A 72,089-nucleotide genomic window follows, 5' to 3' on the forward strand; every position below is an offset into this window, starting at 1 on the left:
ACCTCCAGTTGAAAGTAAAAGTACAAAATCCAAGGAAGGGAAAAGTATGGCTGATCCAAATGAGATGGTGAAATTTTTTTTCCAAGAGATCCAAAATACTCAGAAACAAATAGAGGATAGTTTGGCAGAAACTAGAGAGGCTTTGCGGATATTGACAGAAAAACTACAAGGAGTTGCATCTATTAATGAGAAAGGGAGCACTTCAGAGGAGCCAAGAAATCTGAAATCCACACCATCTAAAACAACTAAAACTATTTTCTTGCCTACAGATGAGCCACTAGTACCAAATCTAGCCATTAATCCTTTGGAAGAGGTTATAGGTAACTTGATTGCATTAAGAGCTACTTATAATGGCTTAGATGATTACTTTCGTAGTTCGGTTCCTTTTAGAGAATATGTGGATATGATGAACACTTTGATGCCCAAGAAAGAGAATAGGAGGGAGCATGACATAAGTAGAAGAGAGGTCAAAAATAAAATAAGTAAGTTTACAACACCTACTTTTGATGGAACAAACAAAATTTCAGCTAGAGCATGGCTACAAAAATTACAGACTTTCTTCACACTTAACCCCATGAAGGAGAGTGATGCTATTCAATTTGCAAGTCTACACTTGGAAGATGTAGCCTATGATTGGTGGTATCATGGAATGACTACTCAAGGTCATGATCAGGTAACTACATTTGATGATTTCAGTCAAAGAGTGATAAACATATTTGACCTCAAGGATGATGAAGATTACTTTAAAGAATTGTCAAAGTTGAAGCAAACCAAATCAGTTAATGAGTATATAGAAGAGTTTCAAAAAGTGGCTGTTATGGTACCTGATATGAGTGGAAAGAGGATTTTTTATCTTTTTCTTGATGGTTTTGAAGATTTTGTTAAGGGTTTGGTTAAGGCTTTCTCACCCTCAACCTTACAGGAAGCTATCAAAAGAAGCTTGCAACTTGAAACTTGCGTGCCTATGAAATCAATCACTAATCAAAAACCCCCAAATCTTTGGCAACATAAGGGAAATTTTCAAAAAAAGACTTTCCCAACACTACCACCAAAAGATGTGATAAATGTGGCAAAAAAGAAGGTAGATGAAGAGACTAGGAGTGAATTACGAAGGAAAAAGCTTTGTTTTACTTGTAGAGAACCATGGGCTCCAGGAAGAATCTGATTCAGATGAGCATGAGGAATTTCATGATACTAAGGAGGAGGTAGAAGAAGAGAAAGAAAAAGAAATCAGCAAGGATGGCACTTTAGCAACATTATTGGGAGTCCCAAGATACCATCCCTTTTGAATTCGAGGGGTACTAGCAAGGCAAAGGTTGACAGTTCTTCTTGATAGTGGGGCAACTCACAATTTCATTGATGAGGGATTTGTCATGAAAAGAGGGCTTAAAGAAAAAGCTTTTGAGGGATTCAATGTTATAGTAGCTGATGGATTCACTATGCCTTGCACACGGGTGGTGAAACAACTCAAGATGACCTTAGGAGATTATGAGTTATGTGATGACTTCTATGTGGTTGGTATTGGGGAGATAGATCTTGTATTGGGTGTTCAATGGTTGCACTCTATCGGAGGCTATTACATGAACCATCAAACTATGGAGTTTAAATTTCATTCCAATGGGAAAGAAGTCATATTGAGAGGTTTATCGAATGGAGCACCTAATGCGGTCTCTACAAAGAGGATGGAGAGGACTTTTCGAAGAGGACAAGTAACATGGGTAGCAGGAGTCATAATCCAACCAAAAAGCTCTCCAAAGAATCAAGGTAATTTCCATTTTGAAATTCAAAATATTCTTGATAAGCATAGTATAGTTTACAATGATTTGCCTCCAGGATTACCACTAGATAGAGGTTTTGAGCATGTTATAGACTTAGAACAGGGTGCCAAACCAGTTATAACAACCCATACCGCCATCCAAGAGGTTATAAGGAAGAAATTGAAAAAACTATTAAAGAACTCCTAGACATGGAATTCATAAGACCTAGCTCTAGTCCATTTGCATCATCTGTGGTACTTGTCAAGAAAAAGGATGGTAAAATGAGAATGTGTATAGACTATAGGGCTCTAAACAAGAAGACCATAAAAAATAGGTATCCTATACCACGCATAGATGAACTCATTGATGAGTTACATGGTGCTGTATACTTCTCAAAAATTGACTTAAGATCAGGGTACCATCAAATCCGAATGAGGAGTGAAGATGTGGAAAAGATTGCTTTCAGATGTCACTATGGGCACTTTGAATTTCTTGTTATGCCATTCGGACTCACTAATGCACCTGCAACATTCCAATCTTGTATGAATAAGGTATTCTGCCAGCATCTTCGAAAATTTGTTTTGGTAGTTTTTGATGATATCTTGATATACAGTAAAACATGGGAAGAGCATCTAAAGCACATCGACACTATTTTGGGAATCTTGGAGCAGAATTCCTTCTATGCTAAGCTATCTAAATGTGAGTTTAGTCTGAAAGAGATCCTATATTTGGGACATATTATAAGTTCTAAAGGAGTACAGGTTGATCAACAAAAAATCTAGGCAATTTTGGATTGGCCTCCACCCACTAATCTTACCCAGTTGAGAGGTTTCTTTGGGTTGTGTAGCTACTATAGGAGATTTTCCAAGGGATTTTCTCAGTTTTCTGCCCCCTTGACTGATTTGACAAAGAAAGGAGCTTTTTTTTGGATAGAAGAGGCACAAAAAACATTTGATAAGCTTAAGGACATAATGAGTTCATGCCCTGTGCTTACAATTCCAGATTTCTCTTTACCTTTTACTGTTGAATGTGATGCTTTTGGAGAAGGTATAGAGGCTGTCCTAACTCAAAGAGGACGTCCAATAGCATTTGAGAGTAGAAAATTAAATCAATCAGATAAAGGTTACTCCATCTATGATAAGGAAATGTTGGCAATCATGCATGCACTTCATAAGTTTAGACAATATTTGGTATGTGGGAGATTCATTGTAAAGACAAACCATAATAGCCTTAGGTTCTTCTTCAACCAAAGGGATTTGAATGATCATCAACAAAAATGGGTAAGAAAAATGCAAGCTTATGATTTTGATATTGAATACATGAAAGGAAAGAATAATGTGGTTGCTGATGCTCTCTCAAGAAAGCCCACTTTGTATTCCTTATCATCTATCTCTGTTGATTGGAAAGTCTCCATAATTTTAGAGTATGCTAAAGATTCCTTTGCCACAAAGATTTTGGATAAGTTAGTGGATGATAACAGGTACAAGGTTGTTGATGGATTGATTTATTACAAGAACATGATCTTCCTAGTGCCAGGGTCAAAAACTAAGGAGAGGATATTGAGGGCCTTTCATGACACACCTTTGGCTGGTCATCAGGGATACTTCAAGACATACAGGAAAATTCGAGAGTGGTTTTCATGGAAGGGTATGAAGGAGGATGTCCTTAAACACATTAAGGAGTGTATGGTATGCCAACAAAGCAAGAGTGAGCAAAATTTTCCTGCAGGGTTGTTATAGCCACTTCCTATTCCCGAACAAAAATGGGAAAGTATTTCCATAGAATTCATCACTGGATTGCCCAAGGTTCAAGGTAAGGATTGCATATATGTGGTGGTAGATAGAATAACTAAGTATGTACATCTCTTTCCTATCACATCTGATTTCAAGGCATCACAAGTGGCCGAATTGTTCTTGAAGAAAAATTTTAGATTACATGGTTTGCCTAGAAACATTGCTAGTGACCGGGATAGTAGATTCCTCAGCTCTTTTTGGAAGGAGCTCTTTCATTTGGTAGGAACTAAACTCACTCCCAGTACTAGCTATCACCCTCAAACAGAGATAGTTAATAAATGGATAGAGGGATATTTGAGGAACTATGTTTCAAATCAACAACATGCTTGGGTGAAATGGTTACACCTAGGGGAGTATTGTTACAATACATCTCATCACATGTCTATTGGTATGCCTCAATTTTGTGCTCTTTATGGTTATGATGCCCTTTCCTTTGTTGATCTAATACTTTCTGATAGCAGAGTACCCGCAGCAAGTGATTTCGTCAAGCAAAGCCAAGACATAATAAGGTCCCTCAAGGATAACCTACAACATGCACAGAACCAACAAAAGATATATGCTGACCGGAAAAGGATTGAAAGATCTTTTGAGGTGGGAGATTTGGTATTTTTTAGGTTGCATCCATATAAGCAAAGCACCTTGAAGAGGAATGGGGCAGAGAAACTCAAGCCAAGGTTCTATGGGCCTTATAAAATCATCAAAAAGGTAGGAGAGGTAGCTTATGAATTGGAGCTCCCACCAAATAGCAAAATACATAATATTTTCTATATATCTTGCCTAAAGAAGGTTCTAACCCAGCAAACCATAGTATCTACTGAATTATCACCTCTTGATGATGAAGGGAAATTAGTTTTGATACAAGAAGAGATTTTGGATACAAGAGAGAAAAGATTGAGAAACAGGAGCATCATAGAGCATTTGGTCAAATGGAAAGGATTACCACTAGATGATGCAACTTGGGAAGGAGCACATATTCTTGAGAATTCCAACTTTCACTGCCTAAGGACAAGAAATATTTGGGAGGGGAGGACTTATCATGTCCCCTTTTCAAATAATTATAAAAATAATAAACTTTGTTAAGGCAGGCAGGCTCCAAAAAGGTGAAGTTTCAGCAAAAAGGGGCTAATATTTGGAAACCAATGGAATAATAAATAAAAATTATTATTACATTATATTTTATTAACCCATCTTGGACGTGAGTTAGGGTTATGCCCTCTTTTAAGGGGTTTGGAGGCATTTTGGGCTCATTCCATAACTTGATTTTTGCTCATTTCTTTGTTGTTCTTCAGAGGCTGCCAAACTTGTGGAGAAGGAGACCAAAGAATGGGAGTTTTTAGTTTTCTAAGAAGGCTAAGAGTAGGAGTTTGAAGCTATTCCATGTGCATGCTCATATAGAGTTTGCCTTTGTGCTGAATAGTGCAAATTTGTGAGTTTTTGGGTGTGTTTTTTTGTATGAGTTTGGTGTTTTCAATTGAGTATTTCATATCAGTTTGGGTTGCTGCTGTATATAAGAATTTTAAATGTTAAAATAGAGCTGAATATATGTATTGGGACATGATTAAACTTTTGAGATATATTATTAGTGTTTTTGTGGTGTTTTCTGGTATATTTTGTACTATTTCGGGAGCCCGATGAGCATAGTTTTTGTCCTACATTTTTGAGCTGTTGTGTAAAGGCTATACGGATCTAGAAATGTCAATTTTTAGGCTGTTATGCTGCTGAAATTTCTGTAAAAATTTCCATTTTCATATTTATTAATAATTTGTGAAGTTGTGAAGCTTTTGGCACTATTTTCAGCATACCCGATTTGGGGTTTCTTGAGAAATTTGGTGGATCTTTGGGATATTAGTTGTTTGATTTTAAACATCTGATTTGAGGCTTGAAATATCATGTAAAATCAGAAAAGGGACATTTCATTAGCTTAACATCTTTTGGGCATTGATTAGCTTTATGGACTAGCTTCAAACAAAGGACGCAAGCAAAAGGCACAGTTTCATAGATCAATTTTTGAGTGTGCACCCCAAGTTTTGAGTCGAAAGACATAGTTTATAGCATTTTCATTCCTTATCAAACCCCTATGAAAATGTGTGCATAGTTGAGGCATCTTTTGGAGGCAGTGATAGGATTAATGGATAGTAGCTCTCCAAAAGAATTTTCTAGCCCCACTAACACATCTTCCTTCTAGTATTATAAAGGCAATTTAGGAAATTTAACCCAAATAAGGGCTTGCACAAAACAAGATTCATTTAGATTCAACTTGGAAGACAACTTCTAGAGGATTGAACTAGAGCGACTAATAGCCCATTGACCTTCAATGAGAATGGAAGAAAGATCTTCCATGTAGGTGAACTCAAAAAAAAAAAAACCCTTGGCCATGGCCATGACAAAGACCTGACCTTTAAGAGCCCATTTCTTCTTAATAAAGTTCCTCACAACATCAATATTCAGCATAGGCCCCAAAATTTTTTTGATCAATATATAAGCCATCGATCGAATGCTATGATCCATGATTTCATCCGAGATGACAATGGCACAACAACCTTTCTCCAATTCTGGAAGAATATTAATAGGTGGGAAAGAAGACTGACCTAAGGCTTGATTCCAAAAAGGGAAGACCATTTAGCTGGCTAACCACATTTTGGACCCAAAGGAATCTTTTCCACTTCCTTGGGGGGAGCATCTAGGTCCCCATCAAAATTTTTTGATGGATCCCCTTAACTCAAACCCTGAATGTCCTCCTTCTAAGACCCATGCTCTAGTCTAAGGATCCAATCTTGACAAACAAGAGGTATCCCACCCTGTTCAGAATTCAAATTTTGAGAGCCTCCTTGACCACCACTCATGCTCGCCATATGCTTCAATGTGTTCATAGTGGCTACATGTTCTCATGGTATGAAGTTTATAGGAAAATTAATCAATTTATATATTGTAGATAGGAGAATTCACATTGGATATTATCTAAATGACTAATTAAAGAACTAAATTATAAGTTGCATTTAGTTAAATTTTATGAAAAAAAAAAATGGAATAGCCAGCTAGTTGTTGATGATCTGCAATAGTGACTTATTATGTCAAATCTCTCAACACATGCAAAATGTTTGACAGAATGTCTCCATGCAATGTTGTGATATAATTTTGATGGCTTCAAATTAGTTGATAAATATTAGGGCCATAAGGATTAGTTAGTAGTTCCAACCATAGTGCTATCAACAAAACCAAGCACTTGATCATTGAAAGAATGAGATGGTAGAGGTAATATAGTAATTGCAAATCTATAGCACATTTTCTACAAGGTAGATAAAGAATTCCACATACATCTCAATTGATTGGAAAAATTATACATCCAATTAGTATACAATGTTAACAAAGTCTTTAATGTTTGTATAGATGGCTAGATGAAATTCATTAGCTAGTGATTGAACAAAGCCACAATGAGTTTCTACATCAGCTTTGACCTGCAATTGTGCAAGATATTAGAACAAACCATTCCATTTTCTTTCATGGGGAAAGTAATGTCTACAACTATGTAGCTATACCATAGAAATTAAGATCAATAATATTTGAACTATCACTAAAAATGTGGAACATTTTTGGAATAATTCCATCTTTGAATGACTAATTATTGATGTTTGTTACAACTAAACAACAAGCTATTATTGAAAACTTCTATCCCATAAGTTGGTGACTAAGTAAACTTGCAGTTCTTTCATCTTTCCCTCCTTCACACTTGAAGTCAGTTGAGATTTTCTTGGTTCTAGAAAATGTAAATATCTCTATATATTCAGAGGTAATTGCATTTCAAATTAATCAATAAAAGTTATTTTCTCTTCCAATATGTTTTCTACTATTTTTCCTTATTCTTAGATTTATTTATATTTTTTCCACATGGTATCAGAGTATAATTGACTCTTGGGCTGTGGCAAAATTTTTTGTGTGAATCTTTTCATTATAGGTTATAATTTGATTGACGAGTATCTAAGAAGCCTCTAGGTCTTTGGAAAGAAAAGATGGGCAATGGAATAGATTGTTTTATTTTTTGAACTTGCTACCCAAAGGAGAATAAAAAGTGCCTCGTAAAAAATTACTCAAGAGAAGGGAAGTTGGAGTTGATGAAATCCAACTCCGAAGATGCCCAAGATCACATGCATGTGAAAACCTATCAAAGAGAAGCCAAGGAGAGAAGAGTGTGGAGCAAGGGAAAAACCCTAAATGGACATGAGAGAGAACAAGTCTACAAATACAAGAGAAAATGTATTTACAATGAGAATTGATGTTATGAGAATACTATGAGAGAGCCCAAATATAGAGAGCTCTAGGAAACTTCTAGAACAAGCTAGAAGATACTAGGAGATAAGTGTGACAACTAAGCATACATCCACATAAGGTGGAAAGTCCTCAAACAATGTGAGAGGATAAGTATGAATTACAAGAGAAAAAACTCCCATATTGTCAACAACTTAGAACAAACTCCTAGGCTACAACTAATTAATGAATGTATTTACCTAAGTAAGCTTAAGTAATAGATTAAATAAGTAGTAATTAATTATTTACTCTAACACCCCCCCTTAAGTGCAACTTAGGGAAATTCCTTAAGCTCACAAAACTAAGATGAATGCATAATGCATAATGGGTCCCGACAATAAGGCCATGTTAGGTACCCACGTACAATGCAACAAAATGCAACTTCTAAAAATGGGGAAAGAGAGAAAACCATGCGGAAACAACCCTCCCCCAAAAAGAGGTAACTTAGTGAAGAACTGAAAAAACCTCCAACTAGGGGAATGTCCCATAAAATAGGAACAAAGGAGTGATCATGACGAAGCATCACTAAAGCATGTAGCTTTTCAAATCTTCCAAATGAAAAAAAACTACAGATCTGAAGAAACTCCATAGAAGAAGAAGGCATGAACTGAGCATGTATATATGGTAGATGATCCATCTCACCAAAATGCATAGGTAGCTAGCCACTGCAATCATCTTCTACATAGGATCAACCACTAAATACATAGTTCACACTATCGAACCATTGAACCACAAATGTATTAGAACAACAGTATAACCCCCTTTAATGTAGATTGGGTAAGATGACAAGCAATTGAGAAGGTGGGCCAAAGTCTCCTACTATTAGTTGTGATAATAAGAATGTTGGATGGAATATAATGAAGAAAATGGGTTACAAAGATAAAGTATTGGGAAAACATGAACAAGGAATCATAGAGCCTATAGAGCTAATATATGAAGGACTAGGATATATGACAGATGAAAGAAATGATTATATGGATTCAATCAAAAAAATTCAATGTAAATAATATATGCAATGTTCAAATTGTAACAAGAAAAGGCACACAAAAGACATGTGTTGGGATCTACATCCATATAGTCTTTATGGATTAAAGAGTCATTGTGAAAAGACATGTTGGAACATAGAGTGTAAAAATAATTATGTGGAGAAATCCTTCAAAATGGACATTGAATGGAGTTATGGATCAAGTTGGAAAAACATCATAGGTATGATTAAAGATTTATTTAGATAAAAAATTTTGAGTGTGAGGAATAATCAAAACATATAAAAATGTGAACTCTCAGGAAGGGTTACAAATGGTTCATGCAAAATTAGAATCATCATCTAGCAAGTCACCCATGAAAAGTGACACTTAATTAAAGAGAAAAGCTTAAAGAAAGTATTTTTCCATCGTCAAAATGATTTTTTTTCCTAAGTCCTTGAAGGGTTTGTGATAATTCAAAACCATTTGTTTAGGTGAAAAAGCTAAAAATCTATTGAAGGGTTTATGGTAAGAAAAACCACTTGTTTAGGTGAAATTGTGGTAAGCCAAAACCACTTGTTTAGGTGATTTCAACTAAACAAGTGGTCTTGGCTTACCACAAACCCTTCAATAGACTTTTAACTTTTTCACCTAAACAAATGGTTTTGGATTACCACAAACCCTTCAAGAACTCATTCTACTAAAAAGAAGGTGGATGAAAAATTATATAGGTAGCTTGTTGGTATTCTCTTTTATCTTACCATAACTAGACAAAATATTTCATATGTTATTGGTGTTGTATCCAGGTACATGGAAAATCCACATTATGATCACTGGAATGTTGCTAAGAGGATTTTGAACTACATCAAAGGCACTTCCAAGCTTGAGATTTAGTACAAACATGAAGGAGAACCTACTTTAAAGCAGGTTATATGGATTCTAATTATGTAGGAGATATTGATGATATAAATACAACTACAGGATACATCTTTCATCTTGGATCTAGACCAATTTCTTAGAGTAGCAAGAAGTAATCAATAGTGTCACTTTAATCAATAGATTGGTGCATCAAAGGAATCTCAAGAAGCTCTATGGATCAGTAAACTACTTCAAGAGACACATCATCAACAAGCTCATCCAACCACCATATTCTGTGACAACCAAAGCACCATCAAGTTCACAAAAAATCTTGTATATGATGCTAGGTCCAAACACATTGAATTTCATCATCACTTCTTTCATGACTTAATGGAGAGTGAAGTAGTGGACCTACAGTTTAGTAGCACTAAAGATGAAATTGTAGATACATTTACCAAAGCATTATCTATTGTCAAATTTCTCAAGTTTAGAACCTTGTTGTATCTCAAAGAGGTTGATGTTTGAATTAAATCTTGTAATAATTTCTCCCACTTAAAGATGCATTCTTGCTAGAAATTAAGGGAAGGTGTTGGAATGATTCCATTGTTGAATAAGTCATTATCATTTTTTGTTACAACTAAACAACAGGTTGTTATTGACATCTTCCAATCCATTAATTGATGACTAAGTAAACTTGCAGTTTTGTCATCTTTATCTTCTCCATATATGAAGTCAGTGGAGATTTTCTTGGTTCTAGAAAATGTAAAGGTCTCTATATAGAGAGAGGTAATTATAGTGCAATAATCTATCAAAAAAAATGATATCTTTCTCTTTCAATATGTTTTGTGTTGGAATAATTCCACCATTGAATGAGTAATTATCACTAAAGGGTTTGTGGTAAGAGAAAACCACTTGTTTGGGTGAAAATCCCTAAAGTAGAGTAGTTGCACTAGTTGGGGGAAATCCCAAAAGGTTAAGGGTGAACTAATTAAAAACCCAAAAGTATAATAAAGACATGAATGAATTTTCCATAGTGATAGTGATAAGGGTAACCAAAAAAAAACTATGGTGTAAATGGGTACCTCAAAAGGCTTATTGCCTGGACCTATCCTATTTAAATTTCTTATTGTAATTTCTCCCACTTAAAGATACATTAGTGGTATAAATTAAGGAAAGGTGTTGGAATAATTCCACATTTGAATGAGTAATTATCGATGTTTGTTACAACTCAATGGAAGGCTATTATTGACAACTTCTAGCCCATCAATTGGTGACTGAGAAAACTTGTATTTCTGTCATCTTTTACCTCCTCCACACATGAAATCAATTGAGATTTTCTTAGTTCTAAAAAATGCAAATGTCTCTATATATAGAGAGGTAATTGTATTCCAAATTAATAAATAAAAGTTATTTTCTCTTCCAATATGTTTTCCACTTTTGTTCCTTATAGATTTATTTATATTTTCCCTACAAACTTACAACTAACAGATTTGTAGATCGGTTCTCAAGCTCTCCAATTAAGTTATTATGAGCATCTACAACATTGTTGGATGTGGGGGATCTCACATCAATGACATCCTTTTGGGCTTCTCTTTTCACAAAAGATAGGTAAACTCAACTACTTGTGGCACTCTATGAACTTTATCTCCTATTTGTGGTGGTGGAGGGGGAGGCATACCCAAAAAAGCTATAGATGGGGGTATGGGTGGAGGAGTTGGCATGCGAATGTCACTTGAAGCTTTAAATGGAATACCATTGTGTGTTAGAGAACCCATGGAAGGCTTTTGGGGTGCCTTTCCAACCTTTGGGGCCTCTTTTGTACTTTTGTAAGTTTCATTTTGTTGAATTTTGTCTCTTCACTTGGATTGTCACATGGGCACAATCTCAAAATTCAAGAGCTTCTAGGACCTTCTTTCCTATTAGATTCTCTAGTCTCACATCTTCACTAAGTGTTTCTATTTTAAATTTTTCTAAATTTTTTCTCATTCAATATTTGTTATGTTTTTCCTTTAATAACATTCTCTCATTGCAATGCTAACCAATGCCTATATTTGTAGATAGGCTTTGACTCAATTCTAAGGGAAATTGTCACACTAATTGATGAATCCTACAATTTCAAAGATGATTCTAACATGTTACTCATATCTCTTTAAGATGAAATAGATGATGGCATTTCTACATCATGTGCCTCAAGAAATTACATTGCTATATCATGGGCATCAAGTAATGTATTAGAATCAACTACGTCCTTGTGTCAGAATCAACGTCCCTTCTAATGAAGTCAATGGAACATCTAAGTCATGGGTTCTTTTTCCCATTGATAGAACCATTTCCTCTTCTATCCTATGTTGATCCACCTAGAAATGCTGGAGAGCCTTCCTTACTTCTTCCACATCTTCTAACTTTGTAGATCAAGATAAACTCTTTTTATTTGGTTTGTTTGCTAGATGCACTATCCAAAGAAAAGTAATCAAAATCAATATTCTTAGAAAGTGTGGATGTCTTGGATGATGCACTCTCAAAGTCATTATCTGTGAAATTTTTTTGATGCAATATATTCTAACATAAGTTGTTTTGCCTTCTCCTATGATCTTGGGCTCAAGTATTTGGTGAGATTGTGTGTAGTCACTTTCCTTAGAGGAGCTTTGTAGTTCCTCAACTCATCACATACGCATGCATTAACCCATCTCAAATAAACTAATTCCACAACTTCACTAAATTAATTATCTTGTAGTCCTATTCACTTTGATAGATCTTTATTCTTATGACTCAATAAATTGACTACCTCTCTTTTCTTCTCAAAAACCTATGTTTGTAGTTTTAGAAAAAAAATCAATACCTTTTGTTCAAACCAATGAACCACATTAGACACATAGAGAAAAATTCAAACACAAAGTTGTAACTGGAAAAACCTTATGACTTAGATACAACTTGGATAGACCTAGAGAAATATAGATAGAAAAATGTACTTTGGTAATTTTAGAAAGGGAATTGAGTTTTTCTTCTGCATAGTCTAGTTTCACTATCAACCCCCACTTCTTGTTGCAACTCCTTTTTGGCTCTTCTTAATTTAACTACTTCCACTTCTAGTTCTTTCAACTACTATAATTTTTTCTCCAATTCAAAATTCTTTTCAAAAGAATCTTTCTCCTTATCTTCAAGAACTATGATTCTTTGTTGAAGCATATGAAGTTTCTCATTTGACTCTTTATCATCCATTTCTACATGTCTTTGTAGATCCTTAATGATTGGTCTAGCACATCTAAGCTCTTTGTTAACCAAAGAAGCTTTTTCTAATCCCTCAAGCCCTCAATCTTTCAATTTCTGCTCTCATATTTTTCGTTGCCTCCTGATGCATATGCCTATCATGCTTATGCATTACAATTTTAGAAGACTCCTCTTGGGGTGGAAATTGAAACTCTTCCAATACAAGATCACAAAATTCTAGCAGGAGAAGCTATTCATCATTAGGCAAGTTTTTCCTACTCGATGATGGACTATGGCAGTCAACTCTTTTAACCTCCTCCTGCAACTACAAATCCCACCAAGGCATAGCATGATTTTTTTTTTTGTTTAAGGGGTCTAAACTTAAAGTTAAAATTCTATTCCTTCATATTCACCAGGGTACCATACATGTTACCCTACTCCAATAATCATATTACAATTTGTGCCTCTTCTAGGTCGCTTAATAAGGACTAGCTAATTTGACTCATCTTGTACTAACAAGAAGACTTTTCTCTTTACCTAATGTATGGTATTTGTAACTAATTACATCTAAACCTCAATAAAAATTTAGGAAGTACTCTAGACCTTGGCAGTTCTTATTGACTAATTATACAAAGTGTACAAAAATAAAATAGGACAAGAAGTTGCTAATCAATAAAAATCATTATGTGACAAGTTAAAGGAAGAGGTAGCAATAAAAGGAAAAACATAAAGTTACGTCTTGCTTCTAAGTTGAGTCAATACATAAAATACAATAGACAAGCTAATAGAAAGGCCTATCTTTACCATCATATATGTAAATTTTATATTTTCTCGCTTACCCACTAATTTAAGAAATCCATCCAAAACAATGTAACCTCTTTCATTCTTCAAAGAAAGGAAATCCAAAATCTCCTTTAAAAAATGACTTTGAGAACTACAAAATAAAGAAAACAAGAGTTAAAAACACAAGGAAATCACCTTAGAAAATTTGACATAAAATTTATTGCAATAAGTTCAATTAAAAATGAATAAAAGAAAACACTTATGACTAGGATTTCCTGTAATGTTAATTCTGATAAAAATTGAGATAATAGAAACATATATATTTATTCCTCAAAGAGATGATTGGTCCATCATCATTTTATTTTTTTAATGACAACATATCAACAAAGACATGTAAAATTAAGTCCTACAGGAAAATTCTACGCAATACTCAATCAATCTCCACACGCCTCCCCAAGCAAAAAAAATTTCCAACAATATTTTCTGGACAATTAATAACTATTGTAAGTCCAATAATTAATGGAAATTTTAATGGAAAAATACCTCAAATTTGAGAAAATTCAACTATGATAATCAAAACTAATTGAAATTAATCATTTCACCTCAAATTAGGTGGCCGAGGCTATGAAAAATAAAATCACAAACCTAAAAATTTTGCTCAACACATGAAGGTGTCAAGTGACAGTTTTGCTTAGCACCAATGGATATTGAGTGATAGGCAGTGGGTCTCTAGTTAGATTGGCACAAGAGGAAGTTGAGTGAACTCGAAAAACAAGGGCAACTTGGTACAAGTATATGCCGAGTGAGCTTGGCAACAACCAATGTTGAGTGAGCTCAATAGCCACTATAAAGTGGTGCTTGGCAGAAGAGGATGTTGAGTGAGCTCGGTAATAACTACAGGTAGAACTCAGTGAGAGTAACAAAGAGAGGACTTGGTAAAGACCAAAGTGAGTGGGTTGTAAACCAAATGTACAAATTATATTTTTCCACCATTAAAATGAGAGAGCCAAAGTGCAAAGCTTTCAACAATGAACTTCTCAAATGCAATAAATAAAAGAAGAACAATAGATTCTAGTATGCCTATTTTCTTGCTTTCTTTCTATTCAAATATGATAAAACTATTACAAAATCTAGGAGCATTCGGCTTTGACCAAAAAACTCTAAAATATTCATATTGATAAAACTTAAAATTTTTAACTTGCATCTCTAATGGTTGCATACAATAATGCTTGGAGCAATCACTGCTTCACAAGACAAATCCAATAAACAATGAGCTTATAGAATGACAAGAGGAAACATGTGCATCTACAGAAATAAGAATAAAATTCCTTCTATCTTATGAATGACTAGATCTACTAATCAATTTCCTTCTTTTCTCTATATTCTTGCACTTCTTTGCTCTGCAACTATTCAACTATTTGAATGAATTCGATTAATTCCTTTTGTCTCTCTACAAAAAATATTTTTCCCCTGTTTTCAAAATTTGAAACTCAGCTACTGAGCATTAATATTTCTGACATGATCAGGATGGTAGGTGGGTGTTTGGCTCTAGGGGAAAATGACTATCTGCATTTATTATTTCAACACTCCCCCTTTGTCCCGAGCCAAAAAAATAAGGATCAATCTTGATCCAAATCAACTACACCAAGACTATCTCTTACGTGTACAAAAGTTCCAATGCCTAATGGCTTTGTGAAAATGTCTACTAGCTATTTCTCAAACTTAAAAAAAAATCCATTTTGATATGCCCGTTCTCCACCAACTCTCTAATGAAGTGATATCTGATCTCTATATGCTTGCTTCTCCCATGGAATATTGGATTCTTGGACAATACAATTGATGAGATGTTTTCACAATAAATTGTGGTTCCATCCTCTTGCCTTTCATTCAAATCTATCAAGATCTTTCTTAACCAAATAACCTGACATGTTGCATTTTCTGCTATGTATTCAGCCTCTTCTATAGATTGAGCAACAATAGGTTGCTTCTTGGATTCCCATGAAGTTTCACCTGATGCCATATGAAACATGTATCTAAAAGTGCTCTTCCTATCATCTAAACTTCTAGCCCAATCACTATCTGTGTAACCAACCAACTTGAACTCATTTACTACAATATAAAAAATCCCAAATCCCTTTGTACCATTCACATAACTTAGGATCCTCTTTCTTGCTTGCCAATGGGAATCTTTTGGTGTTTCCATTAATCTAGAAATCAAACTTATTGCAAGCATTATGTCTGGTTGAGTTGTAACCAAATACATCAAACTTCCAAACATACTCTTGTATAGTGTCATATTTACACTTTTGCTAGAATATTCCTTTCTCAACTTTAGGCATATTGTTGTTGGTGTTGGGGCTGCCTTATAGTTCTATATTTTGAATCTCTCAAAAATCTATCTTGCATATTTTTCTTGAGAGATGAAGATGTCATTATGCATTTGTTTTACTTCTATGCCTAGAAAGTACTTCAAGAGACCTAGGTTTGTCATTTCAAATTTATTTTCATAGCCTCCTTGAACTCACCAAGTAGGAAATTATCATTTCTAGTGAAGATTGAATCATCTACATATAAGACAACAATGAACACATTACCATTTTCTGCCTTGATGTAAAGTGTGGGCTCACCATCACTTTTGCTAAAGCCATTCCTCATCAAATTTGAGTCAATCCTATTGTACCACGCCCTTAGAGCTTGCTTGAGCCCATAAAGAGCTCTCTTCAATCTGTAAACTTTGTGTTCTTCACCTACAACTTCATAACTAGTTGGTTGCTCCACATATACTTCTTCCTTCAATACACCATTCAGGAAGGTAGACTTCACATCTATTTAAAATACCTTCCATTTTTGTTGGGCTTCAATTTATATGACACCATTTCTCCTCATTCACAACTTCCTCAAAATAAGTTGCATCACTATGAGAAAATAATGTAAAATTTAGACTCTCATCATAATCTTCATCATACCTTTCTTCTTGGTATATCTCCCTTAGAATTTTGGTCTTTTTTGGCAATAAGGAGGCAAAAGTGGGATCTAAATTATTATTATTGTTGTTGCTACTCTTTTGAATACTAGCCCGGGGTTGTCTTGAAGAGCTTGGAGCTATTGCTGGACATGTTAAGGGTTGCTTTCCTTTTTTCCTTTGTCTGCAATCCATATTTATTGTTCCATCTTCTTTCTTATCATCAATGCCATCTTCTTCCTCTTCAATAGTAGGCACTTTAGTTGAAGTGCTTGAGGATTCATCTACCGAGCCATCTCATGATTGATTTTCTAAAAACTCCACATCTCTTGAAATGATTATCTTCTTGTTAATTGGATCATACAATCTATAAGCCTTTGATTTTGAGTTGTACCCTATGAAGATGCACTTCACACCTTTATCATCTAGCTTTTGCCTTTGTTCCTTAGGCACATGTGCATATGCTACACATCAAAACACTCTCAAGTGCTCAACTATCCATCTATTCTTTGACCAAGCATCAAGAGCTATTTTGTCATGAACTAATTTTGTTGGACACCTATTGATAAAATATACTATTGTTGCTATAGCTTCTCCCCAATATTTAGTTTGAATTCCTTTTTCTTTCATCATACTTCTTGCCATTTCAACAATGGTCTTGTTCTTTCTCTGAGTCACTCTATTTTGTTGTGGAGTATAACTAGTTGTAAGTTCTTTCCTGATGCCATTCTACCTACAAAACCTTACAAACATATTGGAGGTATACTCACCTTCTCTATCTGATCTAAGGACTTTTACATAGTTTCCACATTCTTTTTAGCTAGGGATTTTAATTTAACAAATTTGTCAAATTCTTCAAATTTATTTTTCAAAAAATACACCCAAGTCCTATGACTAAAATCATCTATGAATGTCATAAAATAAGTACTCCCCCCAATAGAAGCAGTTTTAATAGGGCCTACCATATTAGTATGAACCAATTCTAATGGTGCCCTAGCCCTTCTATAATTTCTAGAATTAAAGGGAAGCCTATGTTGCTTACCCAATATGCAAGCCTCACACTTTTCATATGAATCTACAATGCTTGGCAAACCATCTACCATTCTTTTCTTGGACAAAAAATTTAAATCAACAAAGCCATGATGTCCATTCTTGATATGTCAAAGCTTGGAGGGGTCTTTAATCACACTCCTAAGAGTTTACTGCTGATGTACTATTGTAAATGCATGCTTGGGAGGTGCAATACTGACTTGAGAAGAGAAACATGTCTCTATCCTCAATGGGAACATCTGTTTCTTTGTTATTTGGACTGCTGCAAGTAATCTATTACTCCCATCTTCCTCATCAATCACACACTTGTCATTTTCCATCAGCACTTCATATCCATTTTGAATGAGTTGTCCAACACTCATTAAGTTGTACTTCATATAAAGGGAAAAATACACATTTTGTAACTCCTTCTCACCTTGCTTTATGTAGACCATAATAGATCCTTTGCCCACTATGGGAATGGTTCTATTATTTTTTATCTTAATTTTAGACTTAAAAGTCTTATCAATGAAAGAAAATAAACTTTCATTACCACTCATGTGGTTACTACAACCACTTTCCAGGTACCATAACTTAGGGCTTCTTTCTTCACCGATGTTAAACATGATGAAAGCTATGGGATTGTTTGCACTTCCCATGTTCACATTAGGCACATTAGCATTTTTCTTTGATTGATCACCCTATTTCTTCTAGCATTCACTTGCACAATGCCCATACTTATGATAGTAGTAGTATTCAAAATTACTCTTATTGGAGTTGTAATTCTTCTTACCTCCTCTAGAGTTTTTTTGAGAGGTGCTTGCTTCCTCTTGGTTGCTTGCTTTTCCTATGCTTTCTACACTAGCATTCCTTTAACCATTCCTTCCATGACCTCTACTTCTTGAGCCTCTACCAATGCCATTTCTACCTCCCCCCATGCCTCATGAATTCTCTTGAGCATTGAAAGACTACTCTTGAGAAGTTATAGCAGATCTATTTATTCAATGCTCATGGGTTTGAAGAGTTCCCATCAACTCATCCATGGTAAACGTGGTGAGGTCCTTTGCTTCCTTAATGGTCATCACAAGGTTGTCATATTTTTGAGGAAAACTTCTCAGTATCTTCTCTACAATCCTCTCCTCATCATAGTCATCTCCATTTGATTTGAGCTAGTTTATCAAAGTGGAGATTTGTGAGCTGAACTCTCCAGTAGGTTCATTGTCCCTCATCTGAAGGTTCTCAAACTCTCTTCTGATCATTTGTAGCTTCACTACTCTAACCTTATTAGTCCCCTTAAATTTCATCTCACGGATATCCCATGCTTCCTTTGCATAATTTTTTTCTACAATCTTGGGAAAAACTATCTTTGTCATCACTACCTCAATCAAACTTAATGCCTTAGCATCCTTTCTCCTTAACTCTTTCTACTAAGTCTTTTGTGGATTTTTGAGAGTAGCGTATTAAGTTGGGTCTGTCAAATCATTGAACCCATTTATCACAAGCTCCCATAAATCATTTACAACCATTATCGTTTTCATCTCCTTTGCCCATGTGTCATAGTTTTTTCCATTAAAGGATGGTATTTGCTACCATATCTTTCCTGTATCTCCTGCCATGTCAAATATCCCAGAGAAAAAATTCCCTAAGTCACTATAGATGTGGGGCCTCAAAGCTATAATACCATGTGAAAAATAAAATTGCAAACCTAAAAAAAATTCTCCACACATGAAGGTGTTGGTTGACATTTTTTCTCGGCATGAAATTATGCTGAGTGACAGGCAGTGGGTGTCAAGTTAGCTTGGTCCAAGAGGGAGCCGAGTGACCTCAGAAAAAAGGGCAACTTGGCACAATTATATGCTGATTGAGCTTGGTATCCACTACAGAGTGGTGCTTGGTAGAAGAGGATGCCCAGTGAGCTCGATAATAACTACATACAAAACTCAGTGAGAGTAACAAAGAGACGACTTGCTAAAGACAAAACTAGGTGGGCTATAAACCAAAATTACAACTTAGATTTTTCAAACATTAAAACCATAGAGCCAAAATGTGAAGCTTTCAATAATAAACTTCTCAAATTCAATAAATAAAGGAAGAAAAATAGATTGTGGGGCGCCAAGGGGGATTTATAATATACTGCCCCTTGTCCATGCTTTCTACCCGAACTTTAACCCATCCTTCCCTGAATATGATGGTGACAAATTGAAAAAAAATAGGCAAAGAGTTAATAGTCATGGTGATTAAAGATGATTTTCTTGATCTAGAAAAAATCGTGGTAGCATGTCTTTAAGTATGCCTACTTGCTTTCTTGCTTATTTAAATATGATAAAACTATTACAAAATTTGGGAGCATTCAGCTTCAACCAGAAAACCCTAAAATAACCCTAAAATATTTAGATTTCAAAAATGTTTTCCCCCTCTTTTCAAAATTTGAAACTCACCTACTAAGCATTAATATTTTTGACGTGGTCAAGGTGGTAGGTGGGCATTTGGCTCCAGGGGCAAATGACTATCTGCATTTAATATTTCAACATGACAAGATTTGCAATGTTCTCAATTTCAAAAAAATTTCCCCCCATGTTTCCAAATCCATAATCCCCATGTTCCAACCAACCTGAATCCTCCATTTAATTCCCCATACTTTCAGCTTAATGTCCAAAACCATCATCTCAATCCCCTACCTATATCTCAACATTCACACAATCCTAATCCTCCAAATTTTCCATCATTCACACCTTATTTTTCTCAAATACAAAATTAAAATGATCCAATCACCCAAAGTTATACACCCAATGCCATGTCGAGAACTTGTTCCAAAGAATGCCATTATGGATTCATCCCCAACCAATTCCCCATCCCATAAATCCCTTATCCCTCAAAATATATTTATCCCTCATAATCCATTTCATGATTCCTTTCCTAATCTGGATCAAGACATTCCCTCTACAGCACCCATTTATGATTCCATTTCATCTCAAGAGCTAGCATCCACTGATCCTCCACTTCATGAAGACATTCCTTCCACTCCATCCACTAATACTTGTCCATGTAAAGATCAAATCACTCCATCTCATGGTTCCATTCCCTTCACTCCATTTTATGATTTTATTCCATTATATGATTCTATTCCACTATATGATCCAATCATTTCTTCCATCCCAATACATTATCCTCTTATAAATCAAGATCAAAGTACCCCTTTATTTTCATTTCATAATCCAAATCAATTTCATGATCCTATTATCCCTGATAATCCCCCTTGTGATCCTAATCCTCCATGAGATCTTGTCACACCTACTCAATCTCTCATGAAACCCATATACATGAACTTGTATCTTGTATTGAAAATAATAAGTATCTTATTGAAGAAATGATGTCTCAAGAATCAAGGTAAACTTTAAGCAACCCCCCTCGAAAATGAGATATAAAAATATTGCCGAATCTTACATTATTTTGGAAAACAAAAATAATTTCTTTTATTAATTTGTGAATCTTTAACTATTTAAATATTTTTATAACTAAATTTAATAAAAATGTAGTGATCTTAAATATTTTTAAGAACTAAATTATTAGCCAAAATTTCCTAAAATTAGCCAATTAGCGAATATTATCTACTAAAAAATATCATTTTCCAGATGTTGATATACCACCCACTCCTTCCAAATCCAAATTTCTCCATACAAAACTAAATGTTCACATCATCCATATTCCAAGTCGATTTTTGGACCTTATATCCATACTCTGCTTCCTTCATCATTTCTGTCCATTTTGGGTTGTTATGTTCCAAATCCAAACCCTTCATCCCTTCCATCCATTTTGTGTCCTTACATACATCAATCCGCCATATCTAATTCTTCCAGTCCCCTCAAGCTCCTAATAAAGATGAGTCAAGGCATAGATACTTGAATTTCTTCCAACTTTTATAATCAATAATTTAATCCATAATCTCTCCATTCCATGTATCCTCATACACCTATACCGTGGCCAATGGAAGTAACTTGGATGCCAAAGATAAAGTGAATCAAGAAAAATATCCATACAAATCCAAGGATCAACATGTCATCTCTAAAAGACATGTTCAAGAAAAGAAAAATGTGATAAAAAAGAAAGAAAAAAGTCCAAAGGGCACACAGGCTGAAAAAACAAATTACAAAAATTATGTGGATTCCAAAGCTAGTTAATTAAGAAATAAATTTGAATGAAAATTTCAAAATGGCATCCAAAGGCTTCCTTCTATCAAAAATTGTCAAAACTTCCATTTACCAACTCCATTTTGTGTCCTTATGCCCCAAAATCCATCATCTCCTTCATCCATTTTGGGTTCCTATATCCCAAACTTCAAACTTTTTCCTACATATCCCCCAAAATTTCTTCTTTTCCATCACCCTTCAAGGTATGTGCCAATGATGATCTTTACAGCTCCATCATCCACTCATCCACAAGTCTTCCAACCTAGCATCCATCAACCAGTCTTCCTCCCAACCACTCCAACCCCTTTAACCAAACTTAGTCAGAAGTCCTTGACCTCCATTTCTGAACCCATTTCATTCTTCCTTTCATTATCATACTGATATCTATGAGAAAATAGTAAAAATTCCTTCGAAATAACAAAGAAAGAGAAATAAATATCAAGGGATACAATCCATGTATTTAGATGCTTGAGTCCTCCCTTTGTTTTCTTATCATGTATCCAGTTTCTTCCAATTCCACTTATCCATCCATTCACTTTTGCTCTTCCACTTGCACTCTACACTGGGGGCAAGCCTTATCCAAATAAATTTCTAAAGTAATTTTAATGTTAATTTTAATTTAAGATACTAAAAAAAGAGTGTACCATTTTCTCCCAATTTAAAATTATCTCATTATACTAAGATGTAAGATAAGATAGAGCTACAAGTAATATAGTATCTTATATTGCCGCAAACATCATTGGTTCCATATGTGATACTCTTAGATTTATTCATAAGTTATTTCAACCATATACAACAGTCATTTCTTGGTTATAAATATAAAGGAGTGCATGCCACAAATGTATGGAAGGTAATTTAAGTATTTATCCCTTTGTTAGGCTTTCCCTCTTATCCTCTTTGGATCTCCTTAATTTATTTCAGCATCTATATCTCTTTCTATTGTATCCTCTCTCACACACACACAAACACACACACACACACACACGCACTCTCTCTCTCTCTCTCTCTCTCTCTCTCTCTCTCTCACACACACACACACACACACACACACACAGCTTGATCTCTGTCCATATTTTTCATCCCTCCCCTCCATATCTAGAAAACTCTCCTTCTCTATCCATCTATAACTTACCACCACTCCCTTTCATACACCTGTAAAACTCTAAATCTATATTTTTATCCCATCATATTTCCCTGTCTATATATATCTATTTGGTTCTCTTTTCATATCTTTCTATCCCAATATATCTCCCCATTTAGATGGACATATATCTTTTTATTTTCTCACTTCATAGCTATTTGTATATATGTAATTATCTATGTCTAATGTCTCTCTATGGATCTTTGTTTAAAGGCTATCACCCTATGAAAAGCCTACCTTGTTAAAGGCTTCAAAAGATTATTAAATCTTACCCTATTAAAGGATTTCAATGCCATGGTAAAAATGTGCCTTGTTAGAGGGCTTTAGCTCACAATAAAGTATGCACTCTCTTAAAGGATTTGGAAAAGCCTGTTAAGACTACTCTGTTAAGAGACTTTCTCTGATTCACCTATTAGAATATTTTAGCATTGATCCTTCACTTAGCACTACTCTTCTAGATATCAAATCCTCTATTTCCTTATGTACACTTGATCCTTCTAATCTGATATTTCTTCTCTATCCTCTAACCTCTTTACTTTTTTTCTAATTCTACAATTCATATCTCTACCATAACCTCCATAGTCACCATGAATGTTTTTTATCTGCTCTTAGCAATCTTCCTTCTCCTCTCACATATGCATACCAGGCTCTCAAACATTTTAGCATTTTCTCTCTTTATAAAACCATTGGTACACTAGGGTTAGGTAGGAATTAATGATTGTGATTCATCCATTTTGATGCTTAATTCATCATTTTTTTCTGATTGCTTTATGCAACGCATAGGGATTCATAGATATGCATCCATTCTTATCTTCTAAATCCATAAAAAAACACTTAAGTCAGCCAAAAAATGGCTTACATATGAAATTATCTCATTACAAACAACTATGAAAAAAATCATTTTTTCAGCACTTGAAAGCTCTGATGCTCAGCAGCCACTATATCCTTAATGTTGTAATTCAACTCCATAATGACTCAGCATTCATTGTTTTACTTAGCACCTGAATCACTTAGCTTGTATTGACTTGCTCAGTAATTGAGTGACTTAGCACTAACTATCTTCTTGGCACAAACTAGTGTTGGGCACTAACTAAGTATATTTTTCAACATGTATTATTGAAAACTTATGCTTGACATGTATTACATACTTGACATGCACTAAGCTCTGTTGAGTAATGACATAAGTGTTTTGTCACTACCTTGTCAATATAAAAAGGGATCAACATATATATCTTATGAGGTTCTCCCTATGGTGGTTTTTATTTATTAGATTATACCATAATGACATCTCATTCAATTAATTGTAAGTCACTTGTCTTCTCATCATCTCTTTGCTTCATTTTATCGATATTCTCAGTCAAGGTTTATTTACTGCATCATGAATCTCCTCCATAGACATGCAAAACTCTTCAACATTACCACTTTTATCTGTAGTTTTTCTCAAATTCTAAGCTCCAATATACCTCTTGGAATATCCCATAAACAATTTCAAAAGTACTCTTGCAAGTAGATCTATTTTGAGTATCATTGTATTCATATTTAGCTTGAGGAAGAATATCATCCCAGGGTCAGTGCAAGAAGTTGGGTCTCACTTTTGACCAAAAAGTGGAAGTGTTTTTCCTATTTTTAAAATATTTTTTCAATTGATACTAAAATTTGATCCATTTAGAGATTAACTATAAAAAAACTTCAAAAATAAAAATTGTAGTGCCTGGAATCTTCTTTTTAAATATGTAATTGATTTATATACCCATATGATAGATTATTTTTTTGGTATGGATCTTTAAAAACCACTTTTTCAAAATGTCTGTTTCAAGACCATACCACACTTGTGTACGGACACCATAATTTGACACAAATGAATGATTTTTTGCAAATCCTTTTAAATGAAGTTACCTGACACACCAAAGATTGATGAGAATATTTTTCTTGAATTTTTTAATGAATATTTTTATTATTATTAATTTTTAATTGACTACAAAGGAAAATTTTAAAACCTCTAGTGTACGGACACCATAATTTGATCAAAATTTCACTTTTTTCATTTTTTTTATTTTAACTTCAAAAGAATTGAATGTAGATTGATGACATATAAATTAATTTAAGAAAAAATATAAAATAAAAAATTTATTAAAGTTTTAGTGAACGTTGCTATTTTACATTTAGGTACCACCTTTGATTAAAAAATAATAATAATATAGTAAATAAAATCATAACTCTATAAAGTTTATATTTCTGAAATTAGGACAGTGAGAGCTCTAATGGGTTTTTGTTTCATAAAAAAATTTGATCGAGAAGACCCTCTAAAAATTATGACAAGGCATGAATTTGTCAGTTCAATGCCTTAGCCAAATCCTGAGAGGCCAAGGCATAGGCTTGGTCTCACCAAGCCTGTCCCAAACCAAAATCCGAGGCAGGAAAAAAAAAATATCTCCTCATGTTGTAAGAAATGGGCACCCATTATTTGAATTTCAAAAAATGGTACTCGTTTTGAAAACCTAAAAGAACCATGTAAAATCTGGCGAAAACTTAAAAAATTAAAATTTTAAGAAACGGGTACCAGTTTTTTATTTTTTAAAAATGGGTGCCCGTTTCTTAAAATTTCAAATTTTTAATTTTTTGAGAAATGGGTACCCGTTTTTTGAAAATAAAAAATGGGTACCCAATTTTTAAAAATAACGGGTGCCCATTTTTTAAATTTAGGGTCGAGCACCTGAGCCAAACATGGGTGCCCATTTTTTAAAATCGGGTACCCATTTCTAAGAGGTCTTATTTTGTGGATTTGACTTCCGCAGAATTGTGACCCAACTTTGTGCATTCACCCCCCATATTTGACAATATTCCTTCATGAAAATTCTAAGCAAGTTCCCAAGGCTTCTATTAACCATTTCAGTCTACCCATTTATTTGTGGGTGATAAGAATACCATAAATAAATGCTAGTGCCTAGTATTTTCCAAAGAGTCTTTGAGAAATGACTCATGAATTTTGAATCTTTGTCTAAAACAATGTTGATTGGAAAACAATGGATCCTCACTAGCTCCTTGAAGAAAATATTGGCTATGTGGCACACATCATGAGATTTTTTCATTGCACAAAGTGAGTGATTTTGCTAAACCTATCAACTATCACATATACACTATCAAGTCTATGTTTTGTCTCAGCCAACCAAACTACATAATCCATGCTTACCCATTTCAAGGTCTATTTGGTATAAGAAGTGGTTGGTATAGTCTTTTATTTGATGAAGTTACTTTTTTATTTTGACAAATTATGCATGAATCCATGTTGTTGGTGCTTAGATGGTTTTGACATTTGAGTTTCAACATACTTAATCACTTTCTACATTGGGGCCAAGTACACTATGTATGCCAAGCCACAGTGTGTGCTAAGTTAGATTTCCAATAGGTGCCAAGTGACTTCAGGTGTCGAGTAGTATATAGGTCCCAAGTGACATAGAAGTGTTGAGTTATGGTTAATGTTGAGCAAGTTAGAACACTTCATATGCCGAGTAGCCAAAATCATATATGAGTACTAAGTGAGACAGAGTGTAATAGGTGCCGAGCAATCCAGGACAGTATGTGTGTTGAGCATCAATAGTCCAGTATGTGTTGAGTAACATAAAATCAACATATAAGTTTGTGCCCTCACAAACTCAGATGTAAACCATTTTTGGAGCTGACATAGAAGGATTTCAAAGGAGAAAAAGGATAAGATTGAATCTTTTACATTCCCTATATGATTTGCATGCAACCAATCAAAAAAATGGAGAAGGCATACAACCAATGAGGAAAATACAAGGAATGAGTAGGAATTTGAGATTCAATATGAATCATAGATCCATACCTAACCGTAAGTCTTTGCAATCTTTAAAAGGAGGTCAAAACCCCCATTTGCATGGATGGATGAGAACAGTTTATGGGAAGACTATAGTGAAATTCACGATGAAGAAGGAAAGACTTAGAGGAATAGAAAAGTAATTTTATATCTAATTGATTAGAATAGTACAAGGGACAAGAGACATGACCAGATATCAGATCTCAGAGGATCAAGATTAGAAGGATCAGAACAATTGCCTAAAATTAGCAATTGAAGATTGTATGCAATCAGATCAAATATTCCTAATACTTTCTTGCCATTGTATGAGAAGTTGAAAATCCTATTTTGATAGGTTAGCTTAATAGCTAGGTAAGAGAACCTTTGGAGAAGGTGATTGAAAATCCTATGTATTAGGTGGGTTTAATAGCCAATTGTAAATCCTTTAATAAGGTCACACTTCATGTAAAGTGTTCATAAATCCTCTAATTTGGTCACTATTGACATAGTGTAAAGCCTTTAATAGGGCAAGCCTTTTACAAGGTAGACATCAGAAGTGGTTGAACATTTATTTCTGCAGTGATTTTTGTGGGTATCATCCTCACTCCAGTTTAACATTCTTATTCTTGGAGGGTTTATGGGTTACCAAATATGGTGTTATGTGTTATTGCATGTGATTTACTTCATGTTCATTTATATGTTTATTTGCAAGCAATTTTCTTTTTAGTTACGATTTTAAATAGTAGAGAAGAGTCAAAAGTGTGGTACTTTTGATTCACCCCCCCCCCCCCCCCCCTCTCAAAAGTACTCTTCCCATTTTGGACATTCCAACACACATAATATTGATTTAAAAATAATGGATCTACACTAGCTCCTTGAAGAAAATATTGGATATGTGGAATAGATCATTAGATTTTTTTCATGGCACAAAGTGAGTCATTTTGCTAAACCTATCAACTGTCACATATACACTATCAAGTCTATGTTTGGTCTTAGCCAACCAAACTACATAGGCCATGCTTAGCCATTCCAAGGTGTATTTGGTATAAGAAGTGGCTTGTATAGCCTTGTATTTGATGAAGTTACCTTTTTCTTTTGATAAATGATGCATGAATCCACACACATCTTTATATCTCTTATCATTTTTGGCCATTAGTAGAATCTATGAGCAAAATCTAGTGTCTTATGGATTGCAAAATGACCACTCAATGACTCATTTTATTTTCCTTGTATCAATATCTCTCTCATAGATCCTCTTGTTGGAAGCATGAATGGTGATGATATTTCTATGGGGCTATATTTTAAAAATATGATTAGTTCATTATCATGATGATATGTTACATTCATGACTGTGTTTTTCATTGATGTCAACATAGCAACTTTTTGTAGTATCTGACAAAAGAATAATAGAAAGATTAAGTTGGTAAAGGATGATCATTGAGAATTTTCAATAGCAAGGTTAAAGGGAGATACTACTAAGTGTCTAGTATAGGTAGCTAACGGTGGAAGCATAAGATATTAAATCTAAATAAATTTTGCAGAGGCATGATCTCATAAACTTTTTATATTTCTTAGTAGATTTGTTATTCTGAGAAGTTGAATTTAAAGATGTGAAGAAGAGATATTGGTGATGAGCTAGAAATCTCACCCATCATAATGATACATGTATGAAAAGATATTCAAGTTGCAAGACAGAAGATTAGTTTTATTGCTAAGTATAACATATTCTCAATGCGGTCCTATAATAATTAATTGAGAAGGGGTAACAACTAACTCAAGGAATTATTTTATGGATTCGGTATAACGGAAGGAAATTTTCTTTTATCATGTATGATAGATGTATGGATGAATATGGATACTTATCAATAGTACAAAGCACAGAATGTGAAGATAAACAGAGCAAACAAAAAAGGAAGGAAACTTCATTGCTAATGTTTCATTTTGTGATCTAAAGTTTGATATTTGAATCTAAGGCTCGTGACTTGGTCTGGTTCATAGGATAGAGAAAATAATTTAAAGTATAATACATACAATTATTCAGCAAGGAATAGTTGAGAGATTAGTTGGATAGTGAGTTCAATGGTCTTGCCCCAAAAGTTGTTTGGATAGTGGGTCCTTATGTCTTCTACAACCCCTAATAGGGTTGGAATCTTCTAGCAAGGAAGGAAAAGATGAAGACACATCTATTGTGTATGGGTCGAGGATATTAGATTTTGACAAAATCATTAAAGACAATCATTGCTAAAAAAGATTTGGAAACTTAAAGCAAGGAAGAAAGAGATCTTTTCATCTGCAACATGAGAGATATAGAAGCAATATTGTTTACACTTCTTTAAATTGAATGCAACTAGGTAAATTAACTTGTTACTTCTCATTTGATTTGGAAATCTTTGGAAATTAGTTTTGAAGGTGATGAACATTCTAAGAAATTGGAGCTACATAGTTTGATTTGTGCATTTCAAGATGCTAAAATGGTGGAAGATGAATCTCCAAAAACATATGTAGGAAAAATATTAAAAATTACTATAGTATAGCTAGAAGTTCAAATGATACAGTTGTTGATATCTTGTACCAAAGATTTGAGTGAGTGCAAGAAGTTGGGTCTCACTTTTGGCCAAAATGTGGAAGTATTTTTCCTGTTTTTGAAATATATTGTCAATTAATGCCAAAATTTGAGCCATTTAGAGATTAAACATTAAAAAAGTTTAAAAATACAAATTGTAGTGCTTGGAATCTTCTTTTTGAATATGTAATTTATTTTTATACCTATATGATAGATTTTTTTTAGTATGGATCTTTAAAAACCACTTTTTTAAAATGTATGTTTCAGGATCCTACCATGTCTAGATGTATGGACACCATAATTTGACACAAATAAATGAAGATACCTGACATACCAAAGATTGCTAAAAATATTTTTCTTGAATTTTTTAATGAAAATTTTATTATTATTAATTTTTAATTAATGATTTAGCTAATTTCTAAAACCTTTCGTGTATGGATGCCATAATTTAATCAAAATTTAATTTTTTTATTTTTTTATTTTAAAGTTTGAAATAATTGTGTGAGAATTGATGACATGTAGATTAATTTACAAAATATGAAAAATTTAAAAAGTTATTAAAGTTTTAGTGAACATCACTATTTAACATTTAAGAAATACTTTTAATTAATAAATAATGGAAAAATAGCAAATGAACTCAAAACATTATAAAATGTACATTTTTTAAAATCAAAATAGTAACCCCTATAATGGGTTTATGTTTTGTCAAAACATTCAATGAGTATGACCATATAAAAATTATGAAAATCCTTGAAATTGTTGATTAAATGCCTTAGTAAAAAAATTGGTTCATAAAGGCATAGCATTCATGGGATCAAACCTATGCCATGCCTTTCTCCAAGGAAAAACTCCATGTAAATTAATGCCCATGTCACTAGAATCGGGCATCCAATTTGTAATTCAAAACTCGAATGCCTGATTTGGATTTAGCTATTAACCAAATCAGATGCCTGATTTATAATCAGGTATCTGATATTTAAACAATTAGGTACCCATTTTTTATCTACCATTGGGCCTAAAAAGATTCCCCATAGACCAATTTTTAATTATTTCAATGATTAAATGACAATATCGAAGTACAATAGTAAGTTTCTATCATAGTAATTTTATTTTCTTGTCTTCTTCTACAATTTGCAAGCTATTGATTCAAATTCAAAATTGGTACAAACATGGGATCAAAACAATGAAGAAAGAGGAAAATAAAAGTTTTGACAAATGAGGAGATTGCAACAAATAAAGAGAATGAAGCATAATGTCAATGAGAGAGATGCCAAAAAATTAGAGAGTTGAGTAATTTTTGAAAGGGGAAAGACATTTAGGATACCACAATGGATGAAGAGGCTAAAGAAGACAACACAATACAATGAGATTCAAGTGCACATTCTAATCAAACATTCAATATAGGTGTGTTTCCAAACCCTCAAAATTTTTCTAATGATGAAATTGGTGATTTTTTAGTAGGTTATGATTTAAATGATTTAGATTTTCTTCATGAGAATAGTTTGCAAAATGATCCTAGACAATAAAACACATGCTCCAAAAGAAATGCCAAGAAAAAATTAAAATGAGATTGAAATTCCAAATAATAGTAAAAATGGAATGTCAATTGAAAATAACAATTGTATGAATGTAGATGTAGAAACATCAATTATTGAACAAACATGTTATATTGATAATAAAGTGCCTAAACACAATTTTTATATTCCTAATGATGTGCTAGATAATCTTGAGGGATTAGTTTCATGGAGACAAATTAGGGAACATGCTAATAGATTATATAGACATTTTTTTATAATAAGTAATTTGGGTTTCAATGTTAGTTGATGTTGCAACTAATTAAAATGCATAAAATGTGAAAAGTAATGAAAATCTTAGGAATGCATGCAAAACCCAAGAATAAAAATGAGTCTTTCAAACAAGTTAATTCCAATATTGCTAGTGCCTTTGATGTTATTGAAAAGAGAAGTTGCTCTAAAGATAAGAATGCAACATGACGAGCAATAACAACAACTTTAGTTAACAAGTCAACAATTGACAAAAGATTGTTTAGTAACATAAATAGATATCTTAATGTGAACTGTAAGACTTTAGAAAGAGTTGTGAAGAGAAAGGTTAACTTTCAATGTGATCCAACAAATATTCTATGCACTTGTAGTGGTAGACTCTCGAGGTGTGATATGAAACTTACTAGTGAAGTCAAAAGTTTGGTTGAAATTTTTTGGCATGGTAATATAGGAGTATCACCTAATTCAAGAGATGTTCTTAAATTGAGAGTTGGCTCAAAAATATGTGATCCACATCCTAAACACCTTTTGGACATTACTCAAACTGAATTATTCAAAAAAATTGTAGATGGTAAGGTGTTAACTATTACCATTAGTCAAAGATATTTTGAAAAGTGTAAACCATGGTATGTAAGGATTAACAAAGAAAGAATTACATCATGTTGTAAAACTCATGTTTAATTTTTTTACCATTATGATGTATTTTGATCGATACGTGGTACCATGCATAGTAAAGAAATGTTGTAGGAATGTGGTATAAAAGTACCATCTCAAACTATAAAGGATTTCATTTTAAGTTTTTTTTGTAAGCCACCTAATGATCAATACTTTATTTTCAATGCATATCTTTCTAGTACATGTAATATATGTGCAATATTTCTTTGTTAGACGAATGTTTGTATGAAAATGCTTTGAATACTTTTGGACAACAATTAGTTGATGTAAAAAGATTCAAAACTATAGAATATCCATTGAAGGATGGGACAATTTGAAGAAGGTGTGATCTAGTTATAGATAAAGATAGTTTTCATGCATTTATAGATGAGTTTAAGAGTGTGATCATACAAAAATATGTTAAACACTCTCAATATGCTGGATGGATTGATGAACAATTTTGCATATGTAAGAATACATTTCCAAATGATACAATACTTTCAATTGTTGACTTTGCAAAGAACTACACACTTGCACCACAAGATGAGGTAAAATCACAATATTACAAATCAGTGCAAGAAACAATTTATGTTCATATAGTTTATAGGCATGCATTGATAGGATAGAGGAGGATCAAAAAATATTGAGAGAGTGCCATTTCTATATGAGTGATAGCAAACTTCATTCATATGAGTTTGTCCAATATTTTTTCAAGGTCTTTTATGATAATTTAAAAGAGAGACAAATTCAAATGACACAAGATTAGATATGATCAAATAATTGTACAAGACAATTCAAAAATGCTAGAATTTTCTATTGGTTGAGTAGGACACATAGGCAAACTAATATCTAACATGTGTGGAGTTTTTTTAGGCTAGACATGGTAAAGGAGAACATGATGGTGTTGGTGCATGCGTGAAGAGAGTCCTTAGTAGAGAACAATTAAAATTTGAGGAAAAAGGCAAATTAAAAAATGCACATGAGATTGTCAAATGATGTAAAAAATATTTATACATAGGATCGAGTAAGAACTCTACAATCAAATGTTTCTTATGCCTAGTTAAAGAGAAGAATATCCTTTCAAGATATGACTGTGATACAATTAGCAGTTTAGCTAAATGAAATTCATTTAGGAGTTTAGATTCTAATAATTGGACTATATAGACTAGGGAGCTTGCTTGTTTTTGTTAGTTTTGTCTTGCAGGTGAATGGGAAGAATGTGAGAATATAGAATGTGTTGAAAATTGGAAACAAAATTCATTAGCACCTACTGACACACATTTTCAAGATGATATAGTAAATGAAGGCTAGAATGTTACTTTTGCATGAAAATACTATCATGTCCCCTTTTCAAATAATTAAAAAATAATAATCTTTGCTAAGGCAAGCAGGCCCAAGAAAGTGAAGTTTCGAAAAAAGGGGGTTAATCTTTGGAAACCGTTGGACTAATATGTGAAAATTATTATTAAAATATGTTTCATTAACCTCTCTTGGACGTGAGTTATGGTTATGCCCTCTTTTAAGGGGTTTGGAGGAATTTTGGGCTGATTCCAGAACTTGATTTTTGCTCATTCTTTGTTATTCTTCAGAGGCTGCCAAACCTGTGGAGAAGGAGACCCAAGAACGGGAGTTTGCATGTTTCCAGGGAGACCCAAGAATGGGAGTTTGCAGGTTTCTAGGAAGGCTAACGATGGGAGTTTGAAGCCATCCCATGTGCATGCTCATACAGAGTTTGCCTTTGTGCTGAACAGTGCAGATTTGTGGGTTTTCAGGTGTGTTTTTTGTATGAGTTTGGTGTTTTCAGTTGAGTATTTCATATCAGTTTGGGTTTTTGCTGTATTTCAGACTTTAAGGTGTTAAAATAGAGCTGAATATATGTATTGGGATATGATTAAACTTTTGAGATAGATTATTAGTGTTTTTGTGGTGTTTCCGGGCATTTTTGTGTTAATTTTGGGAGCCTGATGAGCATAGTTTTTGTCCTACATTTGTGAACTGTTGTGTAAGGGCCATATGGATCTAGAAATGTCATTTTGTAGGCTGTTATGGTGCTGAAATTTTTGTAATAATGTCCATTTTTAGATTTATTAATAATTTGTGAAGTTGTGAAGCTTTTGGCACTATTTTTAGCATACCCGATTTGGGGTTTCTTGAGAAATTTGGTGGATCTTTGTGATATTAGTTGTTTGATCTTGAAAATCTGATTAGACGTTCTAAATATCATACAAAATTAGAGAAAGGGACATTTCAGTGGTATCAGAGCCATGATCTTGCTAGCCTAAGGGTTTGTAGAAGTTTGCATGTCAGTGTTGACAACTACATAGATCTTGCATGTCAGTTTTGACAACTACCCAGATCTTGCATGTCAGTTTTGATATCTTGAATGTCATAATTTATGGTTTCATGTTGCTTCCAATCAGCTGGATGTCAAAATTTATGGTTGCATTCTACTTCTAATCATTTGCATGTTAGTTCTTGGTGAATTTGGTGGTTGCATGTTGCTTCTAATCAGCTGCATGTCAAATTTTATGGTTGCATGCAACTAAGTGAAAGAGAAAAAAGATATTTGCAGCGAGAAAAGAATAGAAAAAATTTGATCAAACCTCCTATTGAAAGTAAAAGTAAAAAATTCAAGGAAGGGAAAAGTATGGCTGATCTAGATGAGATGGCAAAGAAATTCTTCCCAGACATCCAAAATACTCAGAAGCAAACAGTGGATAGTTTGGCAGAAACTAGAGAGGCTTTGCCAATATTGACAGAAAAACTACAAGGAGTTGCATCTATTAATGAGAAAGGGAGCACTTTAGAGGAGCCAAGAAATCTGAAATCCACACCATCTAAATCAACCAAAACTATTTTCTTTCCTGTAGATGAGCCACCAGTACCAAATCCAGCCCTTAATCCTGTGGAAGAGGTTACAGGTAACTTGACTACATTAAGAGCTACTTACAATGGCTTAGATGATGACTTTCGTAGTTTGGTTCCTTTTAGAGAATATGTGGATATGATGAACACTTTGATGCCCACGAAAGAGTATAGAAGGGAGCATGACATAAGTGTAAGAGAGCTCAAAAATAAAATAAGCAAGTTTATAGCACCTACTTTTGATAGAACAAATAAAATTTCAGCTAGAGCGTGGCTACAAAAATTATAGACTTTCTTCACACTTAACCCCATGAAGGAGAGTGATGCTATTCAAATTGCAAGTCTACACTTGGAAGATGCAGCCTATGATTGGTGGTATCATGGAATGACTACTCAAGGTCATGATCAGGTAACTACATTTGATGATTTTAGTCAAAGAGTGATAGATAGATTTGATCTCAACGATGATGATTATGAGGATGTTGTTGTGCATGATTGTGAGATACTTGGTAGAGATGAGCAGACATTGAGCATTCATGACTTTTTTGAGAGAGAGCACCAGGCACAGTTAGATGTTTCATCACATGAGGTTGAGGCTAGTAGTACTTCACATGATTTATCCTGCCAGCTAAAGGTGAGTGAAGACAGTATTGTGACTACATTATCTCATCATGACAGGTATGTGAAATTAGTTGGTATTGGTCATATTACTCAAGTGAAGATTTTTCTTGAGTTACCAGCTGATTATAGTTTACGGATATGGACTCGAGATTGTTATATTGGCATTTGGGATTCAGTTGACTCGAAATCTTTAACATTTTTTGTTAGTAGTGATTGTTTGGGTGCTATCATGGATTTGATTAGCAAATTGCACGGTGTTGTCTTTTCTTGTGCCAGGAGCTTATCCGATGTTAGTATTAGTTTTTATACACCGGTGTTGGGATTTTTTCATATATCCAGTTGACCATACTTGTTGGAATGTGTTGATGATATTTCATATTTGGTAGTGTGTACAGATGAGTCCCAGGATCATATTGGCATTGATGACATCCAGGAGGATGCAATGGGCAGTTTTGAAGACTTAGTTTCCTTGGGTACAGAGGAGTTGGACAATAGTGCTAATGTTTTTGATACTCCGTATGTTGATATGAGCTTTAGATTTGATTCACAGGATATGGATGGTAATACTCTAGAGACTAGTAACTTTGAGGATACTCCTTTAGATAGTGCATCAGAGGAAGTTTGTAGGAGATAGTCAAGCCAGTGCCATCATGTGTTTAATCAGTTGAGAGTTAGTGACCAAGACATTGCCAGCATTTTGATGCTACTCATCAGTTGTTAGCATTTTATGGATGGGGTTCTCCTACTAGTGATGAGCAAGAAGGCAGTTATCTTTCCTTGACAGAGATCCACTCTTTATGGGAGGCTATTCGGATTTTGAGACAAAATTATATGCAGTTGGTAGCCGACAGAGATTATCTTATGGAGTGGGGTAGTACAGCATATGATGCATTGTTGGCCAAGGAAGATGAGGTGAGTGAGCTTACTGAGCAGCTTGAGGTGACTTCTAAGATTCTTGAGAGTACATTGTTGGATTTCAAGGAGTCACAGTTTCATTTGGCTAAGGTGACCATGGAGTTAGAGCGACTACATTCTTTACCTGATTCTATACAGTCACAAGCTGCGGTGTTTGGTGATCCGAGGATGTCCATGGCCGAGATTGTCAGAGACAATGGAGATAGGGATGCATCCATCCTTGATACTAACATTGGCATATCAGGTTCATTCCCACTAGAGTTAGGTTCAGTTGAGTTGGGTGTTGTAGCAGATTGTTGTATGCTTGACATGGTGGTGGCCTCTACTATTAATGGCACGGAGACTAGAGATGTATCAAAGATCATGTGTGATGTTGGTAAGTCCCCAGTTGGCATGGTTCCTGCTAGTAATACTACTCCCTTGGTGATATCTTCAGAGGTAGTAGTCAGTTCCAACATGGTTAATGATCAATTGCAGTTAGTTTCATCTAGATTACAGTCTGAGCCACTGACTAAGATTGGTGAATTCTATCAATATTACACTATGAGGTACGCTCATCAATTTACCTTTGATGACCATGTTGATGAGATGATGATACAGAGATGTACTTTGGTTCCTAGTGCTTATCATCAGTTATGGGACAGTTTGATGCCTCAAGATGAGAGTTATGATGGGCATGACATGGTGATAGGTTCTGCAGTTGACAGCTTGATAATATGTGACTTAGAGCAGGAGTTTGGGAGTGATGCTTCAGTGGGTGTTGTTATTGATTCTACTCCTTTGGCCATGACATCTCCTGACTTAGCTAGTGATCAGTCATAGTGGGTTGTATCACTTGTTCATGGTAAGCTGTTGACTGAGGTTGGTTTTTTTAATCAACATTATATTGTAGGGTATGTACATCAGTTAGCATTTGATCCTTGTTTTGAGGAGTTGATGGCAGGAAAATTTGGTTTGGATTCCATTTCTTACTCTTTATCTTGTAATGTCTTTTCACCATTAGCAGTGCATCGGAGTTATGGTTATGAGATAGTGGCCAGTGATTTGCAGAGTTGTGTTGACTGCAAGAGTTGTACAGTGTGTGGATTCTCCATACTTGGTACAGTTTCATTCGAGAGCGTTCACCATTGTTGCAGAGTTGGATTGTACATTTCGTATAAGTCAGTGGGATGCGTTGATGGTATTTACTGTGTTGGTAGTTTGATTTGTCCACTTTACTTGGGTTCTGATGTTCTAAGAGTTTGTGTCTCATGGGTTTTTGACTGTGGTAGTGGTGATTTTGGAGTTTGGTTGAGCTATAATTGTCAGTTTGATTATGGATTCCTCTTGGTCATATTGCAAGAACCTATGTTAATTGGTAGTAGTATAGTTCATGACTACATTTGGGATCCAGGTGGATTGATTGGGTTATTGTTCAGCCATTGCTTGAGGACAAGCAATGTTTGGGAGGGGAGGACTTGTCATGTCCCCTTTTCAAATAATTAAAAAATAATAATCTTTGCTAAGGCAGGCAGGCCCAAGAAAGTGAAGTTTCGAAAAAAGGGGGTTAATCTTTGGAAACTGTTGGACTAATAAATGAAAATTATTATTAAAATATGTTTCATTAACCTCTCTTGAATGTGAGTTATGGTTATGCCCTCTTTTAAGGGGTTTGGCGGCATTTTGGGTTGATTTCAGAACTTGATTTTTGCTCATTCTTTGTTATTCTTCAGAGGCTGCCAAACCTGTGGAGAAGGAGACCCAAGAACGAGAGTTTGCAGGTTTCCAGGGAGACCCAAGAATGGGATTTTGCAGGTTTCTAGGAAGGCTAAGGATGGGAGTTTGAAGCCATTCCATGTGCATGCTCATACTGAGTTTGCCTTTGTGCTGAATAGTGCAGATTTGTGGGTTTTCGGGTGTGTTTTTTGTATGAGTTTGGTGTTTTCAGTTGAGTATTTCATATCAGTTTGGGTTGCTGCTGTATTTCAGACTTTAAGGTGTTAAAATAGAGCTGAATATATGTATTGAGATGTGATTAAACTTCTGAGATAGATTATTAGTGTTTTTGTGGTGTTTTCGGGCATTTTTGTGTTAATTTTGGGAGCCCGATGAGCATAGTTTTTGTCCTACATTTGTGAACTATTGTGTAAGGGCCATACAGATCTGGAAATGTCATTTTGTAGGCTTTTATGCTGCTGAAATTTCTGTAATAATGTCCATTTTTAGATTTATTAATAATTTGTGAAGTTGTGAAGCTTTTGGCACTATTTTCAGCATACCCGATTTGGGGTTTTTTGAGAAATTTTCCGGATCTTTGTGATATCAGTTGTTTGATCTTGAAAATCTGATTAGAGGTTGGAAATATCATACAAAATCAGAGAAAGGGACATTTCAAATACTATGGTTGTATTTTAGACCTCATACAACCTGGTATGCACAATTAAATTAAGTTTTGTTGTGATCATGCTTCAATTTATATTATATATTTATGTACATATCATTAATATAATTCAAGTACATATATTTAATATATTATTTATATATGTATGCATGTGACTAAAGTATTTATGTACTTTATCTTATCTTGTACGACATATTTATGCTCTTATTGCACCTATTGATAATAATGAAAAGATTGAGTATTGACTAACTAGATGTGTGGAACCTAAGAAAAAATGAAATTTCATCAAGTAGATCAAGATGGTTTTGAGTATCTAATTGGGTCTGTCATTTTAGTTGGCACCTGGCTACATACATTCCTAACAAGAAGAAATGGTTTACCAAAATTTGAAGACTACTAATCCAAAAAGAAGATTTGAAACTATTCTCATTTTGTTGTGGCAATGAATATCAAATTAGAAAGATACAAAAGGAGACCCACGAATAAGGTATTATGGACAATTTCAGTGGACGAGCACTAGACAATCATAGATGCATTGCAAGAGAGAGAGAGGATGTAGATGGTATAGTGAGATGACTCCATTTAAATCAAACACATGTATGTTTTTTCTTTATTGTGCTATTTTGATATATGTACTTATATAATTTAATTACATGTATGTATGCATTGTCAATAGAAAATTAGAGAGCTTATATATACCTCTTATTTAGGTCTCAATTACAATTTATGCAAATTTAAATCAACATCTTATACAATTACATGTTAAGGTGGATCAAACATGAACATCTTGTGCAATTACACATAGTGACTGCATAAATATTACTCATTTTCATAGTTTAGATAGCTCGTATTAATGTATGGTTTTATTAACATGTGTTTTTGTTTTACAATTTTATTTTGTAGGACCTCATTTGAAAAAGAGTGTTGAACCAATTTTATATTTTGAGTTGACTTCTATTTATGTCATTGACATTGTCTTACATATATTGTGAAACATGTTGTAAACATTTGAAAATAAGAGGTTACTTCTATTTGAAAGTTAAAGGTGTACACTTGATATTATAAATTAATTGTCAATTCAAGTAATGACCTCCTATTTTTTCTATTACTTTTACATTCAAATATGTTTAAATTAATGTTTCTATATAAATAGTTATAATTATTAAAATTATTGTGCATGTACCATATACTTACAAAATGTGTCATAACATGAATAAAATATGTCGCAATAAAGATAACGGTTCATACTTACAACATGGTAACATAATAATCTATACTGCATACACTAGCATGATAAGACCTAATCTATCTGATCTACTATCCTCTTTAGTCCACATGAAGAGGACTTAGTTGGATAATCCTATGTAACATTAGTTGTCTCATCATGTGGGACACCCCGCGAGGTACATGGATCATGTTATGTAACATAAGGTGTCTCATCATGTACATGCTTAATTGAAATGAGTTTCAAAATCTAGCATGAAAATAAATTAAATATTCACTACATAATAAAAAATAATACCACATGAGATGGGTGTCCCTCTATAACGGAAGGAGGTGCACTTTGAAAGCTACCAAATGTGGCAGTGGTGAGGTCCTGTAATTTACAATACATACATTTTAAAAATTTGATAAAGAGCATAATGAACTATGTATATACATAAATCACAATAATGATCTCAAAGGATGATGTAGGTACCTCCATCTGGCTTAGTCCCATATTCTCAAAAATTGTCATGGTGACATAGTCCTAAAATTATGAATACATAAACGTTGAGTCAAAATTATATATACATGAATTACAAAGTACATGATTTACACTACATTTTTATAAACTATAGAAACATGTGTATATATATCATACTTGTGTAGTATCCAATGTCACAGATGTGTCTAAATATATTCTACCATGATAATCATTGGCATGTCTCACATGGTTAAAAGATGGAGTCAAAAATAAACTATACCAAGGCCTATATGGATAAGTATGATCCATCTCCTATTCGTAAAACCAAAACACATAAAATTATACATGAATCAAAGTTGAAGATTATAAGTTAATAACAATGCGTACATAAAAATAGTACAAATTATTTTTCTTGAGTCAAAAGTTCATACCATAGGTATTTGATGTTGTGTCTCAGTGGTTAATGGATCAACAGCTGTAGAAACATCAAACAGTGTAGTTGACAACAATCCCTACAAAATCAAATAAAAGGAACATATGAGCACATGTTATTAAATTTGAGTTCAAATATGCATTATTTAACATGTAATTCAAAGTGCATACCATATGGGGGATGCAACATCTATAGGTGTCAAAAAAATGGCTACACTACCTCCTAGGAGGAACAAAATCATCCATCCTAAGGAAGCATCTGAGTAGCAAACCGGGTCTACTATTTTTTATTTTTGTTTTAATGTTTATGCCTCTAGCTTTACACCCCATAGGGTTTTTTGGACTATGTCATTTATTTCAACCAATAGCAATGATGTTTTTAAATGCTACTGGTTTATCATTTTGTTTCTTATGCATAGAAGTCTAAGGATTGTGGTTAAAGAGAATTTGACTCTCAACATTTTGCGGTTTCTTTTTATGGTTATCAACTACTTCAAAAATATTAAATATGCTTCATTGGGTGCACATAATCCCTCTTTTGAAATGATGTTTTTTTTGTTATCCAACCTAATAAAACATATTTGTTATTATTTTCTCGATACATTAAAAAATTATTCCCTAGAACTTGACACCTATGACCATTATTAAATTTCATGGTTTAAATTATAATAGGGAGAATATGATGTAATATATTTGTTACTATACATTTTGAACCTTTAACCTTTTCTTTAAATTTTGTCTATTGTTAGATAAATTTAACTATGTTTAAATTTAACTTTGTGAGTTTTGTTACACTTTGAATTGGTTTTTAATGTTTACTAGATTGGCAGATATAAAACATATATTTTTGATAAATAGTCCCTTTTCTATTAATTAAATATAAAAATGAATAAAAATCATATGAAAAAAGTAAATAAAAATTATTTGATTCTACATAAATGTAGTTTAGAATATTTTCGTTTTTATTGAAGTTTACTTTTAATAATATGAATTATTTATAAAAATGTCACCTAAGAAAGCATAACCCCTTCCATAATTTATTTTAGTATATTAATTTTTATGCTATAATGGTATGACATGGGTTTAGAACCTCTCTATTTTTAATAAAAAAACATAAACGCCCCCATTTATATGGAAAAGTCAAGCCACGGAGTCCATTGTGAAATCAGATGTGTTTTGGTCGTTGCCAGTGCATGGGAAGCTGCTATAAAAACCGCCGCCATCGTGGTTTCAACTCATTATTTCCTGTTTGTTTGGGCTTCCTTGAGGCTCCACTTTCGCTTGTTATTAGCACTTGAAACAAAATGAAACGGCTGAATCCGTATGCCAGGGAGTTCTATCCCTCTTACTACTTCGCCCGTCGTCCTCAACAACCAAGACCCAGCGGCCCCGCTCAAGAGGGACAGCGACAATGTATTTCTTTTTCTTTTTTCCTTGTTTTCGTTCTTTTCTCGCTCTTCAGTTACTCACTAAATCGTATCTCTGTAAATCGTTAATAGATTGTAGAGTGAGTTATACAAACCCTATTATTTTTCCCTTTTTTCCTCAGAATTCTTTTAGGGTTCTTTGAGAAAGTAGGGTTTAATGTTTGTTTTCGTTCTTTTCTCTCTCTTTAGTTACTCACTAAATCGTAACTCTGTCAATCTGTAGAGTGAGTTATACAAATCCTAGTTCTAAATGTGTACAACCATCAAACGAAACCAGCATTGATTTCATTCTTCCGCTTGATCGAGTGTTTATAGAAACCCTAATTCTATTTAAGCCGAAACCCCACAAAAAATGTATAATTCAGAACTAGATTCGTGGTGCACAAATAACCCTGAGATCACAATGAAATATTCTAGATGCATTTCAAATTTCTGAGCTTGGTGGCGCTGTTGGAAAGGTTTTTCCATGTTTTAATGAAAACTAACAAATTTTAATGAAAACTAAAATTCAAAGTCTTGTTGCCAATGGTAATGAAATTCTAAGCTTTCAGAAGTTTAAAGGCTATTATCTGTAGCCATAATTATAATCAATTTGAATACGAAAAAATATAACATTTCATTTACAGACATTCTACTATACAGCACTGTTACTCTCCTTGGACGAGACATTGTTATCCTTTTGCCACACAGTAGTGATCCTCTCCTTGGGCTGGACTTTATGCATAGTAATCCTAGATTTGGCACCCATCTCTTTTGATTTCTCCCCATTGTGAGGTGGTCAAGCAAAACTCCTCCCTATCATCACAAAACTACAATCAATGATGGCGGACTAGAAACATAGATGAGGGCGATAAAAAAAGGAGTTATAGCATATGAGGTGATCAATAACCAACAACATAACACACCTAAACTTTGGAATAGGAAATTTCAAATATCTTTCCCATACTTCTTCTAGAGTCCAAACATCTCCATGAATTCATATGAAATACCTTGTAAAACCAACATGCAGCTCTAGTCGATGCAAAATTCACAAATGCCTAAGCAAGGTTCACACCATTTATGCACAAAAGGAAGAAAAACACTTCAACATTCTTGAAACTTAATCAATCAAATATGGCCTAAAACCTAATAGGTTAATGATGTCTATACCCATGATGTGATGATTTTTATTGCAATTCTATGCCTTATTCTTCACTGTGCTATCCAAAGACAAAGTCCTAGTACCTCATGCATAAGAAAAATCAAATGTGTGAGAGCATGGACAAAAACATTCATCCAGAAAGACCAGAATATTCAGGCAAACATTACAAAATATACCGATCATAATGATGATAAACCAAGTGTTGTTGTGTTTAGAGTCACAGAAAGATTTCCTTAAGTACACGAAAACCAAATGTAGTAGAGAAAAACATATGAAGATCGAGAACAGAAGAGAAACAATGATTTGTTTCAAATGAGTGAAATTTACCATTTGCAAAACACCCACAACCTTAACATTTTTTAACTTTGTTTTGAAGTTCACCATACATTATGGACATCTGGTGAAATCTTTGCAGACCTTCCACAAATATCCTCATACAACCGGTGATAGAGCTTACCATACAAGTGCCATGTTACAACTACCATGTTATGCAAGTGTTGCCAAAAACTGACTTTATTTAATTTTGCCTTATTCCCAACATTTAATGCATTTGACAGTTTTTATTAAATCTTTGTTTGACACCTCGATGTTAAAATATTTTGCCAACATAATTTGCCACTTTTTTAAAACAGTCGTTGTGGTCAACAATCTCCCCCATTTTTGGTGCAAAAATTTTCACATGAAATGTTTATTCATACCACTAAAACCTAATGAACTTGAATCAACCACAATCTGAAGAAATCAAATCTCCGTAAAATCAAACCTATAAACCAACTGAAGTCAAATCCAATCTGCATAAAATGTGAAATCAAATCAAATCTGTGTAAAATGTTGCTGATTACTCCCCCAAAATTTTGCGTCAAAAATTGACCACCTGCTTTTCATGAAGGCTTTTTGTGAAAGGAGCAGAAACCTATCACAGAATAGTGATTAGGAAGAGTGTTTATGGAAGAAGTGATTGAGAGAAAACTCTCAATCATGTTCTCAACTGTTCAAATAGTTCTCTTGGAAATGCCTTTGTAAAAATATCAGCCACTTGTACTTGAGTAGGCACATATTCTAGTTTGAATTCATTATTTTGAACTTTATCTCTCAAGAAATGAAGTTTGATGGCTACGTGTTTTCTACGTGAGTGCATAATAGGGTTTTTGCTTAATTGAATAGCACTCATGTTATCACACATTATTGAAATAGGTTTTCAAACCTGAATGCCAAAATCAAATAGCTAATAATCCATCCAAATTAATTGAGTACAGCATGATGTAGCTGCAATGTATTCAGATTCACAAGTGGATAGGGTTACACAATCATGTTTCTTACTATGCCAAGCAACCAAACACTCACCAAGAAAGAAAGCTTCACTACTGGTGCTCTTTTTATCATCAAATCCACCCCAATCTGCATTAGTATAACCAACAAGAGTAAATAAATTGTTGTGAGGATACCATAAACCATAATCAAGAGTGCCTTGAATGTATTTCAGTATTCTATGCACTACATTAAGATGTGATTGCTTTGGATCAGATTGAAATCTTGACACCATACATATAGCTTGCATTATATTAGGTCTAGATGTAGTTAGATATAGAAAACTTCCAATCATAGATTTGTAAAGAGTCTAATTAACTGAAGGTGAATCATCATTCTTCATTAATTTACAACTAGTTTCCATAAGAGTGCTAACAGGTTTGCATTCTGACATATTGAATTTCTTCAACATTTCTTTGGCATATTTTATTTGGGAAATAAATAATCCATGTTCTAGTTGTGAGACTTGTAGACCAAGGAAAAAAGTGAGCACACCTAACATTGACGTCTCAAATTCTAATTCCATGATTTTAGAAAAATGTTTTGCTGAATCATCATTAGTAGACCCAAAAATGATGTCATCTACATAGATTTCTACAGCCAAAATTTCATCATTAATCACCTTGATATATAAAGTGTTGTCTACCTTCCCACGAGAAAAACCATTTGAAATTAAATGCTTATCCAACCTGGAGTACCAAGCCCTAGGAGCTTGTTTTAAGCCATACAAAGCCTTTTTTAGTTGATAAACATAATCAGGTTTGTCAAAAGATTCAAAGCCTTCTGGTTGTTCCATATAAACCTCCTCTTCAAGATACCCATTTAAGAAGGCAGTTTTAACATCCATCTGATAAATAGTGAATTTCTTATAACTGGCATAAGAAAGAAAAATTCTAATTGATTCCATTCTTGCAATTGGTGCAAAGGTTTCACCAAAATTGATCCCTTCTTGCTAAGCATAGCCTTTACAAACAAATCTAGCTTTATTTTTTACCACTTTACCTTCTTCATTTAGTTTGTTATGAAATATCCACTTTCCACCTATGACATTTTTCTCACTAGGTCTAGGAACAAGTTCCCAAGTCTTATTTTTCTCTATTTGATTTATTTCTTCCTGCATAGCATTTTACCAACAGGAATCTGATAAGGCTTCAACAACATTCTTTTGTTCAAAGTCAGCTATCAAACAGAAATGTTTAGCAATATTTGCTTGTTCTCCTATTTTGGCTTTTCTTCTAGTTAGAATTCCTTCCTCTACATCTCCAATGACTTGAGACTCGAGATGTCTCTTAGCTATTATTCTGGAAGAAGTTTTTATTTTTGAACCAGTACTAGTTATTTTAGTACTTGAACAATTTTCTAGTTTAGTTTCATCAACCAGTTCATTTTCATCAGTTATTTCATGTTTATCATTTTCAGTATGTTCATCATGTACTATTTTTGATCTCTGAAAAGATGAATCTTCATGGTCTTCTTAGCCATTATAGCACACAAAATTTTCATCAAATATAACATTTATAGTTTCCACTATTTTGTTCAACCTTTTATTAAAGCATTTATAGGTTTTAATATGCATGGAATACCAAAGAAAGATACCTTCATCAGACCTTGAGTTAAAATTTTCTAAAGAATCATCGTTCTTTTTGATAAAGCATTTTTAGCCAAAAATCTTAAAATTCTTGACATTTTCTATTTTACCATTCCATAATTCATATGGAGTGTAAGTAGTTCTAACTCTGTTTTGTTGTTTGTTTAGAATGTAAATAGCCATATGAATAGCTTCTTTCCAGAATCTATCAGGCAATTTAGCTTCATTTAACATGATTCTAGCCATTTCTTTTATTGTTCTATTCTTTCTTTCAACAACACCATTTTGTTGTGGTGTCCTAGTAGCAGAGTATTGTCTTTTTATTCCACACTTCTCACAATACTCAATGAATTCTTGAGAGATGAATTCTCCTCCCCTATATGATCTCAAACATTTCAATTTTAAATCAGTTTCTCTTTCTACCATTTTCCTAAAAAAATTGAAGCACTCAAAAGCTTCTGGTTTATGTTTTAGAAATGTCACCCAAACCATCCTTGAATAATCATCTATAAACAGCATGAAATAATTTTCACTCTTTAGTGAAGCAGTTTTAGTAGGACCACACAAATCAGTATGCACTAATTCAAGTGGTCTATTTGAAAAGTATTCTTTTGTTTTAAAAGAAACTCTTGTTTGTTTTCCCTTAACACACTCTTCACAAATATTTGCTAGTTTGGTAATCTGTGTTAGTCCTCTTACCCTTTTTTCCTTGTTGATTCTAGCAAGATTATCAAAGTTTAAATGTCCTAGTCTTTTGTGCCATAGCTAATTTTCTTCTACTTGACTCATTAGACAAATATTAACTAATGAAGTTTCTTGGACAGTTGAATCTATTAGATTATAGATATTACTACTTGTTCTCAACCCACAGGAAATGACTCTATCATTTCCATTTTTTATATAACATCATTTTGCATTAAAAGAAATAGAATATCCACTATCACAAATTTGACTTACACTTAGCAAGTTATGTTTTAAACCTTCAACAAAGTACACATCATGAATTGGTGTGTCTTTATTTAAAATTATTGAGCCTTTTTCAGTAATGTGAGCTCCTGAGTTATCACCAAATTGAACAAACCCTTCATCAAAATTTTCTACGGTTTTAAATTTATTTTTACACCCAGTCATATGGTGTGAACAACCACTATCCAATACCCATGTTGTAGGTTCTTGAGTGAATAGAGTTGTTTCAACAATTAAAGACTTCTCTATTGTCCTTACTTGCTTCCAAATTTGTTTTGGTCTCATATTCAATTTACATGTAATTGCATAATGACCATAACGAAAGCATTTAAAGTACCTAAGCACTTTTCTTTTTCCTTGATTAATGCTATTTTCACAAAAAATAGCCTTGTGTCCAAAAATATTGCAATTAAAACAATAACCATTGAAAATGAACTTTGTTTTCTAACTAGTAGATTCTTTAGATGAACTCTGCAAAATATTTAATTTTTTATCCTTTTCTTCAAGCAAGAGTTTTTAATTTTCTATGATCATTTTTGCTTCATTTAACTCTTCTTGAAGTTTTTGATTTTCAATTTCTTGATTAGAAATAAACTTTTTTAATCTTTTGAGTTCTTTCTACATCTAAATCAGATGAGGATTCAGATTCACTAGGATCAGATTTAGAGGTATGGACTATTTCAGCCATGAATAGTCTTTCCCCTTCTTCATCAGCTTCACTGGAATCTTCATTTGAACCTTCTTTAGAAAGAAGACTTTTCTTCTTATAATCCTTGAATCTTTTGTTCTGATTCCAAGGCTTATTTTTAGAAAACTTCTCAGTTTTCTCATCACAATCATCAAGTTCGACGTTTGGGCACTTTGCAGCAAAGTGTCCTAATTGACCACAGCTGAAGCATTTAGGTTTGCCTTTATATTTATTTCTCATTCTTCTAACTAACAATGTTTCTAAATCATCTATTAGATCTGAGTCACTCTCGTCATGCTTTTCAGCCTTAAAAGCTGATTCTTTTGACAAGGAACTAGCTTGGTGACTAATCCTCATTTCATATGTAGTTAATGTACCTTGAAGTTGATGTAGGGTCATTGTTGAGAAACTTTTCTTTTCTTCTAAAGTAGATATTTTTGTTTCAAATTTAGGTAATATTGACCTAATGACCTTTGAAACTACATCATGTTCTTCTATCTCTTCACCTAGACCCTTTCTAGCATCTACAACTTCATCAACTCTTAAAAAATATGCTGCAATAGTTTCATCTTCTTTCATTTTCAGATTGTCGAACTGTGTTTTAAGAGTAATCAGTTTAGATTCTTTTACTTTATCATCTCCTTGATATATTATTTCAAGTTTAACCCATATATCATTAGCTGATTTACAATAAATAACTTTGGCAAAGACATCTCTAGAGAGACCATAAACCATCTGCATCAATAGGAATTGTTACTGGGATAGTATATTTTGTTATAACAACATCCCACATTCTTGTTGGAGTTGAGGAAAGCCAACTCCGAAGACGCCAAGATCACCTGCATGCGAACCTGTCAAAGAGAAGCCAAGAAGGGGAAAAGCATGGAGCACGGGCAAAAACCCTAAACGGACATGAGAGCCAAAAATGCAAACACAATAAGAAATGTATTTACAATAAGAAATGGCTTGATTTGATTTGATACAATGAGAGAGAGCCCGAATATAAAGAGCTCATGGAAGCTTGTAGAACAAGCTGGAAGGAGGTAGAAGATAAGATTGACAACTCAGCACACATCCACAAAAAGTGGAATATGCTAAAAAAGGAGAAAACTCCCGAGTTGTCAACAACTAACCACTACATGCATTAAATATGAAATATTAAATAAATGCATGACCTAAGTAAACTTAAGCAATAGAATAAATAATTAAATATTAATTATTTACTCTAACACCCCCGCTTAAGTGCAACTTAGGGAAATGCCTTAAGCTCACAAAACAAAGATGAAATGCATAATGGGTCCCGGCAACGAGGCCATTTTAGGTACCCAAGTACAATGCAAGAAAATGCAACCTCTGTAAGCGAGGAAAGAGAGAAAACCACATGGGAAAAACCCTCCCCCAAAAAGAGGTAAGAACCCAGTGAAGAGCTGAAGAAGTCTCCAACTAGGGAAATTGTCCCCTAAAACAGGAACAAGGAATGATCATGAAGAAGCAGCATCACTGAAGCATGAAGAAGTCGCAAATCTGCCAAACTACTGATCTGAAGAAACCTCCATGGAAGAAGAAGGCACGAGCCGAGCATGTCTATATGGTAGATGATCCATCTCACCGAAATGCATAGGTAGCCAGCCACTGCAATCGCCTTGTATATAGGATCAACCACTAAATACATAGTTCACACTATCAAACCATCGAACCATGGATGCATTAGAACATAGCATAATCCCCCCTTAATGCAGACGGGGTGTGATGACAGGCAACTGAGAAGTTGAGCCAAAATCTTCTGCAAACGAACCAAGAACGAGGAGAGAGGGAAAGAGGTACAGACACCGATAAAGACATGGTCTAACTGACTCTGCATGGGGCTAATGTCGTGGAAGGGACACTCACTTGACAAAGGGAGAATGCCTAAAACAACAAACAAATAATCCCCCCCATGGTGCTTTATGAAATAGTGCATGTACACCTGACTCAAAACAACGCTCATGACTCCCAGAATGCAAAAGTGACAGTTTATCTCAGTGCGAAAATGAAAAATTGCTTCAAAAGGATAGCTACAATGATCATAACTAAAAAAGAGCTGCAACAAAAGAAAGTACAGCTGAAAAGAAAGCAAACCATGCCAGGAAAATGATCCTCGGGCCTAAAACACTCAAAATATCAACCATAGAGCAAAAAATGCCAAAACTATGATAGAAAGAGCAGATGCCAAAAACAAAGAAAAAGGACTACATTTCTGAAGAGGACACAGAACCAGCTTTCCAGAAATATAAAGTTTTCCAAAAACAGGCATGGGACGCAAAAGAAATGCATGCCGGAGTCAAAAATAGGACTTCAGACTTTAACAGAAAAATGAGCAATAAAAAAGCATCAAAACCAAAAAATACCTCACCAAAATCTTCGTCTCGGAACCAGCTTTCCGGTGCTTCTTTCGGATCGGAAAAATACCTCCGTATGCAAGAGTTATGGCCAAAAAACCACAAGTAGGTCCAAAAGAGAACGGGAGAGGTGCATGCAAGGGCTAATGCAGTGCTGACATCAGCAAATCAAGCGATTAAATTTGACGGCTTGGAGGCCATCGCCGCAAAAAAGAAGTGGCATGTGGCATTGCCACGTGGAAGTGCTGACGTGGCAGCGGTGACGTGGCGGGTCCACGTGGCAAGGTGCCACGTGGCGCCCATGCCACGTGTCACCCCCGCAGTGGCCTGACGGGCTGCAGAGTTGGCGCTGACTGGAGGCGGAGCTGTCGGGCGGCGAAATCGGGAGGAGCCATCGGCAGAGGGCGGCGGACAGGCGGCGGGCTGAAGAGGCGCCGTCGGTGGAGAGCGGCAGCCAGGAGGCGGCCGGGCAGCGGCGGAGTGCGGGCGGGGCTGCCTGCTGTGGCCGTTGCGGGCGGCGCGCAGGTGGCGCGGTGGCGGCGGTCGAAATATATATTTTTTTTAAAAAAATTTTATGCCCTGCGTCCGTACGATCCGTACGGCAGCGACCCTGGAAGCCTCAAAAAATCGCCAAAAATTGCCCTGTCTCCAAAAACGAAAAGCTTTATATGAATCCTGACTGCAAATGGCCTTCCGGATCCAATGGTGATGTCTGTTTGGGCCCAAAGTGCTCCAAAAATTTTCTGATCCCCTGATTTGAAGAAAAAATGCACAAACAAACTAGGGTTTGTGACTCCAAATCACGGCTTCAAAATTTCTTTAACGAAGCTGCAGTAGGAAGGCTCTGATACCATGTTGGAGTTGAGGAAAGACAACTCCGAAGATGCCAAGATCAGCTGCATGCGAACCTGTCAAAGAGAAGCCAAGAAGGGGAAAAGCATGGAGCACGGGCAAAAACCCTAAACGGACATGAGAGCCAAAAATGCAAACACAATAAGAAATGTATTTACAATAAGAAATGGCTTGATTCGATTTGATACAATGAGAGAGAGCCCGAATATAAAGAGCTCATGGAAGCTTGTAGAACAAGCTGGAAGGAGGTAGAAGATAAGATTGACAACTCAGCACACATCCACAAAAAGTGGAATATGCTAAAAAAGGAGAAAACTCCCGAGTTGTCAACAACTAACCACTACATGCATTAAATATGAAATATTAAATAAATTCATGACCTAAGTAAACTTAAGCAATAGAATAAATAATTAAATATTAATTATTTACTCTAACAATTCTTACATCTAAGGAATGCATGAAGGCTTCCATCATAACTTTCCAAAAAACATAATCATTTCCATCAAATAGCGGAGCCCTATTAAGAGAAGCTCCTTTAGATTGAGCCATGACTTCCAAATAATATCCCTAGAAAAATTCCAAAAGGAATCCTATGCTCTGATACCACTTGTTGGAAGTGAGAGAGTTCTAAGAGGGGGTGTGAATTAGAACTCTGTATATTTAACTTTTAAAATTATTGATTTTAACTTTTTAACCATATGTATCAGAATGAAACATTGCTAGAAATTGAAATATTCATTATGAACATAAAGAAAAAGCCAACTCACAAAATATTGAGATACGGATTTTGCTGAGTGGGAAACTCTCAAAATTTCTCAACTAAGATTCTTCATAGGGAGAAAAACCACTCCATGAAGCTATTATCTTTATTGCTTCAAATTTCTTTACAATCAATAGAAAGTACTGCTCAGGGTGTTCAACCCTTTCTCTGTCTTGCTGTTCTTTTACAGTCTCATATACACATACACACACAAACATAAACATTGCATTTATACATGTATACACGATTATAATATAGCTTTTGAAAACATCTTCCTTTCAGAACATTTACAAATCTTTATCTATTTCTTTCATTGCTTTTTCACACACCACTTCTTTAGATTTACAAATGATCTCTATAAATAGAGATAAAATTTGAAACTGATAAGTTACGTGAACCTAACTGAACTAGTTAAGGTTGTTAAGAAACCCTCCTTTTTTTAAATGTTTGTTTGAGAAACCAATTAGAATCAGTTAAGACTTTGAATCTGGTAAGTTACATATATATAAATAAACCAGTTAGAGTTTGTTCAATAACTTCTTGTCAAAAAACTGCTTGAGAAACTAACTTCAATTCAGTTTTAGACTCGAAATAATTCCTGTCCTAGAAATATGAAAAATATTATAAGCCTTCAAGACTAAGTAACAAACTTTCAACTTTGAGATTCTTCAAGAATGGTTTCTAGAATGTCAGTTTGCAGCCAACTAAAAGATGCCAATACAATTTCTATTGTTTTGAACAAAAATTACTACATATAGTATTTTGACCCAAAAATCATTCAATCTTTTAAAACTATGTAGATATATTCCAGATTTAAAAAACCCTCTTTATTAATTTAGAATCAGAAGATGTCATCTTTGAAACTGTCAAACAGAGTTTTTCTTTGTCTTTTGAAAGAATAGTAAATCATATTACTTTGCTATGTCTATTACATAACTCTTTTGAAAAATATCCTTCAAACTTCAAAAATTTTGAAATAACCTTTCTGTAAGTGCATCTTTTCAATTTAAAAAAAAAAAAAAAAAAAAAAAAACTTTGCACAAGCTAAGTTCACTTTTGAGAAGATTCATACCTATACCTGAATACCCATGATGTGATTCATAATTGGTCTTTAATATACATGGGAAGTGATGATTTTTATTGCAAGTCTATGCCTTATTCTTTGCCATGCTATCCAGTGACAAAGTCCCAGTACCTCATGCACAAGCATAATCAAATGTGTGAGAGCATGGACAAAAACATTCATCTAGAAAGACCAGAATATTTAGGCAAAATTAAGAAAGTTTACTGATCATAATGATGATAAACCAAATGTAGCAGAGAAAAACATATGAAGATTGAGAACAGAAGAGAAATAATGATTTGTTTCAAATGAGTGACCTTTACCATTTGCAAAACACCCACAACCTTAAATTTTTTTAACTTTGTTTTGAAGTCTGCCATACATTATGGGCATTTGGTGAAATCTTTGCAGACCTTCCATAAATATCTGCGTATAACCAGTAATAGAGCTTACCATACAAGTGCCATGTTACAACTGCCATGTTATGCAAGTGCTGCCAAAAACTGACTTTATTTAATTTTGCCTTATTCCCAACATTCAATGCATCTAAAATTTTTTATTAAATCTTTATTTGACAACTCGATGTTAAAATATTTTGCCAACCTAATTTCCCACTTTTTTAAAATAGTTGTCCTAGTCAACAATTAGGTTTGTTATTATTAAAAAAAAGAACTTCACATAAACAAATTCTACTGTAACCTATTAATCATAGATGCTCTCATATGGCCATATATCAAAGCAAGAAACCATATCATAACTATCAAAATGCACTCTGATATCAAAGTGTATTTTGATTCATGGGTTGATTAGCAAGTTGTAGTAGAATTTGTTTTTGTGAAGTTCTACTTTTTAATAAGAACAACTGTAATCATAAAACATATTCCCAATGCATACAGGTATTCCCACTACTCATTATATGAACTTGGAGGCCAAGTATTCCATTTTTATAAAAATGTAAAAATTTCTTCAAAGCATATTTTTGGTATGGTCATTTCTTCAAATGCTCTTTTTTGTTATACACTGCTTCTAGTTGAGACATGTTTCTTGGAATCCAAGATAGACACTGGATGTAGTGTATCAAATAGTGTAAAGAAAAGAGCATAGATGTTGATGAGCCATTATCGGCCTATGACTTTCAACCTTCCAATTGATTTAAAGTGTGACACCATTCGAACTTCTTAATATGTATAGAGATCATTAATTTATTAAGTTTTAGGCCATCTTTGATTTGTTAGGTTTCAAGAATGTTGAAGTGTTTTACTTCCTTTTCTGCAAAAATGGTGTGAGCCTTGCTTACGCATTTGTGAATTTTACATTGTCTAAAGTCACATGGAGGTTCTAGGAGGCATTTCATATGAAACCTTAGGGATGTTTAGACTCAAGAAAAACTATGAGAAAGGTATGTAAAATTACCTATGCCAAAGTTCAAGTGTGTTGTTGGTTATGGATCACCTCTTATGTTATAACTCCTTTTTTTATTGCCTCGTCTATGTTTCTAATTCGCCATCATTTATTGTAGTTTTGTGATGATAGGAACAAGTTGCTCTTGAAAGTTAGTTTAAATAGTAGAGATTTGAAAATTTCTATGTGAAATACTCACTGTTGGTATTCAAACTACCTTGCAATAGGGAGAAATCAAAAGAGATGGGTGCCCAAGGAGAGGATCACTGTTGTGTGGTGCAAGGTAACAAATTCAACTCCATGGAGCGTAATAGTACTCCATAGTAGAATATTCGTAAATGAAATATTATTTCTTTTGCTATTTATGTTGATTATAGTTATGGGTACAAATAATAGCCTTTAAAACTTCTACAAGCTTAGAGTTTCATTACTATCAGGATCAAGACTTGGATTTTAGTTTTTCTATAATATTTGTTAGATTGTAATTTGATGGAACTTAATATTTCTGTTTATGGAGGAATTCAATATTTTATTTCTCTTTGGGCTTGCATTTTTCTTTAGTTTGATTGGTAGTTGATATGGAATCTAGAAGCTTGTGAGTTCTTTGTTTGATACAGACCAAAACCAAGCCCAAGCCGAAGCTCATGTAGAAATATCAAACTAGTTAATAATAGCCTCATCCAACATTACTAATACTCAAAATTTAACCATTAAATATTAAAATTATAGCGTGTGTCTAAAAAATATAATTTTATTTTCCTGATATATGTTTTATATATATTGACAAAAATTAATGAGTGTAGGAAAATGATGAGTTTGATAATATGCTAGTTAACCGGTCTTTCTAATCAATGTTGTTACTATCTTTGACGAATTTCACAAATTGATTTATCATATTAATAATACTTTGACATTTGGACGTCTTCTATTTTAAATATATACTCCATGGTAGGCTTCTTATAGAAATATTTAAAGATCCACATTTTTACAAAGCGACTACATACAATCCAACTTTATCTTTTGATATGAAAAAATAGTTGAAGTTGTATTCTTTTATCCTCATGACAAGATTCCTATAGAATTTGATATTATAGTAGATTTAATTTGATTCAAAATGAAATTGTATAAAACATCATATTGTTTCCCCATTTGAATTAATCAAGTATAATTTATATTCACATTTATAATAGTATCATAAAATAAACTTTAATATTCTTTAAACTTAAATAATTAAATTTCAATATATAAACATGTGATATTTTAAATATATACAAATTTAATACAAAATAAACATATCCAAATAAATTTTTAAAGTATTTTTAATGTCAATTTGAATTGAAGATAATTAAAAAAGAGTGTACTATATTCTCCCAAAATGAAATTATCTCATTGTACTAAGAGCCGACATAACATAAAGATATAAGTAAAATAGTGTCTTATATGGCCACAAATTTCATTGGTTACATATGTGATTCCCTTAGCTTTAATCATGAGATATTTCAACCATAAACATTAGTCATTTGTTGGTTATAAATATAAATTGGTACGCCATAGATGTATGAAAGGTAATTTAAATATTTATCCTTTTGTTAGCCTGTTCCTCTCATCCTCTTTGGATCTCCTTTTTTTCTACTAATATATTTCACCATTTATCTCTCTCTCTCTCTCTCTCTCCCCCCCCCCCCCCCCCCCTCTCCCTCTCCCTCTCCCTCTCCCCCTCTGTCTCCCTCTCTCTCTCACTCATAGACACACACACACACACACACACACACACACACGCACGTAGTTTGATCTCTATTCATATCTTCCTCTCTCCCCTCCATATCTAGAAAAATCTCCTTATGTATCCATCTATAACTTTCCACCACTCCCTTTCACATACCTCTAAATCTCTACATCTATATATATTTATCCCACCATATCTCCCTATCTATTTATATCTATTTTGTTCTCTTTCCATATCTTTCCATCCCAATAGATCTCCCCTATTTAGATGGACATATATCTTTATCTTTCTCACTTCATATCTATTTTTATATATGTACATATCTATGTCTAACATTTCTCTATTGATCTTTTTTTTAAAGGAAATGACCATGTGAAAGGCTTTGCAAAATCCTACTAAGACTACTCTATTAAGATATTTTCACTAATTCACCTATTAGAATAATTTAGCATTGATTCTTCAATTAGCACTACTCTACTAGATAAAAAATCCTCTTTTTCCTTATGTACACTTGATTGTTCTAATTAGATATGGCTTCTCTATCCTCTAATTGCTTTTCTTTGTTCTCTCTAATTGATTGTGCAATTCATATCTCTGTCATAACCTCCATAGTCACAATGAATTCTCTTTCTCTAATCTTAGCATCCGTCCTTCTCCTCTCACATATGCATGCTAGGTTGTCAAAATTTGTAGGGTTTTCTCTCCTTATAAAAGAATTGGTAGACTATGGTTAGGTAGGAGTCAATGATTTTGATTCATCCATTTTTCCACTTAATTCATCCATGTTTCTAATTGGTTTCATGCAGTGCATATGGATTCACAAATATACATCCATCCTTATATTCTAAATCATAACAAAATCCTTTAGTCACCAAAAATATGGTTTACATGGGAGTTTGTGACATTACAAAAAACTATGATGAAAACTATTTACTCAGCACTTGAAAGATCTCATGCTCAGAAGCCACTATATCCTTAATGTTGTAACTTGGCTCTTAAATGACTCAGTATACACTATTTTATTGGACACTTGAATCACTTGGCATGTATTGACATGCTCAACACTTCAGTGACTTATTGATAATTTATGCTTGACATGTACTAGTTACTCGACATGCACTAAATTCTATTAAATAATGACTTAATTATTTTGTAACTACCTTATCAATATCAAAATGGGATCAACATCTATAACTTATGAGATTCACCCTATTGTTTTCTTTATATATTAAGATGTACCTTAACCAGGTCTCATTCCATTAATTGTAAGTCATTTTTTTTATCATCAAATCTTTGCTTCATTTAACGGGTTTTATCAGCCAATGTTTATTTCCTGCATCATGAATCTCCTTCGTAGACATGGAAAAATCTTCAGCATAACCACTCTTATCTACAACCTTTCCCAAGTCTCTAAGCTCCAATATGCCCCCTGGGCATATCCCATTAACTATTTCAAAAGGACTCTTGCAAAAAGATCTATTTTGAGTATCACTGTATGCATATTTTTCTTGAGGAAGAATATGATCCCATGTTTGACAAATATTCCTTCATGAGAAATCTAAGAAAGTTCCCAAGGCTTCTATTAACCACTTCAGTCAACCCATCTATTTGCGGGTGATAAACATACCATAAAGAAAGGCTGTTGCCTAGTTTTCTCTATACATTCTTCAAGAAATGAATCATGAATTTTTAATCTCTATCTAAAACAATGTTGATTGGAAAATAGTGGATCCTCACTAGCTCCTTGAAAAAACAATTGCTATATTGAATACATAATGAGATTTTTTCATGTCACAAAGTGAGCCCTTTTGCTAAATCTATCAACTATCACATATACACTATCAATTCTATGTTTGGTCTTAGCCAACCAAACTACATAGTCCATGCTAAGCCATTCCAAGGTCTATTTCGTATAAGAAGTGGCTGGTATAACCTTGTATTTGATGAAGTTACATTTTTCATATTACAAATGACGCATGAATCACACATGTCTTTATATCTCTTCTCATTATTGACAAATAATAGAATCCATGAGAAAAATCTAGTGTCATATAGATTACCAAATGACCACTCAATGACCTATTGTATTTTCTTATTATCAATTTCTCTCTCATAGAGCCTCTTGGAACACAAAGATGCCCTCCTTTGAATCGAAAACCATTTTGTAAATTATAATCTGCATATTCATAAAGAAAGTGATTTTGAAATTCCAAACATACCTGGTAGGGTGTAGAAAGGTCTTCATATTTAACATTCAGATCCCTAAAGCTATCTATCCCAATGCTCCTTCACTAAATTTTGTATAATGTTAGCAACCTTATAATTAAGGTGTTTGCTACTTTATTATTCAACCCCTTGTTTTGTTTTATAGTAAAAGTATAGGTTTGTATGTATTCAATCCATTTCATTTGCTTGTGACTTAGTTTGTCTTGTGAATTAAGGAAATTTAAAGCTTCCTTGTTAGGATATAACACAAATTCCTTTGGGAAATGGTAATGCCTCCATTTTCTCAAGGATTGGACTAATGCATATAACTCTAGGTCATAAGAGGTGTAGTACTTCTTTGTGTCATTAAGCTTCTCACTATGAAATGATATTCATTTATTTATGTAGAGTTCTACCTTCTGAAAAAATAATTAAAAATTCTCTTAATATCATATATATATATATATATATATATATATATATATATATATATATATATATATATATATATATATATATATATATATATATATATATATATATATATATATATATATATATATATATATATATATATATATATATATATATATATATATATATATATATATATATATATATATGTATTTATGTATGTATGTATGTATGTATGTATGTATGTAAATAAGTATTCACTATTTACACTTATTTAAGTTTACTTAGGTTAATGCATTATTTTATTATTTTCTATTATTTTATTTCGTGAGACTTAGGAGTTTGCATACCATTTTGAGTTGTCATGCTGACAACACAGGAGTACGCAACTCTATTTTAGCACATGATGTCTACAAAACTGATTTGCATGTCACACCCTTGTAGGCTTATCCTCTCATCACCACACTTACTTTCATTCTTAATGGAATATAACCCATATCTAGAGGACATGTGCCTGGTTGTTGACATATCATGTAGCTAATTGCAAGGCACACTAGATGTATCTCAGAGGCCTTTATATATAACCATTCCTAGTGTACTTTTATAAATGCATATCAAATATATGATCATTCTGATTACACTCTCTCATTCTGGTCTATAATTGTGCTTGTGTTTGAGTTCTTAGTTCCTGGGTAAATTCTATGCTTTGGCAAATTCTTACATGGTATCAGAGCTTGGAGATTTTCTAATCACATAGTCATTTGAGACTATGCTTGCTTTAGCACCTTAGTCTAAATCTGGAGTACTACAAAAATTAGGAGCATCTAGAGTCAAATCTGACCTCACCATTTCATTCAAAATTTTGATTCGATGAAAATCGACTATAAACTCAGCTACCTTGACCCAAAGTCGACCGTGAGGCAAAATTTTTTTGCAAATCAGAACTTGGAGGCCCCAATTTGTAGTTTGGGTATGGTCATTATTTTTAGATCTACAATTTAATATTTAGATCTGTATTTATTTTTCTATTATTTCTTTTCATCAGAATATTTGTGATGGACCTGTATTTATTTCTCTATTATTTATTTTCATTAGGTAATATTCGTATGGCATTTTGCAAGAATTTATTTTGAGCACTGCAACACCTATTTCTGATGGCCTTTTTCCATTCATTTTGAAACACACCATCGGCCTTTTTCCATTCATTTGGAAACACACTTTGAAATCAGACAACTCCCACACTTATTTGACAAGCAAGATTGAATACATCATAGGTGAAAAGCTTAGACTAATGGCCTTGCATTTTTTTTAAGCTACACCAGCCAAGTCCTTTAAACACCTCTTGGTGTTTACCCACAATACATGTGGGACTTATAAACTAGCCCACCAGACATTTAAAAAAATTTCCTATGCATAAAACTTTGTCAACTCTTGTTTCAGCCATGATTTACACTTTTTGATAGCAATTTCTCATCCATCCAGTGACCTTGAGGTTTCTACTAGGCATTTTTAATTTTCTAGCCTGTTGTCAAAGGATCTCAGTAGAAAGAACAACTCCGAGACCTGCTATTTTTTCAAGATTCCCACGCATGGTCAAATCTCAACATTGATTTTTTAAAACTTTCTGCCCACGCATTTGAAGACTGCCACATGGCAACTTGTAAGTGGTCTACCTTGCAAACCTATAAACAGCAGCCATGTGGACTTGTCCACATAGGTAGACCCTCCCTGCTAACTCAAACTACTACACGACATCACACACACAGTTTGAGTTAGCGATGGTGATGTCATTAGTACCACATGTTTAGCCACATAACCATAACATGATGACTACCATGTTAGTCATCCAACACCTAACACATGTCCATCCGTATAGTACGGACAACCATCTCAGCCTGTCATGTTAGTAGGGGGCCCATTTTTTGCTGATGTTAGATTTTCACTATGTTAAATTTGATAGCCATTTGACCGTCAAAACTAGTCATTTTACAACTACAGTGATGGTCATTTGACAATCAAATTTAAACTTGTAGTTTTTGCTCCAAACAAACCTCTAGATTGCTTTTTGATTTGGTAACCTGACTTTGCAAGCCCATAACTTAGACATTTGGACTTCCATTCAAGTGCAATTTTTTTTGAAATTAGGTAGAATTTCTTGAATTTTCTAGTGGTGGTGTTTTTTTCTAGTTTTGGTCCAAGGATATTGCAAAAATTGTATTTTTTTGCAACTGTACCTGCATAATCTTATATTTTGCGAATTCAAACACTCCATACAAGCACATCTGTTCACTTTTTCAAGTTCCATTTTTTTTGAAAGTGCATATTTTTTTATCTAATTTTCATATATGAAGTCATATTCAAGGGTTGTGTGGACAAAAATCTCACTTTCAGAATTAGGCCCTTTTAAGCATTATAAAGCTTTGATTCTTTTACAGAATTGTTGAAAATGTGAGCTATAGTGTTTAGTGACAAGTTTGAGCCTCATAAGGTAGTTGTAGAAGAAAAATTAGAAAGTCCACTTTGTTCATTTTGACAAGTAGCCCATTGTATACACACTACTGATAAAGTGTCGAAAGCATCTTTTTGGGGGGGTCTTTTGATTAAGTGAAAAGGGGTGGTGTATACTATGTTTCTTGTGTCTCTCTATTGTGCTTTCTTCATTTTCTACATCATGGGTTTTGAATGTCCTCCTCTAACTTCACATAACTATTCTACTTGGAAAGATATTGCATGGAGTACATTAATGGAAAAAGGATATAGTCTTTATGTTGATGGAAAAATTCCTAAACCTACTGATGCTAAAGAACTGACTAATTGGAAAATTCAAGACCAATAGGCTTTAGTAGTTATCAAGAGTTCTATACATAGGGATCTTCTCTTTCACATTAAAAAATGTTCAGACTCTAAAGAAATTTGGGACAAACTTGAATCATTGTATAGTAAGGTGGATGAAGAAAAGGGATTTTAGATTGAGGATGATCTACTTCTCTTGGATCCAAAGAATTTTGACAGAATTTAGGATTACATCATCAAAGCCAATTAGTATAGGGCACTTCTTAAAAATAGTGGAAATCCCATGAAGGATGACAAGTTTATTCATCACATCTTGAAGAGGCTAAATTTAGTGTATGCTTCCTTTGTTTTGATTTTTAATACTCACGGTTTGACCATGGGATCTATTTAACAAAAGCCTTCATTTGTTGCATTCGTACAAATGTTGATTGTTGAACAATCTCACTTGATGGATTTAGGACTTCTCAAGTCATCAAAGACTAAAGATTTGGTGGCTAGTGATGAGCACCAATCAAGTCAAGGAGGGAAAAGAAGCAACAACAAGAAGCAGTGGAAGTAGAAAAAACAATTTGAGACACAAAAATCCTCCTCTCAACAAGGCAGTTCTTCTTCCAACAAAAAGGGAAGTAATGACAAGAAGGATAATCTCTTTTGTGCATACTGCAAATAGCAAAATCATGACAAGCATCATTGCAAAATGAAAAGAATCAATGAGTTAGAAAATCTATTCAGGAAGAAAAAGATTCAAGTGCCAGGTACTTAAAATGATTCTACTCAAAACTCTTCAAAGGGTAAAGGGAAAGAACTTATGGAAAACACAAGTTCTTCTTTCGAATGGATACTTGATTCAGGTGCCTCTTACCATATGGTTTTTCAAATAGACACTTTTCTTCATTGAAGCAGTCGAAGATACCACTCATCTTTGTGGGAGATGATACTAAAATGGAACTTGAACGGAAAGGACATGTGGAAATAGAAAATGGGGAATTTAAAGATGTTCTCTACATTCCAAACCTTAGCTCCAATCTCCTATTAGTTCACCAAATCACTCACCTTGGAGATTGTCATAAAGTTGAGTTCCTTCTAGATTTAGTGAGGGTGTGAAGTCTAAGAGATGATTCATTTGTTGCAGTTGGGAAAGTCAATGATGACAAGAGGTTTTATTCCTTCTCCCACTTTGTGCCCAAGTCTCCTTCTCAAGCCTTTTTGACTCACTCTAATTCACAAGCTACATTATGGCATGAGTAGTTTGGTAACCTTGACTTCCACTCTCTTCAAAAACTTGGCTCAAAACATATTATCAAAGGTCTACCTAATCTCAACTTTTCTAAGAGTGAATGTTCATCTTGTTCAATGGATATGAATCTCAAGGAGATGTATGATAAAGGGAAGTCTTCTAAAGCTCTAGTTGTTCTTAAGTTAGCCACGGCTGCTATATCCTCACATTTGTTGATGACTTTTCAAGATTCACTTGGGTCTACTTCCTTCATCACAAGAATGAAGTGGTTCATATGCTTCAAAGCTTCAAGACTCATGTTGAACACAAGTCAAGGAAAACCATCAAGGTACTAAAGGTGGACAATTAGAACATATATGTAGAGTGATGACTTAAGGACCTTTTTAGAATTGAGTGGATTGATCTTCAAAACCCACCAGCATTCAATTTGAATAAGATAGATGTTGTAGTTATGAGGATTAGGACTCTCAAAACCATTGAAAGTTGCATGATCAAAGCCAAGTCTCTCGGTCCTACACTTGAATTCAAAGCCATTAGCAGTGCTACTCACATACTTAATAGGTCTCCTCATAATGCCTTAGATAGGAAGACTCCTTTTGTGGGATGGTGTGGTAGAAAACTAGTTGTGAGTCACCTTAGAGTCTTCGGTTGTCTAGCATGGGAAAACCTATCTTCTAGGGATTGCAAGGCATTGACACCTAGGCCTTGTACCTTCATTGGCTATGAAGACAATATGAAGGCTTATAGACTAATGGATCTAGGGACTCATGAGATCTTTATGGAGAAAGATGTTCACTTTGAGGAAATTTCACTAAACTTATCCTCTATTCCTCTCCACACATCATACATAATGGAAACTGATAATGACATCAGTAATGGTGCTTCAATAGCTTTAGACACATGGGGTTCTATCAATAGATGTAGTGAGAGATCACATCAGTTTAGTCCACATGCTTACATTGCCATAGTGAAAGGTCCATCATAGCAGGGTACATCTCATCTTCTAGCTTCAGCTTTAGTTGACTTTGGAGATAGACTTCAGGACTTACATCTTCTCATTGATGAAGGTGGTCCTTCTATAGTTGTTGTGAGGCCCCACTCTAACCCTCATGTCCATTCTCTACATGAAAAATCTTTATAGGTTGGCAAGATTGTGGATCCTTATGAATAGAAATTGGCGAAGGTCTCTTTGTCAGTGGAGGAGATAGTTGGTTTATTAATACAGGTTCAATAGACATCCTTGCCAAATTTGCATTTTATTAGCACAGTTGGAAGGGGTGACGTTTAGCATTAGCATAGGGATACTTGAATAGGTTTCAAGGCCACCATACATCTTCAAGGTTGTACCTTTTCCATTGTTTCTTCCTAAGGGGTGGGACACCATACTGCATTCAAGGACAAGCTTCTTCCTTGGAGTGGCTTTCACTTGTTGACATTCTTCTTTGGTGGGGGGGCCTCTTCTTTCTCTCTTCCTCTTCATATTTTTCTCTTTTGTATATACTAGATGTATGTCATAATGGGGGGGAGGGGGGGGGGGGGGGGGGGGGCGGGTGGGGGTGGTCTTGATTACTCCATCCATCCATGCATCCCTTTTCATCTCTCTTTTTGGGGGAGGGTTTTTCCCATGAGGTTTTCCCTCTTTCTCCACTGTATGAGAGATTTACATTGCATTATGTACATGAGTACCTAAGATGGACTTGTAGCCGAGACCCATTCTGCATCTTCATCCTAGTTTTTGTAAGCTTAAGAGCATTCCCCTAAGTTACACTTAATGGGGGTGTTGGTGTAAAAAAGTATTGACTATTTACACTTACTTATGTTTACTTAGGTGAATGCATTATTTTATTATTTTCTTTTGTGAGACACTTGGGAGTTTGTGCACCTTTTTGAGTTTTCATGTTGACAACACAGAAGTATGCAACTCTATTTTAGCACATGGTGTCTACAACACTAATTTTTGTGTCACACCCTTGTAGGCTTATCCTCTCATCACCGCACTTACTTTCATGCTTAATGGAGGATAGCCCATATCTAGTGGACATGTCCCTGTTTGTTAACATATCATGTAGCTGATTACGAGGACTTCTAGATGTATCTCAGAGACATTTTTTTTACAGGCACTCCTAGTGTACTTTTATAGACACATATTGAATATATCATCATTATGATTATAATCTCTCATTCTGGTCTACAGTTGTGCCTCTGTTTGAGTTCTTTGTTCCTTGGTGAATTTTTCCCTTAGAAAAAAAAAATTAAAAAAAAATATATATATATATATATATGATATTTTGGATCATAGAAATCCAATAGTTTGATTGGAAGATTTTTCCTACATATCAATCTAGAGCTTTGCTTATTTTCTCACCATGATCTTCCTATCCTAAATTTTTGGGAAATTCTTTCTTATTAAGAAATTATCAATAAGTTATACCATCAGAATTATATTATTTCATGATAACTTAAGAATATTAAAACTTGTGTAATTCCAAGAAGAATTAGATGAAGTTTCCAAAAGTTTAAAATTAATGAATTTCAAAATTTTGGTAACAACATCTATGTTTCAACATCATGATAAAAATGAGAGCTATAATCTTCCAACCGGAGTCCTACCTATTGTAAATAAGGATCTGATGTATATTTGATTTTATCTAAGGGAGAGTTTGAAAGCATGACTAGTTGATAAATAAGTATTAAAATGCTACAAACTTTTATGTAGGCAGAATAGTGAACAATTTGAAAAAAATAATCAAAGCACTTCATTGTTATTCAATGTTTCATTAATATATTTTTGTTTTAATAAATTCATAATAAAATTCACTTGTTTTACATAATTTATAATGTAATTCTAAAAATAAAAAAAGAACTAGCATAAAGACTGTCATGCCTTGAAATATTGTCACATCCACCATGTCCAACATTATTTCAAATAAGATAAATCAATAAAAGAAAAATGGTTAGAAGATAAATCAGATAAAAAAAATTAAAAATACAATTAAAAAAAGTTTAGTAGTATAATGTTGCTTGAAAGGTTCTTCATTTGACACATGTTCCTTTTAGAAAATTGTTCTCACAAGCCTGAACTAAGTTCAGTAACTTTTCATTTTTAATGAAAAGTATAATATCTTCTACTAATAAGCCCAAGTTATTATATCTTAAATTTTTTAAAATTTAGTTCAAGATTTGAACTATATCAAAAATAACTAGTATATCTTTGTAGAGAGTTCCTAAGGAATAATCCAAACACTAATCCAATTGGGAAAAACCAAAATCTTTAGGAATACAATGCATGGAATGTAATGATGTCATTAAAGAAGTGATACGAGGAATTTCGATGCTAAAAAAAATTAAAAACTTAATTCATTCTCACTAGAAATTATTTTTTCTATCAATCTATACTACTATTGGAATCCTCCAATCCTACCAATATGGTGATTGTGTGATGATAAAACCTAATTGTGAGAAGAGTTTAAAAATATTTATTTGAAATATGCAAGCATTAAGGAGCTGAGCATCTTCGGGAAAGTTGCAATGTTAAAATAATATCATGTGTTTGCAATGTACTCCCACATTTTGCATGCATGTATGCATATAGCGTGTTGTTCCTTTTGAACATCTAGTCACCTCTTCAAACCATGCTTCTAGGCTTGGTTTTCTATTTAGGATTGCAAACCTCTGGGCCTTTTTTTTTAAAGGTATTTGTCTTCACAATAATGCATTTGTGTATACAACAAAGGAACTAAAATGATTAAATGAAAAACATGGAAGCTCTACATTCAGCAATAGATGGGATTGGTGTGTTTTCTTTAAAGCTTTGAGTACATGTAAATCTAAGGGTCAATCAAATCCTATTAATCCAAAAAAAAATAGATTTGATTATTCATTAAGTTCAAGTATCAAGCTTATTTATATTCCAAATCATTTATGAATCCTCCTTGTCCAATATTAGGTATATGTCATATTAGAGCCCTAACCAAAATTATTGGAGACAATGCAAAAATACATATATTGATTGCAATCTCAATGAAGAAGAAGTTTCTTGTGTTGCTATCATAAATTGATAGCTTGGACTTGGGCATATTGAGAATAGGGAAAAATTCATCCACATTTACAAATAATGAATCTAAATACTTCAACAAATATAGAAAAACATTGTACATGTCCAACAACATGTACTTATTTTTTCTTAGCGAGTTCAACTTGAAAAAGAATAATGTTTATAGGATGATTTTAGCAAATATAATTTTATTCAAAACCCTAAATTATTCTTAGACAACATTTTTTTGAAAGTAACTCACTGAAATATACAATATGTGAGTGTAAATATTTGAACACAAGAGGAAGAAATAAAAGAAATAATTTATTTTTAAAAAGGAGGAAACCACAGGGCTAAGTAGGTGGAATTTTATGAGCAAGTTGGACTTCTGTAGAATTTTCTTCTTATGTGGCTAAGGAGGCTCTCATTGCTCAAGGTAGAGCAAAGGAAAAAAGCAAGAAGGACATGAAGCCTAAATCTTCTGGGACAAAGTCCAAAGAGAAGGGTTTGAATTAAGGGAAAACTGGTCATATTTGAAAGGATTAAAAAATGGAGAAGAAGAAGAAAATGGAGATTTCTTCCAATTCTGAGACTTCTCGGAGTGGTGATAAAGATGCAAGCAATGTTGCTTTAGCTAATGGGTCATATCATGATGACTAGTTAGAGTGATACAATCTTTGTGTGGAAGATGTTTTTCATGATGCCATGTGTAACTCAACACCACCATATAGTGGGAGTTGTTGGTAGTGGCATAGATGGCATGTGTAACTTGACACCACAGCTTAGTGGAAGTTGTTGGTAATGAAAAATAATTGATCTAGAAGTATCTTTTCACATTTTTTGAAGTACTATTTGGAGATGCTAATCTTCATGTGACTAAAGATGTTGACATCAGGAGGGCTTAGGGGAGTCTTTTATAAGGGTGTGATTAATGTTTTCATATAATAAATGGAGCATGTAATCTCTCTAGTTGAGATTCTTTAGATCATGTTGTCATGCTTATGTTCCTAAGCCATGGTTGGAATTTTGACATTGATATTGGTTTAGCTTAGTTATTTTGAGTACATTGATCATTTTTTGGATACTTCATGTTGCATTTAGAGTTGTCATGGATTGATTGGTGCTCATGGAAACTTAGAGATGGAAATGATGATGTGAGTAGAGATGTGTTTGTTCGAGTGGTCAATGCTACTTCTTCATGTGGGATATTGTTAATTTGATGAAGTGTGCACCATACAATGCAAGGAACCTCACAATGAAGGTCACTGTACAATGACACAATATTGTTTTGAAAATTTGTATGGTGGAGTTGTTAGTTTTATGCACATCCGTATAGTGGTATAGTAAAGTAGAACAATATGGTGTACGGTAAAGTCATGTGTAGTTTGTATGGTCATATGGTGAAGCCTCTTGGTAGCAATATGGTGCCTAAGGCATTAATGCAGAAGGGAGTGACCTGTTGTTAAAGAGACTACCAACTAGAAGAGTGATCGCTAGATGGATGAGTAACCATTGGTACTGTAACCATTTTGTTCTTGATAGATAAATGCACCAGATTCCATAACAAATTGTAGAGTATATAAATATTTGAAGGATTCATTGGGTTGAATAGGAAAAATGTAGAAGCAGAGGGTGGGACTATGAAAGTTGAGTTGATTGTAAAGTAATTGTTAGCATGTGAGCCTGTCTACAAACTAGAGTTTTTTGTATGTAAATTATTTATTGTAATACAAAATTTCTTGGGGTTTTTTGGGTGGTGGATTTTTTCCTAAAGGGTTTTCCATGTTAAATCTGGCTTCCTGTGTTTATCTTGTGTCAATTTTCTTTTTAATTTTCTTGTTTTTTGTGTATCTCAAAGTTCTAAACTAGATTTACATTCTTTTATATTTCCCTTGTAAATTGGTATTTGGAAGACATTTTGTGCAAGTAGCTTTCCTAACAATTATATCAGCCAAGGAAACCTTTGATGCTAAGTCAATGTTGATTAGACAACTTGAATCTAGGTTATAATAAAAATTCATGCCAAGAATAAGTAGAGAAAAAGACAAAATTTAATTGGTTCTTAATTATAAAATCTTCAAAGAAAATATTAACTTATGCACTATTGAATTGAAGTTACTTGCAATTAAATTGATTATTTTTATAATAGAACCATATTGATTGAGATCTCCAATAAACCTATGCTTCAACAATATTCATTATTTACATAGGCCTTTGAAATTCATTTATCTATCTTTTCTATTGTTGTGGTCATTGATAAAAGACAAGCATCTTCTAACTTTCTAACCAATAGAAGAAACAAAATTATGTCCTCTATAGTACTAGTCATGCAGTGTCAACTTTATTAAAATGAACATATAAGAGGTCAATCATAAATGGATGATTAAACAAAATTCCTTAGTTAGATACAAATGTTTGCAAGAAATTGCAACCTATCAATGAATGTAGGTATATTTGAAATCTCTCTAGATTGATGCACCCTAAGTGCCTCTTCAATAATTTTTGTAAGCTTCATTTTAATGGCTTTATGCGAATGTATAATTTTATTGATTAGAGATGTCAAAAAATTATTACAAGCATTAACACAAGGTTATCTGCATAATTCAGAGCCTTCTATCAATTTCTTCACTATGTTTAACTACATCTAAATCATATATGAATGGATTTAATTGTGCTGCCACTTAAATGCACTTTGATTCCTCTAACCATATAGTGTTTGTTTAGCTTTGAGTAAGATACTATTTTTGATGTCCACTACTAGCATCTTATCTTGCATCCAGGCATGCACAACCTTCATTGTGCATGAAATTGAAAACAAATGTCAATGAAATAACAAGAAAGGTTGAATTCATTTTGTGCCTCTCAAATAACTTGCAAAAGGAACAATACCTCTTGGAGTAGTTTGTCTTCAAGAACTACTCCACACATATATATTCTATCATTTACTCTATCATATACTTCTTTTCATCAATTCAAAATGAGGGAACAAACAATTGAAGTTCTTCCATCAAGTTCACTAGAATCTTGCACATGAAATGCCACACAAGTGAAGCTTGCTCTGTGAAGAAGTGATGCGTAAGTAATGGGAATATTTTTAACCAATTAAGTTATTTCTGAAAGTGTAGGTGAGAGTTGAATTCTATATTATAAGCACAAGGTTCCATTGATATATTTTTGCATGCAAAATGTGGAAAACTAGGGTAGGTAGCCACTTGAACTGTTATAAGGTTGTCACATGTCTATGATGCTCAGCTACATGGATTGAATTTTAAAAATGGATAACATAATACAAGTGAATTAATTTAAAGCTACCACTTATCAAATTGTTCCTACCACATGTACTGTTAATAAATGTCCAAATGTTTGTAAATAAAATTTCTTATTTTTCACAATAGAAAAATAAGAAGACCACCAGAAAATTCAGAACTGAACAATCAGAAAATAAGAATTAAATGACAAAATCTCATTTTAATAATGTATTTTAGAAGAACATAAGATAAAAGGATTTCATATAGTTTCCTATAAATAAATAAATAGGTAAGAGTGTTTTCTGAACCAAGATCCCATTCCCACACATACTATAAAAAACTGAAGTCTAAGTGATTTATAATCTCTTTTTATACAATATGCTTATTTAATAAATTAAAAAAATACAAGATCTAAATTATCATACCACCCTGCATTGTAAAATAACTAAAGAAACCACTATCTATTCTTTCTCTGGTATAGAAATACCCTTATAAAACAAGGCTTCCCAGAGGGCAGCCAAAACAGGTCCAAGAATATGCACCTAGAGCCCTTAAAAATTGAAGGTTAACAGTGCAGGCCCCAACAATCTTGCTGGGTTGGAAACTTTCTTCATTTAGTAGCCACTAAATTTTCAAAAAAGAAATGCAATCCACCCAAAAACATAAGTGGAAACACTTGTTTATTAGTTCAACACATTCCCTGCAAATAAAGCATTAGAAACAGCCGCACCACCCACAGCAATCCCTACTAGTTCACCTGGTTGCAGGATAAACCATCACTCAATTAGCTGCTAATTAGCTACTATTGTGGCAAAAATTCACCTAGTGAGCTATGATATATAGCCTCTCTATTTGGTACATAAAATGATGAATAACTAAAATAATATATAGCCTCTCTATTCTTTAGATAAAATGATGAATAACTAAAATTTAAGTGTATTACTATATAATTTAAAGGTAAGATATAGTTGGTTTTGGTTTCAAAAATTCCTGTGATGTCTAACAATTACTAGTAATGTACCATAAACAAACACCCATAACAATTTTTCTTTTCCTCCTATGTTTCTGTCATAGTCAGAATATGTTACTAAATTATATACAATCAAATGTAATATAGATCTATAGAAGATCTATAGAATTGTAGTAAATTGAATCACTTACTGCTTCAGGGTCTGTTACCGTTGAAAATATAACAATGGTGATTATGAATGTGATAATGAATTCCACAACCAGTGATGCCATTGGATGTCCAGGAAGAGCATTAACAGCAACATTAATGGGCACTTTTGTAATAATTATATCGAGTGCAGCTGCAGCTGTTGTGGCACCCGCAATCTGAGATATAATATAAATAGGCAGCTGTGATAATTTCAAAGACATTAAAAACCATCAATGTTAGCATTTTTAGCGTCATGAAAGAAACATAGTAGGATGTCCTTCAGAATCTAAAAGCTTATATTAGAATATTCTTTTTCCATAGATCAAACCCAATTTGTATTTTCTATGCACTAGATTAGTTTACCTCCTGAAGAGAGTTTTCTCACAGATGAGAGGGCAAGACTAATTGCAGGAGTTATGTGAGAGCCAGAGATATGTCCCACAGTCTAGACTAGTGCTACTATAACCAGTCCAAAAACAGCAGCAACCCCAACTTGACCTAACACTTCATCCCTTGTTTCCACCATGATTCCTCCACAACCAGCAAATATTAGTATAAAAGTTGCCACCAATTCAGCTGCTGCCTATATAGAAAAATCGTATGATTACATTGGGCAATTTAGAAACGAAGGAACAAATGAAAAACCCATACATATATATAAAAAATTATCTGGTTTTATAATATTAATTTTATATTTCTGATTGAGATTGTGTAAATTTTTTGACCATCAATCTATGATCAGACCAAACAAATAATTAGAAAACATAAATTCTAAGATCCTCTTATCTCTGCTTTGTAACAATTTTTTTCATTCTGATAGTTGAATTTATAATATGATCTATAATAGATATTGAAAAGTTTCACATATAATTTAAACTAAAAGTTACAATTAAGACAAAGGGTTGATGAAGGTCAATGGGAACGGGATCCCCTTGAACGTTAATGGACTATATAAAGACAGATAAATACATACACTTACAGATACATCTTTTGCTTATTGGATATA

The 72,089-nt window shown here is 33.7% G+C and overlaps 2 pseudogenes; both read right to left on the bottom strand.

Annotated features, from left to right (window-relative positions):
* Positions 1 to 6,885: 6,885 nt before the first annotated feature.
* Positions 6,886 to 41,919, bottom strand: LOC149528686 (protein CHUP1, chloroplastic-like; annotated as a pseudogene).
* Positions 41,920 to 70,607: 28,688 nt separating this feature from the next.
* LOC149528687 (aquaporin NIP1-2-like) overlaps positions 70,608 to 72,089 on the bottom strand; it is a 1,642-nt pseudogene continuing 160 nt past the window's right edge.

Source organism: Cupressus sempervirens, chromosome 11, assembly GCF_028749045.1.
Source record: "Cupressus sempervirens isolate cs-2001-9-10 chromosome 11, ASM2874904v1, whole genome shotgun sequence".
Lineage (NCBI taxonomy): Eukaryota > Viridiplantae > Streptophyta > Pinopsida > Cupressales > Cupressaceae > Cupressus > Cupressus sempervirens.